This window comes from Aulostomus chinensis, chromosome 21, assembly GCF_037954235.1.
Source record: "Aulostomus chinensis isolate RoL2024-O1b breed Wild chromosome 21, RoL_Achi_v1.0, whole genome shotgun sequence".
Lineage (NCBI taxonomy): Eukaryota > Metazoa > Chordata > Actinopteri > Syngnathiformes > Aulostomidae > Aulostomus > Aulostomus chinensis.
Window position 1 is genome coordinate 14,461,893 of NC_141340.1, and position 72,089 is coordinate 14,533,981.

The 72,089-nt window shown below is 42.2% G+C and overlaps 2 protein-coding genes across 2 annotated transcripts; both read left to right on the forward strand.

Annotated features, from left to right (window-relative positions):
• The first annotated feature begins 19,360 nt into the window (after positions 1-19,360).
• Positions 19,361-27,346, forward strand: eef1e1 (eukaryotic translation elongation factor 1 epsilon 1). The gene is made up of 4 exons (XM_086191276.1): positions 19,361-19,475; positions 20,612-20,809; positions 24,369-24,464; positions 26,460-27,346. Exons 1-4 carry the CDS (start codon positions 19,392-19,394, stop codon positions 26,601-26,603), a joined length of 522 nt encoding a protein of 173 aa, XP_086047402.1. The 5' UTR covers positions 19,361-19,391; the 3' UTR covers positions 26,604-27,346.
• A 20,158-nt stretch (positions 27,347-47,504) lies between these two features.
• On the forward strand, positions 47,505-51,986 carry bloc1s5 (biogenesis of lysosomal organelles complex-1, subunit 5, muted). Its single transcript, XM_086191312.1, has 5 exons — positions 47,505-47,793; positions 48,122-48,204; positions 49,439-49,568; positions 49,743-49,801; positions 50,089-51,986. The coding sequence occupies exons 1-5, from the start codon at positions 47,775-47,777 to the stop codon at positions 50,260-50,262; spliced, it is 465 nt and encodes a 154-aa protein (XP_086047438.1). The 5' UTR covers positions 47,505-47,774; the 3' UTR covers positions 50,263-51,986.
• Positions 51,987-72,089: the final 20,103 nt, after the last annotated feature.

A 72,089-nucleotide genomic window follows, 5' to 3' on the forward strand; every position in this document is an offset into this window, starting at 1 on the left:
AGATGTGGCATACGCACGCTTCGTGCAGAGCTTTTTGGGGATAATCACTCATAATCACCCCTATTTGTAAAACACGGGGCATGATGTATATATAACCTGAAATTATTCATGCTCATGTATCTGCAAGCTTGACACCCGTATTGTGCATGTAAGCTCATAGTCAGATTGCAACGCCCGTGATTTCACAATCACACCAAACAAACTACAGTATGAGCATTGCAGGGTGAGTTGTTGTATGATAAGTGCAGCACAAAGGGGGAGGTCAGTAAGCTAAACACCTCCACAGTTATAAATGCGTAAAGAAGGTGATTAAAAAAAACACTAACAGCCATGTAAATGTGGATATAACGTCATGTTTCCACATCATGCATTTATACTATCATGATCAACGGCCTTGAATCCCAAACTGGGGTAGGTGTACCCCCCGGGGTATGCGCAGATACATCAGAGGGTACGGCAAAAAAATCCTATCCTCTCGGAATTCTCCATTAATTTCCTATGAATACTCACTCTTACTCTGCCTGATTGGATTTAACTCCACAAGCAAGTACTAGCCAAACAGCCACAGAGCAGGGGTGCAGGTGGGTCTTTTTGGGGACGAGATACTTATGAGGCTGAATAAAGAGCAAACACTGTAAAGAAAACTTCACATAACAGGCCTATTTTCTGTGTTTTATACCTCCAGACTTACAAATACAGCAAAATGTAACATCCTATGAAAGCTGGAAGTTTGCGGAGGTAGAAGGGGTTCACAGCAGGAGGTTGGATGTTTCAGGAGGTACAGGACTTCGAGCCTCCCGCACACATATGTTGACAGCACAAGATAAATTTTGAAATTTTTGTTGGAAATTTTACTTTTTGTTTGGTTCGGGGCCTCAGATCCCAGGTATCTAGATAGATGTGAGAAGAAATAAACAGCTAAAACAGAACAAGTGAATGAACCTGAGAGCTACTTTCTAACCCAACACTGAAATAACACATTTGTACATTTCCAGTTCTTGCAACAGAGAAGGTCAGTTGGGACTGAGAGAAACACAGATACACGCACATAAACACACAAACACAGGAGGTTGTGCAAGGTGGGTCATCTGCAATGATCTCCGAGCTGTGCGGCCGGTCAGGGTTCTAGCAGCAGGGGATCTAGTCAGTCCTCTGTAATCGCGCTGTTCTGCCAAAAGCCTTCGTTCGGTGTCACAGCTCTGAATTTAGCAGAGTCAAACAGACAGGAGAGGAAGGAAGGGAGGATGGGGTGAAAGAGAGAAACCAAAGAGAGACAAACACTGCAAGGGCAAAAGAACAGATTGTCTGCTAGTGAATTTGAGATAGAACATGTAGGCCCAGATGTTTACTTTCTTAGATGGCTTCAGTGTGATTGCAGTTCTCTGGCAGCTGAGTTGGTCTCCACTCTTATCGAATGCCTTCCCCTTCTCTTGTTGGTAGTTATACTATGGTCTTAGCTCGTGACATGACACTCGTGAAGGTGCAGCTGATTCTAGCAGATACGTAAATACTGAGCATTCTAAGTACTATTGATTGTACTCAGAGTTTTTTGTGAGGATACTATAAGGTTTGATTTGGCCGAAAATATGTTAAAAAAATAAATAAATTACTACGACCGCTAATACTATGAATTCAATCACTATGAACAAGAAGAAGAAGAATACATGTACAACAGTATCCATGCTTTTTTGTGGAATAGTGCACTTTACATATATAACAATTATTTATTTTCTCATAATCTAATTAGGAGTCAGAATGATGTGAACGAAATTTAAAAAAAATTTTTTTGAAGAGGCAGAAACAGTGACATATAGAAAAGATGGCATTTCAACATCACGGTATTTGTTGACATTTGACCCTCAGCCCACCATTTAGTTTGAGTTTTGGCCGTCCAAAGAATAAGTTTGCGCACCCCTGATCTGAGGTCTAAGATGATAGAATGAGGCCATTGTCAGAGAGGTTTTGCTCCTCAAACAACAGGCTCTTCACTAGTTTTTCTTGAAATAATATTTTAAAATAAGTTTTTATGATGTGCCTGGTAGATTTAGGCATTAAAAACACCTGATTGTGTCTCCCACTGTGTATTTGTTGGTACCAACCACCCACCCCCTCCAAACCCAGTTTAGATTTATGGTGTTTCAGTAAGTAACAACCATTCATGATGTGATGTTGATCCAGGAAATACGTGTGTCCGCCGCAAAAATGGGTCTTCTATGAAATGGCCCTTGATAGGTGTAGGGGATCAAAAAAAGTCTTCATTGAACGTTCATTGATTTTCTCTCAAATAAAGCTATAAAAGAACTTTCTTCCCAATCGCCTTTGGCACCTGGAAAACAAGAGTATCAGTGTGACTGTAGTGTGCTGCAAAGATAAAATAAAAAAATGTGAAGATCAGGAGATCTTTGGCTTTTTCATTTGGCTTCAGGTCCAAAGAGGAGAGTGGAGAGAAGAGAAGAGAGGGAAAGGGTTGGCAAAGGATTGTGTGTGTATAAAGGACACACATCAGCACAACCTGCTGTGAAAAAAAATATTGAGTTCTATAGTTTTGTATATTTCACAGAGCTCTTGTGGGATTTCTGCATGGACTGAATTAGAAATGAACATCCACTACACGCGTACACACACACATACGCAAGCACACACATACGACACACCTTTCCACCACCCCAGCTAACCACCCACCCAATCATTAACTGTCCCTACAACACCACTCCCGTCGTTGAAATCATTAGCTCATGATGATGTCCTGGAGATCGTCAAGGGATGGCGAGCCTGCACAACCTTATATCACCACACACACACACACACACACACACACACAGTCAGTCCGATGCAGGCAGGTCTGGGTCATCCCCTCGCCTGTCTCTGTAGAGACGAAAGGAACAGATGTGATTGGCTGTGACAGATCTTTGACGAGTAATTGCTCTAATCACTCGGCGGCTCAGGACTGAAACCCCCGTCTCAGTACCAATCTCCCCCTCCTCTTCACTTGCTCGTCAGCGCGGTAACAACAGCGGGGTGTCAGCGGACGGAGCGGTGCTGGAAATATCTCTTCAGAGATGTCCTGCCATCAAGCCGTCACTGTTGACACACATTCACAAATGTGGACAGTAAATATGACCTATTGGGGTGGAGCATTGAGGTTATTCATCCTGTCACTCTTCTCTCTTTCCTTTCGCCCTCCTCATCCTGTGACCGGTTACCTTTTTCTCTCTGCCTGATGATGTTCCACATTGTCTAAAATTGTCATTTTAAAACTTTTCTACTACATTTTAACAGCAAAGCAGAGTCTCTTGCTCTCTTCCAGCACCACCAGGACGGTAAGACGAGGAGGAATTGTAAGTGTACCAGACCTTTAAAAGCAAAAAAAAGGAAAAAAGAAAAAGCAGGAGGTGCAGAGTAAAGGGGAGGGTTGATCATGAGCCAACCACCGCCCCATGTCCACAAACAGCCACCCCCATGCCTCCTCACACCCAACTAAACCCACCCTCCCTGGAAAAGACGACTATCAATTAGGGCCAGTGATTTCTGCGACCGTCCCTTAGCCTCCCCACTGCTCCACTGAGCTGCTGCTCAACCGGTGCAGAGATGGAAGGGAAGTAGGAGGAGGAGATAAAGGTATGCCTCTTGCTGTCAGCTTCACTCATAGGTAGAACTGCATTCATGGCTCTTAATTATATGTGGGTTGTCAGCACTGGTAGAAAACCCGGCCAGTGAGAGAGAGATGGAGAGAGAGAGCGAGAGAGAGAGAGAGAGAGAGAGAGAGAGAGGGAGGGAGCCTGGGCTGTGAGAGAATATAGTTAGCAAGATTGGTGAGCGTGGACGAGACAGAGATGACAGCCAGGCTACCCGTTCTGCTGCTCTCACTCCCTCCCCCGTTGTCCCTGGTTTGACTGGGCCGGTTGACTGGGAAGGTGAGGTGCTGGGTCTCGCCGGGTAATGATGTGGCTGTCCGTCTCAGTCAGTTACCTCGCGCCTTCAAAACAAAAGCGCTCAAAAAGCAGAGAAATCGATATAATGCATCCCCATTTCATTTTTTGTGTGTGTGTGTGTGTGTGTGTCCTTAGATGATTTGTGTGCACTTAGTCATGGCCACTGCACACGTAGTCTGCTTGTCTTCAGACAGGTCACATCGGGTATTATCTGAGAGTTTTCCAGTCTGTTATGGTTGGATTGCCTCTAAAACACATAGAGGTTATTATTATTATTGTTTGTTACCCCCTGCATCATTCCATACACGACAACACACGAATAATATTTCATGCACACAATGCACATGCACTTCCAAATAAGGCCTGATACCAAAATGGTGGCCGATGTGATACACATGCAAAATCAGAAGTTTAGTAGAATGCAAACTATACAAAGCTGTATTTATTTTTAAGTTACTGTATATGCTTTTTCAAGAGTAAAAAGACTTAATGTGTTAAAAAAAAAATTTAAATACATCATTTATCTCTAAATATTAGAAAACGGACAGAGTTTGTATAAAAAAAATTCTATTTCACATTTGTATGGACATAATCATAATTTAGTCAACACTTCAAATGATAAATGTTCATATATAGCACCATAATAATTTAAAAATGATTCAAGAAATTAAGAGTAAATGTAAGAAAATTGACCGGAAGTTGAATATCAACAAGCAGCAGTATTACCTGTAAGGAGGTTCTGTAATAATAACATTCATTTGAGGACTAATGAACAACACATCCTGGTTTTAAACGTCTCCAGGAAGTTCAATTTATATCCGCAGTGATACACATCTCTGCTGGTCTATAAGTGAATAATGCAGATAGGAAATTAACAGAGGAAGAGAACCTAAATGCATATGTGTTTGTGTTTGAAAGCTGCGTCTGACTCCCTCAGGGGCTTCCCAGAAATAGTCTACAAAGTTATTCGATAGTGACACATAAAAACACTACATAACAAGGTTTATTGTTTAATATTTTGGGATGCAGTAAGAGTGAAAGAACTTGGAAAAAATAGCTGTGGTAGCAGAATTTTAGCACGAATTCACATAAGTGCCACAACAAAGGCAAATACGACAAAGTATGGTATGGTACTTGCTAAACTGGGAGTGCTTATCATCGCTACAGCTATTGTAGTTCGGTGTATATACCCTGTATAGATGTGGTATGATGTCGTCATTGTTGTTCGGCCTAACTCGGGTTAAAAAGTAAACACTTGGCAAAACATGAACATTGGTGGGTGGAGGCCACAGAGCTTTGACCGTCACCCCCTCTCACCAGAGCTCTGATACTGTACGCGTCACTGTTTCATTTGTGGGACGAAGAATACAGACACATTTTGGAAGCTCTGTCTGACTATTGGAATCACTTGTTCCTGTTGTCCTAAATCAGAAAGCACAATTTCCTGTGTAGACGTCTGTACAGAGTTGAAGAATATTCCGCTCCTATAGGCCTGTGTGGTATATGTTTGCTATTATTGTTTTTACAAGATCATTTTGCTAACTGAGATGCCGCAGGGTCCCATAACAGGACTATTCATTTATGTGGTAATGAATTAGTGCATAAATGTTCTTGAGTGTACGTGCAATGCATGTGTGGTTATTTTTGTAGGTCTAATTCTCTTGGTTTATTATTACGCAATACTGGATGTGATGAGCCTAAGTGTCATCGCTTCTGTTGTTTCTGAGTTGTTTAGTGGTGCTTATTATCTACCAAATTTCACCTTTTTATCAATTTGAGTGGATTTGTACACTTATAAGGCTGGAAAACATCAAATCAGTCTGGTAACACTGGTCTTTTCACCTGAATTAGAGAAATGAAATAGCAATCCATCCATCCATCCATCCGTTTTCTATACCGCTTTTCCGTTAAGGGTCACAGGGGTTGGGGGATGGGGGGCTTTCCCAGCTGACATTGGGCAAAAGGCAGGGTTCACCCCGGACGGGGTCGCCAGTCCGTCGCAGAAATGAAGCAACTAGCATGAAAGTTCCCTACCAGCACCTGAAACTAACTGAGTGACGGTGGCAAATGGTAAAAACTATGTCAGAGCTGCAGGCTAGTCTGGACCTAGAGGTCTTCTGAAAAGTTCAAACTATCGCTTAATTGCTCTGCAATTCCTGGAGATTTCGACAGTTGGTAGGAATTTTGAGTAAAAACAGTACAGGTCAAAAAAAACCAAATAATTTCTACATTGCTGCACAATATCTGAAAAGAAAAAGTTAAAAAAAATCATGACAAACTGTTCCAAAAATATGAGCCCATAAAACAACATAAGCAGCTTTTGTTTTGCTCATGTTTGGCTCCAGGTAGTTTGGTAAAGTCCACTCGAGCCTATTGAGAGTGACGAGTGTGGTGATTCTGCCTCAGAGTAAATTGCAGTGTCCAACCCCCCAGCCTAAACAATTGGCCCCCATTACGAGCCTCAGGCACTCGGTCCAAAAACAAGTAGGAGAGTACCTGAGACTCGCGTTTGCTAACAATTCATAACAATACACACACTGGTCAACATCGGAGGGGGGACTCTGTTCAAAGTGGGTCACATAATTTGTCAAATTGGTTGTTTATCATCATTTTCTAACAAGTAAAGGAAGTACTCAGTGTACTCGTCAGTGTTCAAGTTGAATCAGTTGGAGTTCGAGCGCAGTTCTTTTACCTGCCCTCGCCAAACAAGTCCAAAGAAAGCTCATCTGACCGCAACCACATACGCTGACCAGCAACAACATTAAAATCACAGACGTTTGAGGTGAATGACATTGATGATGTCCTTGCGCCTGCATGGATGGATATATGAGGCAGAGAGACCACAGTCAGTTCAAGTCGATGTTTTGAAAAATGTAATCAAAGGATCTGAGTAACTTTGACAAAAGGATAATGCTGATGGCTAGAAGACGGGGTCAGAGCTAAACTTTGTGGTGTCCTCCTGGTATGGACTGGTTTCCCAATGTGGTCAAGTCTAATTGGATATGGTCTTTAAATGCACCGCATGTATGGTTTAGATGTTAATTGGCATGTTCCAAATTTATAACTGCAAGCTACACACAAAATGAGCCTGATCCCCACACTGTTCGTTGCTACGCAACCTCACTAAACGTCTTGTTCGCGTAAGTTATATGAAACCCATTCATAAAAAAAACTGTCATATTCAGGAAATATGAAGTAAATGCACAGGTGCACACGTGTGAGTTAGAGAGCCACATAATAGAGGGCAGGGGGTTTTGATGATGTGGGGACACTCACATGCTCTATGGGCAGAGCTTTGCGGAAGACATATCAGCTGATCTGGCTACGTGCAATTAGCCCTCTGCTAATCTGAATGGGAACAACTGATTTAATTGTGCCGCACCTCAAGCCTTTCCAAACGGATAACATTTTCATCGTGAAAGGAGTCACTTTGCAGGAGTTGGGTGATGCTCAAAACAATGTATCCGCTATTTTACAACAGAACTAATGCATATGCATGTGTTGACAGTTGATTGATATCATTCTCATTGCCAAAAGATGAAAACACAAGTTGCACTCTGTGGCTTTAACTCAGTAGGTAGCCCACGCTGAAAAAGACGATCATTTGTGTTCAACGCAGAGTTACTTTTTCCAAGAAATTCATGGTGATGTCCAAAGTAAAATTGCCTGATAACAAGACGCTGGATGAGAAGAACAAATGTCATAAAGCAGTCCAGGACGAACGTACTATATGCCAAATTATATGAACGACTCCATCTTCTTTCTGAGTGAATAATAAATGAATAGTGCGGGGGGGTTTTTCAGCATCCATTCATCTCTGTTCACCTGTCTATGTGTTCATTTGTGGTCAGCACTTGAGATACAGTTGGTGACATTGACCTTGATCGAGTTAAATGAAAGACGTTAGTGCGGGGTCATCACACTGCTAAACTGGGGTGTCACACCGAGGACTGTAGGGGAGATGACATGGTGGACACTGTCTCTCTTATCACGTGTAAGAATGGCTGTTGATATAAATCTCCATAGTAAGAATACCAATATATGCGGTCTGAAAATGGAAGCTTACTTGATAAATCATTCCAATTCACCTTATTACAAAGTCAGTTATATGACCATTATATAACAAACACCACTAGCTTTTTAGAAAAATCTCTCAAACAGAGCAGAAACTTACTAAGGAGATCACACACCCCCCGCCCCCTCTCTGAGTTAACTTTATTGCTGTTGTTAGTCCCCTTAGTTGGGTCGCTGTCCCTGTTAAAGCCCTCAGCGTGTTGGCTCTTCAAAGGCATCCCAGAATAGATCAAGACCACTCAAGATTAACAGTTGCAAATTATTCATGAGCCCATGGTCTCCTGGCCGGGAATAGCGCAGAGAGGCCTAGGCAACGTGTCATCAAGGCATCGGGGGGAGGGGATAAAAGAAAACGTGCACACACATCTTTCAGATATTAGTGCTCACATCAATGCAGCTACAAGTTGTAATACGTGCATACGGTTATATTCACATTTTTGCAAGCCTTATATTTCGTCAATCTGTTTATGTAATCAATGAATCAATGCAGTTTTGAAGAGCAAAGGACATTAGCAACATTACCACCAGCGATCTGACTTGTCGGGATGGGGGAACAGCATTCAAGCCCGGGGAGCACAGAGGGAGTGTCCTTTTAGCAGCGACTAGTCTGCACTGATTCCTCTGTAATAGGCTTTGGACCGGCTCCCACCGGAGAGTTTGGTTGACAATCTGACAAAGTTATCTAGAGATAAATGGGTTACGGGTCAGAGGTGCTGGGAGGGGAGAGAGAAAGCGACTTGACTTTTCTGACAGTGATGTTTTGAGGGAGGATGTGTATAGCCTCGAGCGTTGGCGCGAGCAGGTCCCCCCAGGTGGATGGTAAGATTGTCTTCTGCAAACAGAGCACTGCTGTAAATATGTGTGTGTGTGTGTGTGTGTGTGTGTGTGTGTGTGTGTGTGTGTGTGTGTGTGTGTGTTGGTCTTTCTGTCTATGGCTAAATCTGATATTTTTATTAAGAGGGAGATTTGCAAAGACAGAACATGTGAAGTGCCACCAGCAAGCCAATAGAATCCTGAGGCAAAGGTCACAAATTCAAGATTAGAGATGGACAATGTTGATAGGCCTAAACAAGCTCCGTATCAGCCCGTATCATGAACCATTTAAGTAATAACTGAGCCTGTCTCTCACTTCAGTTAGACGCAGAAAACACACACACGCACAAAAGCACAAAACAAGTTTAAACACATGCAAAAAAAAAAAAAGTTCTATTTACCTCCACACACATCGTACCTCCCACCAAGCCAGGCCTCTTTTTACCCTTTAATTCCCCAGATAAACAGACTTTTCTCTGATCCTGTCAGTCCGCGTTATCTGCTACGCCGGTCAGCCAGTCCGCTACTGTGGAGCAAATTAGGCTCCTAAATGTCAAAATTGCTACACTTTATTACGTTAATTAGAGGCTGAGTGTACATGGAGGATGGGGAGAAACACAGACAGACAGAATGACAAACACTGAGGAGCGCTGACAGTCAGCCTTAGCAAAATATACAAGAGATTAACACACCGTATATATAGACATATATGTGCTGTACTTATACCCTCATCCTGTCGTATGTACTGTTTGTGCAGTGAAGCAGACTGTCACACACAGACAGGAACACTCACACTGTGTACTAATATAGACTTTTACCTCATTCGTAAAATCTGCGTATTTTCCAGTTCATGTTGGAAGAGAGTAAAAGCAGCAGAGCAACATCTTTGCAAAGTGTGAGCCGCATTAACTTAATCACAAAAGTAATATGATCAACAACACCATAAAACTCCTGTTGCTTAGCTTGCATATATGATTACATCATATGGTTCATATCATTGCCGTACTCAGCAAACGACCACGCTGGTCTGCATTTGTTATTTATTTTGCCTTCTCTTTTGCTTTAGCACTAATCTGTATGATAATTACTGCCTGCATCTGTGCATGTCAGTAACAAAAAAACAAAACAAAAGCTCTTTTGTTGGATGGACTTGAGTTTGGACAATTGTCCAGTATCGTTTCATCAAAGCCGTCCCGTGATTCTTGGTGAACTGAACAATCATTTTATCTATCATTCAGACCCAAACGCAAAGGAACGTAGAGCCCGAGTTTAAAAGTACCTGGATTTTTCTTTGATAAATCTCAACATCCCTGACAGCTTAAACATTCGTATAGGCAGCATTGTCAGATAGGATGGAGGAGCCAGCAGGGGCATCATGAGCTGACTCGACGAGGCCAGAAATGTCTTACAAAGGCAAACCAGTATCAGGGAGTCCGTCCAGTAAAGCAACAACTGTACCTGAGCTGTGTCCTGTCCAGCTGGCTATACAGTTCTGAATGTGGGAGGATGGCAGATAGTTGAGCTTTCATACAATTGCTGGAAATATGGGATATTTTATCCAAATACCATATTCAGCCAACACTATCATCAAGAAGAAGAAGAACTGCCCTCCAGAGGGTAAGTGAGAAAGAGGATGAACCGAAAAAGCCCGGCATCAGACAGCGGAGGAAGAGATGAAGGCCCCATGTAGAGACGCTAGTCCAGAACCGTGTTGCTGCCCACCATGCCTGCAGCCACAAGATCAGTAAGTAAATGAATACAATGGTACTGAAGGGAACTCTTGACTCACACACAACCTGGGCTGCCTCTAAATATAAATGAGGATGACGTAACGCTATCGCAAGGTTGTTGCACCAAAAACAATCTTTCATGCACGTTTTACACAGGTGCCACAGCTTGGCAACCAAGGAAACTTGAACTAGGATCAACTTTTGGAGAAACCACATCTCATATCACAGAACCTGAATATCAGACAATTCAACCCTCAAGTTGGCAATACCAATCCCCTCCTTGAGGTTTTATTTGAGTTGGAGGAGAGGAAATTGGAGAATGGATCCATGTCAGGGGTTAGGAATCTTGTTTGGGTGGGGCTCACTCATCAAAACATGTGTCACACAAACGTAGTGATGCACCCACATTGTTGCAGCCTAATTTGGTCTGAAATCAGCCATAAAAGCATATCAAAGAAATGCTTCCTAGGGATTGTACATTTTGGGGTCATTTAGATATCAAAACTCAATGATCTGTATGAGCTGAAAGTCCGTTCAAAATTAAGAGGTTTTCATATCGACAATATTGTGCTGCCGCAAGTATATTTGGACCCTACAGTATATAGTAATAGAGAAGTAGAGGTTTAAATCTTGGATGATGTGCAACATACTGTCAATACCAATCACATGTAAAGAGTGTATGAATGGATGAAGGTAATGTCAGGATGGGATTGCCTTGAACCAAGCAAAATATTAAAAATTGCGGCAATCTTTATTGGTATGAGAACTTTAAAATCATTTACAGGGAATGTACATGAATATGCAAAATACTACATTGCAATCCCTACTTCAAACAAAGACGTAACTGCCACCAAATATTGCATTGTCACACTTCAGCTTGACTTTATTCAGAGACACAAATGGAGAGCAGTTTTACTAAACCTGTTCAATGCTCCTAAATCTGTGTTTTCCAAAGCTCGCCACCATCCCGACACTTGAAAGCAGAGCCCTGATCAATGCTTTGCAGACTGTATTAATCGATTAGGAGTGAACAGAGAGCGACTACTCTAATGGCTGGTTCTGACTGAACCGGCCTCCTCATATGAGAGCAATTGTTCATTACAGGGCTATTTCATGGTGTTCGTCACTTTGCAAGCTTCTGTCTTTCATTCAGCAGCGCCTTGGATGGAGGAATGGCCTCGGGATATATTGTCTGCTCAGAGCTTGAATGTTGTCATGCTAGTTCCCAGTGATTTGCCTTGTGCGATTCAAGACTTTGAAAAATGGGAAATGTGTTTCGCAGACTTGGGAGAGAGGGGCTGAATGTGATATCAGTGTTACCCAGCGCAGGGTGTTAAGAAAAGTCTGTGGGAGAATGGAGTTCTGTTTCAGTTCAAGCAGAATCTTTTAGTAATGTTTTAGTACTTATGGTAGCTTTAATGTTTTATTACAATCAGTGTTACATCCAGGTTTTAGAATGCTTTTTAATGTTTCTCAGCGCGGAGGCAGAACAATGTTCAACTAGTAAAGAAGGAGTTTTATATGGTTCACATGCCGTGCAGTATGTGCTTTGATATGGAAGTCGCATGTTCAACTGCCATGTTACTCCCAGGAAGCCAAAAGCAATAAGTTATGAACAGATTCTGAGTTGAATTATTTACCCTACATTTCAACAATATGTAAAGTATCCAAACCATCTCAATCTGCCTGCAACACAGCTCGGTTATTCTCCCCATACTAAACAGAGACCTCTGGGCATGACAGCAGCCATACATTATACAGCATCTACCACAAACATACATTTATGGCTCTACACACCGCACATGGCACACATAGCTCCACATATAACCTCTGATGCATTATTTCTCTTCAGTGTGAGAGTCACAGGTGAGTCCTGGGCGCTTTCATCATAGTCTGGCTGTCCGGCTGGCTGGCTGCAGTCTCATCTGTCCCTAGGTTGAAATTGCCAATAAAGAGGGTCTCATATAGATCACCCCCGTCGGGGGCTGGCGACCTGTCATGCAGACCATGATTCCTAGCTCTCAGAGAGGGGAAGAGGGACAAATAACCCTGTGAATCTCCCTATATCTATCTTTCCACTGGCCCCACAACTCTTCTTCCTCGGTCGCTCGCACTCACACACACACACACACACACACACACACACACACACACACATACGCATGTCCTTCTTCAGCAAGCCATAAAGTGCCAAGCAGAAGGGATATAGTGGACACAGTCATAGGAGAGACAAGTGCCGGCCTGAGCTTTCACTTTCCCGTTCCAGAGGCAGTGAATCAAACTAATGGGTTAAAGACATGAAGACGGATGAGGAGGCAGGATTAGGACCTGGGCAGAGGTTTCCTAAATGCGCACTCATGAGCCTGTGATTTTTTTTTTTTTAATTTTTTCAAACTTCACATTCAGAAAGATGGAGTTTCATTTTAACCTTTTTAAAACTGTGCAAAAAAAATCAGTAATGTGCCCCTGAGCAAAGAAACTGAGCTTCTCCTCCTCATCAGAGTAACTCTGCAAGTTCAGATATGAATTCATATGTGGATCTTCTGCATGTTCTTATCCAAAGAAAGATTTCAGTCTCAAGAAATAACTACTTTAATTTAAAAGGAGAGAAGAAAAAGACAAAATTGACCAACTTTTTTCTCAATGATAAATTATACCTATTAGTTTTTATTGTAAAATTACAATAGTTTCAAAAATCCTATTTGTTTAACATGAGCTCATATCTTTCATATTCCAGATCTTAAAAGTTAATTTTACAGAGCCGTGTCAGAGCCTGGTCCGAAGAGGCAATGGATGATTTGTGAAAGATCCACAGTGCTCCCTGCTGGTGAAGGATGAAACGGCAAAATGATCCAGCTGCACACACACACACGTACACACATGTACACACACTCAAACACACACACACACACACACACACACACACACACACTGGAACATACAGTGTTTCGCTCGTATGTATGCAACTTCATGTGAGTTACAGGAGTTCAAACCTCCAACAACATTGGAGTTTCCCCTGATCAAGAGTACATCCTCCAAGGTTTTGTGTCTGAATCATGGGCGAGAGACACAGAGTCAGAGTCAGAGAGCTGGAGAGCAACCTGCGTGGCCAGTGGGCAACTTCAATAAAAGACAATCTGACTTTTCAGAAGCTATAATAATCAAGATCCTCCCACTGAGGTTGTTTGTCTGAGGGGGACACGGATGGCTACGGGTAAGGAGGAGGAAATTCAGAGCGGTAATTAATAGTCTTAAGTGACTGCTGCTGGCTGGGAGGCAGGGACAGGGTTTGTTGTTACTGTGAGCTGGTACTGTGTCCCCCAGCATGTCCCATAGCCTCGTGGGCTGGCATGTAAGCAGAGGAGGAGGAAATGGAGAAACTGCTTTTATTACCCCCTTCATTTGTCTCTGGGGGGACTTCTCCTGATCAGCCAACCACCCTCCTTCTCCATACACATGCCCTAATGCCTTCCAATGTTAATCCCGTGTCACAAATGTTAAGGGAAAGACATGAAATGCCACAAAAATGTCATCACTCCACCCCTGTCACTGGCTCATCCAACCCTTCCAACCCCCTATCCCCTTGTAAACAGACTCTAACAAACACTCATTTGCATGTGAGCGTGTGTTTGTGTGTGATGGAGTGTGCTGGGGTGGGGGGGGGGGGGGGGACCAGCTTGTTGTTTTTAGCCTTTGGGTGCCTGTTTCTACATGGAGCAGCAGGGTGGTTCCTATAATCCCATCACTGTTGTCGTCGTGAAGGCCCAAAGGCCACGCCGAAAGATGCAACATTTCTGGCATCCTGCGACTCTCCTCCACTTCCAGAGCCAGCAGCTGCACAGCCAAACGACACACTGTGTGGACTAGACACATATATATATATATTGCCACATATATATATATATATATATATATATATATATATATATATATATATATAGTCATACTTGACTGGTGGAGAGGGACTTATTGTATGGTCTGTTTGGCCTGGATTTCAGCCACAACATGAATCCGGTTCTCAGATTTGCTTGAAAAAGAAGAACATTAAATCTACAAATTCACAGCAATTATTGCTATTGAGCAATCATTTGAGTTTTTTTAAGGAACAAAAAAAAGCTGAATCAACCAGTTCCAGGATTTCAAATGACGAGTTTTCTCTGTTGCATGTGATAATAAACTGATTTTCTTGGGTTTTTTACGGTTTTTATACTGAACCATTTGTACTGTTTGTAAGGCTTTTAAATTGCCTTTTTAGTGGTTTGTCTCCTAAGTTATGAAAATGTGACAGAGGAGATGTGTCTGATATGATGCGGGACCCCATACTTCTTCTGCAGGGAAAAGACTAATTCATTATATACAGTATAATGTGTAACTTCTTGCTGTGTTGCTGTGTCGTACGTTTTTTACTTTTTATGTATGGGCATTTTTGCTTGTTTATGAAAAGATTAACTGCTCTATGTATTTTATTTGGCTCTCTGTTGTAAAATATGTTTCATATTTTTAAAACTTAAAAATATCATGAATATGCACATATGTTCTAAGTTAAACAAGACTTTGCCAAAAATATTTTTAAAAAAATATTCTGTTGATGCTTGATTTTTTTTAGGGAAAAAGTAATTCTGACTAAATGTTTCCATTCCAATTCAAAGCCCATTCATTGAGAGTTTGTTCAAAATGAACTATAAATCATGTTTTGTTTAGGAGTTTCCTTTGAACAATATAAAAAAATAATAAAATAAAACCTGCCAGTAGCAGAGGGTACAGGCAACACTTTCAGTGGGTGTCTTACTTCATCTCCCAGCCTCTTTCCAAACTGTCAGCCAGCCGCCTGGCTCACGTCCCCATCCTCACTTCACGTTGGGGATCCAACTCAGCACCAATATGCAATTTCCCCAATCCGTGCTGACAGCCTTCATGTTGACTTCACAACCAAACCACCACCCCCCCACCCCACACACACACGAACACACACAATTCCTTGTGGTTAGAATACAGTAGTCAGTCACAGAGCTTTCGCAGGTCATGAAAGGTAACAGAGGAGACAGGCAGGGCAGTGGCCGTGCACCCCAGCTAGACAAATCAGTGTAACAGCATATTGTAGGCTACAGACCAGGGAGAGGGGGATATATACCAGGACTGAGGCTGTGTTCATGGCTATGCCTTCTCTGGAAAGCCCCGCGGCATTATCCGTGACCCCCACTGTAGATTTCTTTACTAATGTGACCCCATATCGCATATCACAATCTGCAAACTCCCACAGGCTACAGTTAGTCCTGGGTACTGGGGATCGTTGTCCTCAGCCCGCCTGAGTACAGACAGGATGTGGCAGCTTGGAGGCATTTAGTTAAAGGAGACGCACTTTAACGCTGCAGGCATGCATTTATGGAAGTCCTAGTAGGGTAAAAGTGTGTGACGTGCTGGAGCCAATAAACAAACAGCAAAAAAAAGGAAGGTTGGGGGAAAAAAAACATGCAGAGAATTTGCCTTACCTTGTTCTATGGCATCTAATCATTTGTGATAGTCTGCGTACTCATTCTTATAATTAATTTGTTTTCTGGGACAGCTTATTCTCAACAAATTGGGTTTAAAAATATCATCTGTTCTGTTCTATTAAGAATGTGCTGTGAAAGGGACGGATGTGGCTATACAGTGGATGTGCAAGGCAATAAATGTCAATGAAAGTAGTTCACATGAAGCAAAACTGCCGCCCGTACGAGAATCAAGGGGGCCCTGCTGGATATTCAATGTTAAACGGCTGTGTTATGACACATGTATTCATGGGTATCTTATTATGATAATGAAGATATTCACGATTCCCTTGTGAAGGGAAATTTGATTCTGTTTGTCACAGTGAGATAACACTGGAAGAGTAATATTTAAGAGTATCTTTACGACGGGGGAAATGTGGTAAGAAATATGAAGACGCTTTTATTGTGTTGTTCTTCATGATGTAACAACAAGTTGCACGCAAAAAAGCTCCTCATATTTTTGGATCTAAGAAACCCATTATCTAGAGCAGGATATTTCCCTAGAATGAGTGAAAAAACCTGTTGAAATGACCACGAAAAAGATCATGTCAGGTGTATAGAGGATATTGTTCCTGACCCAAATTGAATTATAACCAGCTTTTGGCTCAAATATTTATTCCACTGTACAGTTTGCTTCTATACTCATTAATCCAGTCGTGAAATCATGTGACAAATCTTGATAAAATTATTAGAGGTGATCTCACCTTGGCAGCACGGTGGTGCAGTGGTCAGCACTGTGGCCTCACAACAAGAGGGTTCCGGGTTCGAGACCTGGCTCGGGCACAGGATCTTTCTGTGTGGAGTCTGCGTGGGTTCTCTCTGGTACTCCGGCTTCCTCCCACAGTCCAAAAACATGCAATTGGGGACGAGGCTGATTGATACTCTAAATTGACCGTAGGTGTGACTGTGACTGTGAGTGTGAATGGTTGTTCGTCTCTCTATGTTGGTCCTGTGATGGACTGGCGACCTGTCCAGGGTGAACCCCGCCTCTCCCGTTGACGCTGGGATAGGCTCCAGCCCCCCCGCGACCCTTAATATGTAGGAATAAGCGGAAGATGACGATGGATGGATGGATCTCACCTTTACCAGCTACAATAATAAAACTGTACGTGATCATTTTTTTCTGGTTAAATATTCACTTTTTTGCCGTTAGTGTATAAATTGCCTAAGCAGGACCTTTGAAAAGGTTTTGTGACATACGTGAGACTGTGGATTTATTCGAAGTTCAGTGTGGTGGCCGATACACTAGAGAGATATCTTGTGTTGACAACGGAAGTGCTGTTTTTTTGCCAAAAATAAAATCAGGAAGACAACACACTTTGCACTGCAATACTTGTGACACCAATGTTCTTGCCAGGGCACCAAAACTCTAAAATAATAAATTCGCAGGGTCTCTTGTCGCGAGTAAGAATTTTGTGGCGTGAGACGTTATTATGGCCAATTCGAAGTCTTATAGGTAAAAGAAGGAGAAGAGTTAACGATAAAGTATCGATAAATACAGATCTCATGTGGCTTTAATACACTGCCTACGAAAGGATCTCCTCACGCCACAGAAATGTTTGAGGGTGCTCGTGTTGATCTCTTCTTGGAAACAAGATGCACAACAAAGTCACAGACCAATATTACGTAATAATGTAACAGCTGAATTTAAAAGGAAATTTAATACCACCCAAGGGTATATATATATTATAACATGTTTGCATACTTTTGCACCAGTAAAATGATCTCGAGTGATCATATTTTTACAGTGTTTTTAAAGCTTTTATTCAAACATAAAAACTTGTTCAGATTTCCTGTTTTTCTTTTTTGCTTTTGGAACTACTATTTTTGGACTCTAGACTTATTTAGGCAAGAAATGTTGTCTTTTGGGCTTTTTATTGGTTATAACCTTGATTAAAATAATTCAGAACACCATTTTCTTGATACTATGAAATTATAAAGCCAGTTTAACGAACAAGCTATGCGACGTGACAGTCACTAGTTTGTATTTCTTCTGTTGTATTTCACAGCGATTAACAGTGACTGAATAACTCTATTAACTTAAAGCTCCCTCAGAGCATATATACTTATACATAACAGATTTCTTTTTCCCCTTGATTTAAGACTTCCTCCCCTCACTCTGCGTCTTTTGTATATATTTATATATTCAGGCTGAACAAAGTCAGTGCTAATTTGTATTGCTGCAGTCCCTGGAATGACCTCAAGCCTTGTCATTCAGAGGAGCTGTTTCAAAAAGGATCACTGGAGAGGAAACGAAAGCTTGTCGTGTGACACCTCAGCCTAGCTGTCACTCTCTGTTGTCACACTCCCACAGATGCACCTGGACATTATACAGTTAATAAGCCCACTTTTGACTGACAGGTGACATTTCATTATGGGGAAATCGTAGAAGCACGGAACAAATCCAACCAGACATAACATACACAATGTCAAACCGGGACACACTTCAGACACAGACAGAGCAAGTAAACTTTGCTGCAGGATGTCAGACTGAAATTCCAGACCTTCCACTGTCATTTTGATTCCATTTAACCACGAATCCTCGCAGAGAACTTCTGTGAAAACAGGCATGTTGCTCTGAACTGGCAGGTCTGCATAACACTCATTTTAGATCACTTCAGCATGGGCTGCTTGGGGAAAGGGGGGGGGGGGTAAATTGGAGTTGAGCACACCAAAGAGATGGCAGGATTATAGTAGGATCAACGTACAGTAGTAGTACTTTGTGTTTATGTGTGTGTGTGTATTCCATAAATTCAAATTAGAGAAGAAAATGGTCTGGATTAATCATGGTTTATTCATCTAAACAGATGCGGGTACTCATATAAAGAAAATATTCACTTAAAACACAGTTAAGTTTTTCTAGGCTGTATATAGCAAGTTTCTCCATTAACTATATTAATATCTGCATTGAAATATATCATTCTTCATTCATGTCCATATGTCGTGATCTCTAAGAGCTAGTACTGTCCCTCATCGAGAAAATAAACAAAAAACAAATCACATTTTAAAAATAATATGCTTTGATGTATGATTATTCATTTGTCAAGAAATCACTGTCAAATTCAGCCTGCATTATGTTTCTTTTTTCTTTTTTTAATAAAAATTGAGCATAGAGATATGACAAATAAAATACAAGGTTTTTGGTATTTCTTTCTTAAAACACGGATCATATACTGATGCAATGTGATGACGGACTCTCACACTCTGTTTTTATTGGTCAAATCTATCGTCATTCAACCTTTAGTGGGCGGAGTAAAGAGACGTAGCCAATCAGAACAGACGCACTCTCCCGTGTTCATCAGCCGGACAGAAACATGGCGTTACGAGAGCTATCGTCGCTGGAGAAATACTTAGGATTGAAAAAGCCCAACAAATACAGTACTCGAGGAGATAAAAAGGTGATAATACCTCACATTTTCACGGCGTCTACTGCTGTGTTCAACCTTTATTTTAGTCGAAAGGGAGGGAGTAAGTCATTGCTATTAGCACATTAGCTAGCTAGGCTAACTAGCGAGCCATGTGTGTTGACGTTAGTTCTTGTTTCCAAACTTGTGTGGTACCTTGACCCAATTAATGGTCAGTTATTATTTTTATTCACTGGGCTGACAGTGAGATCATATCCAGATAAACAACTGTGTCATCTCTAAAAGTCAGCGGCATGTCAATAGAATTAAACAGATCCATGCTCCGCGCATGCTCGAAAAGGTGTAAGGAAAGAGAAGGAGTGGGCTGTCACCTTGTGGGAAAGGATCTCTCTGTCGGGAACGAATATCCTGAATAGCTGCATTTCGAGGATGCTGTGTTTCACCAATGTGCACCAATTTCTAACCATTTAAGTGTGTGATTTGGGATCCTCGGCTACACCAAAGCACCTGCTAAACTCGCCTGTGGATGAAACGAGGGCTGTGCGCCTTCACCCCGGTTCCCGGAGGTGACCGGACGATTACTGTGCCTGGTCATCTCGGAGAGAGAAGTCGAATTTTGGCCAGCTGTTCGGTCATTTATCACTTGATGTGTCTGGAACGTCTGTATATATTTTCTCTTGTAAATTAAAATTTGTTAAAGTTTTAATTTTGCTTCTACCTCATGAGTTTGTTTATTGGACAGTAAAAGAAAAAAAGCTCTGCCTCCTTGGACCTAATTAAAAGGCATATTCATTAAAAGGCATATTCATTATCAGGAAACTGCAGGGAAATGTGCACCAACAGATGAGGTCAGGGGATTAGAACTCTGACATAAAGATGTTATACTAAGCAAAGCCTCATTTGGATAGTTTTCCATTTTTTTCTCTCTCTCATCCAACAATTGAAGAGGAGTGGTTAATGACTGGGACATTTACATCGATGTAAATATATAAAAGTATACACAATAATATGAAAAAAAATGTTACAGATTACAGAGATTTGTGTTACAGTGTTGATTTGATTTGGTAGAAGTTATGAAAGATATTTACTGAACCAAGGGAAAGTCAGTATGTTGTGAAATACAGCATATATAAACCCCAGTTGACTTATTTCACCACCTCTGCCCTAAGGTACCTGTACTACAGAATAATAATGGACCTCCACTGGTGGGACTGGTGACCATCGCCTGCTACCTGGTGAAAGAGGCCAAGCGCCCAGAACTTCTGGGGGACGAGGCAGAGAGCAGAGCTGTGGTGCAGCAGTGGCTGGAGTACCGAGTGAGCAAACTGGACGGCTATGCCAAGGAAGATATCAAAACCATACTGAAGGTAGAGAATGAGAAGATATCAAAGCCTCAGAATCTGCCTGGCACATTTTTCATCTCATCAAGTGTGTTAAGCTTCAGTCAGTATGGATAAAAAGCTAGAAGTGAATTGCAGATGTTTTATTTCTCTTCACGACTTCAAAAGTTGACAGTTTTAAAAAAAACAGCACGCTGCTCAAGCTTGAGTACGGATCAAGTGTGATTTTATAATAAAGATAAATAGCATGACTGTAAAACTTTACAAATAGAAGAGTTACTAATCTCCTGACCCACGTGCAGAGAAATCATGGAGTGAGCAAAAAGAGTCTGTCAGCTCTCAGCCGTGACGCTACAGACACCAAATCCGACAACTTCATGTCTGTATGCGTCGGATCGCTGCGACTGGCGATGATGTGATTTGTGATGTTCTCTGCAGTTCTAGACTCTTGCTTGGTATTTGATGAGCACTACCAAGTTAGATAGTTTGACCTGCCTATTAAGAGCGAGTCACCCTGCTCTGGACAGACCTCATAGGTGACCAGTGACGATCATAAATAATCACATCTTTTGACCAGTTTGAGAACTTGAAATGTAATTTCCACCGTTTATCACTTGCTCTCCATAGAAAATTTAGTTTGGGATGTTTCTTAAATTAATAGTTTACAAAATATAGTATCATTCAATCTGTTATCCATCCTCCGAATTTGTTAATAGAAATCTTGGTCATGTCACTGTTCCTGCAGTATTTATGCAGGACTTAGAAACCACTCTGAACCTTTGAGAGGCGCCGCAGCATTTCCTGTGCTTTCACATCCTCTGTCCCCAAGTGCGCGTGCATGTGTGTGTCTTGTTAAGACACTAGCAACAGCAACACAGACTGATGTATGGCCCCTCAGTGACATGGCCTCACACAACAGAGAAAAATGCTATAATGTGCCTGACGCCAGTCAGCGTGAAATGGATCGCCAGCCACCCGTCTGCTGGACACTCGGTGCCTCTTGGCACTGTCCTGTCAGCGTGAAGTGTCTGTGTGTTTGTGTATGCGTGTGTGTGTGTGTGTGTGTGTGTGCATTTCTCAGTGTGACACACTGTTGTGGCATGGCTGAGGAGTCATGCTGTGCGGCAGCATGTTATCTGGACAGGCCTCTTAAATATTTTAATGGTGCCACTTACAGAAGGAAGTCGCCGTGAGCAGCTCAGCTCTGGTGCCCAGTGGCCCCCTGTCCCGCTGCTTTAGCAGCGTCCTTAACACTCCTCTTTCAAGAGCACCAGTCATCTTCCATTAAGTTAACCAGACAAAAACTGTCAGCTGCAAGAGTTCTTAAACTTTTCCACCCCAGGATGTCAAAAGGAAATTGATAGTTTTTCAAGCTGAGACTCACCCCTGAATTAAACATGTTGTCATGCATGCAACGTGACAGTCAAACCCTGGGTCACTTGGCCTGGCCCTGTTCCCAAAGTTAGCTGAATGTTGGGGTGAATCTGTGTGCTCCTCTAGCCTCATATTCCATACTGCATTATGATCACTGTCTGGTTCGATTAAAAAAATCTGTGAGTGTTGGGTGAAAACAATTCACTCAAGTTTTTAACAGAAAGAAATGATTCCAGCATGAAAGCTCCCAGGTCTGAGCTTCTGCCCCGGATTACTACAAAGTTTTACGGGGATAGGATGCATCAGGAGGCTAGGTTAGCTTGATTGAATAAGTTACAATTGAAGAATTCCCCGACTGTCATGACAGCAATCAAATACACATTAGTGGCCTTTGAAAGACTCATCAAAAACAAATTGGTTGAAAATTAAATTGCATGGGGGGCTGCAAAATGGATTGAATTTTCATTGGGGCAATTTTGTTGGAAGTTGGTGCGATATTTATTCAAGGCAAAATGTGTCACAATGGCATTTTGAATTTGATACTGCTGTCTTGGACATTTTCTACAGATTTGATTACTCATATCCCAAAAATCGCACCATCGTTTTAATGCGTTTCACTTAGGCCGAATTTTCATTCCCTCAGATATGGAAGCATTTGCAGTATCGCAATCAGAATTTTTTTTTCTAAATGTCAAAGCTGAATCTATGGATTCAGAAGAACGTCCTCAGTTGGTGCATTCTGCTTCCTCTCTTAAAGTCATGACCAAACTAGATATAGGAAAGTAGCATAAACAACAAGGTCCTAATAATGTGGTCTTAAGTTCTTCAGAAAAGAAAAAAAAATAGGTCAAAAGCAAATGCCAGACGTTTGAAAGCCTGACTGAGCTCACTAGGCTGATTTTTGAGTTACAGAAAGACACTCTTCACTCCATATATATTTTTGTGCAGTTCTGTATCGGTTCCGTTTCGGTCTAATTTAGAAGGGAACAGCTGCACTTTTCTAGCCTGTATGTGACCTATGTGCTGGGCGGGGGGCAGCAGGAGAACTGCCTCTCCTCTGATGCTCGACTGGGCTTCAACTCCATGGCTGTAGGCTAAAAAAAGCAAGGATCTGATTGTGGAAGAGGAGGAAGTCTGCAGTCTTCATGCCTTGTTTGGCATCACCCACTCTTGCCGCACAATAACTCCATTTGCCCCCAAGATGCTCAGTGTGCATGGAGTGTTCCCTTCGTACAATGTACAAGTGCTAAAGACGGTCCTCTCCCTTGGGACCAGCACTTCCGTGCATGACTTTGGACTGAGAATTGCACATTACACTGCCCAAGTTTAAGACAGCTTCATTAGATCTGCAAGCGCCAGTTGTACTCATTTGGTAGTGGAGTAAACAAATAGTCTGTTTTGTGCGGCATCTGCGCTAAGATGCCAGTCATGAGTGGAGATGCCATACCCCCTCAGGTTATATATTATTCCTATCCACATAACACAGCGCACGCACACACACACACACACACACACACACACACACACACACACACACACACACACACACACACGTGCAAGCGAGGATCCAGACTCACGCACCCACCCAGTTATATAGGTTAACGAACCTGCTGTCATACTCCCTGCAGGTCTGTAGTCTCCATCTAGACAACAACATAATGTAAAGACATCTGATAGAATATACAGTTCCACCTTTATTTAAGGTTGTTTCATCTATCACTTTTGTATGTAAATGCTGATTCCCCCTTAATTTATTCATCCGGTGTGAAAAAAGTGGTAACATAGAAATGTTTTGGATAAAGGTGTTATAGTTAGTTTTTCTGTGATAAGATGTCTATATTTTGTGTTCTTTACAGCGTCCATAATTGGGGCCCACGTAATAAAGCAACATAGAGTTCATAAAATGGTGTCCTACTGTGATACAGCCGGTATTTGGGGGGGGGGGGGGTATTGTCAATGGTGACACACCCTTAAATTGACTATGTAAGTGCTACGAAGCTCGCAGTGAGTCAGATCATTCTTTCTTATCTGAGACCTGTAGATGAACTGATGAAGTCGATTCTGGGCCACCATCGGTTCCAGTGTTAAAGATATTAAGATTTATCATTGTTTAGCTAGACAGTCCCTCAGCAGCCATGTCACATACTCAGGATTTAAACGAATTACCTTATGGGCATCAGTAATTCTATTTTTGGTCTTTCCTCTCTTCCAGGACCTCAACCTCTACCTGCAAGACAAGGTCTACCTGGCTGGCCAGAAGTTCACCGTCGCTGATGCACTCCTGTACTATGGAGTTCATCCACTGATCGTACGTAGTTCCCCTTTCCAAGGGTTTTTGTCTCACTCACACAGTCATGAAAGCCCTGGGAAAATCCTCTCTTGATACGATGATTTCTAGGTCAGGAAAAGTTTTCAGAATGAAATATACAGTATGAATAAAGGCTTTTTCCTTCATCCGTAAAGAGACTTTTCAGAGAGTAAACGGTCATGAAAGAATTATTCAAAAACCTTGGAACTGTATCTGTAAAAGAACAAATGTATGAGCCCTGGATTCAGATGTGTGGACTCCTCGGTGTGCATCTGTTCCGTTTCAAACAATTCAGCGCGGTGAAAAAAAATCAGAATATATCAAATATTTTGGTATTTGAGTTAATAATAGGGGTTTGGTTCCAGTCAAATACTGGGATGGATTCAGTTGGGATTTGGGTTGATAGATGTTGAAGAAAAGTATCAGCACTCGGCTTCAGTGAAGCCACAACTTTTGCAAGCAACTTTTCACAGCACATAACCCAGAATTAGACTAGTCACACGGTCAATGGTCAGAAAGAACAAGTTGGCAATAAACACACGGATTCTAAACACATTCTCACTTTCGCTTCAGAAAAATAAAGTGATGTCTTCTCAAGTTTGCCATGCCTTCCAGGACAAAGAAGGAAGTGGTTTCAGAGATGAGGAAGACGGGCTGAGATGGAGGGAAGCAGGGATCACGTGTTAGGAGATGTCAGTGGGTATAGCAGAGATGGAAGGTTGCCGCCGCCACCAGGCAGAGGAGCGTCACTTTGGCTCGCAATCAGTGTGGTTTTTAACCTCAGGGGCACGAGGTCAGATAACCCAACCCTTAACCACAGCCTGTCCTGATGTTCAATTCATAGAAAACAAGATGACACAAATATTAAACCTGACTGATGCTAGAATGGTTCTAGGCTGGGATGCTGTCTGTGTGGGGAATTTCCACATTTCCCTTAATGAGATCATGAAATAGTACACGACTAATGAGACAAATTTTCCAAGGACACCCTGATTAACTCTGCTGAGATTTGCATTCGTGCAATAACAGCCAAATGTTTACAACAAACTTGTCAAACAAAGATCGTTGGTCTGCTTGGCGTCGGCTCTTCACAGAGTAAAGCTACGATTGTTCGATGAGATATCAGTCGGTAATCATCATAACCCGCCAAATATTCTTGGGTCGGAGGGAGCACCACTTCATGAAAAAAAATCAGGTCCCTGAGGCATCATGATTCTCCCTTGAAAGGTTATTTCTCGATGCAAAAACTTTCAATGATTCGACATTTAAAACACAACTGTGTCCTATTGTCTGTATTTCCCAGTGTGTGTGTGTGTGTGTGTGTGTGTCTGTGTCGCATCGATGCAGCGTTCATAATTGGGGTATTTGCCAGTTGCGTATAGGCTAATATATCAGATCTTCATCTCATTATTTCACTAATTTAATGCGTGCTCCAGAAAGTGTCATAGGAACTAGCATGAGGGGCGGGGCCACATTCTGCATGTGTCTGTTGGTTTTGTTGAGTTCTCACAAATTTTTCCCGAAACAGAGGAGAAACAAAGGGAATCTGTCTTGAGGTGATCAATGTGTTCTAGATGAGTGATTGTCACTGAAAACAAACGTTGATTCATAACCATTAGCTTGATTATCGAAGTGTATGAGCATACTGATAATAAATATGTTATTATATGTCAATTATTCAAGCTGCACATATGTGGACCACAGTGCAGAGTTCAAAGTTAGTAGAATAAAAGCAGAATTATTAACAAATGCGAAGCTGAATATGGACTGTACCACTGTAGGATATTGTGGGTGGGCATTGAACATTCCAGGTTTCTTGTTTGAGGGTTCTTAATGACATCATCATGTAGGGGAGGAGGTTACGAGCTGGGTGTGAAGGGTCCCCAGTCAGCTCGCCTGCCTGTTTCTTCACTCTGGATGTGTATAAATCCTGATTTTAGGATGTTCGGCTCAACGCTCATGTCTAATGATGCTCCTCTCTCATCTTGCACCCAGGCTGACTTGACCATCCAGGAGAAGGAGCAGTACATGAACGTGACGCGATGGTTCGACCACATCCAGCACTATCCCGGCGTCCGACACCACCTCCCTCCAATAGTTGTGCTCAGGAACAGACTTTACACCAGCAGACATCACTGAACCCAGACCAGACCCAGCAGACTCATTTGAAGTTCCTACGTCCAGATTCCCGCAGTACAAGAGTGCGTCACATCACCATCTTTATAGTCCTGTTACGTTTCCTGGCTTTGTTTTTGTCCTGGTCACATGGCTGAACATCCATCCAACATTTAGCTCCACCTTTTGTCTCTCTAGAAGGTCATGAGTGGTCTGGAGTCAGTCCCAGTCGACTTGGGGATGACTATTCATGTTATTGAAGAGAAAACCAAGACTAACGAACCAACTAAATCAAGTTTTAGTGTCAGAGGCACTGAAACTATTAAGGGATTGCTTGTTAATAAAAGACTGAAGTGCCCATGTTTTTAATTACGATTGTTCTGACTGTCTTAACTCCTCAGTCATTATTGATAAGGTTTCCTAACCTTCATTAAAAAGATCAGGGAGCAACCAGGGAACAGTTTTGTTGGTGTTATGGTGTTTGTAATGTTTTTGAGTGTTGGAAAGTCTACATTGAAATTTTTTTTTTTTTCCTCGAAGATTTACAGGTGAAGGGGAAAGCAAGTGCTGCTAGTTCAATTTAAAAAAAAAATGAAGTCTTTATTTATTAATGGTCATTAAATCTTTGTTTACTCTGGGCCTTGAACACAAGATGACTCTGCGTTTCATGCAGCAATGTCACGCTGCATCCTTCATGCCATATCAATGCATTTCTTCTTGTTCCAATAAATGTGGTCACTAGTTCACCTCTGTCCTCTCCGTCAGAGCTTCGGTAGTTTTGGTGATTTTTTGTTGTTGTTGTTGTTATCCAGTGCTCCACCATTCCACCAGACAGTTCTGTTTCGCTACATGTTCTTGATTGCATCACGGCTCTCCGTCCCACTTCCTCGCCACCAGTCGTGTGGGCAGCAGCGAGCAGTTGAGCGTCAGCCCCACAGTCAAGAGATCAGAGTGAGGCTCCAATCAGTCCCACTACCACCACTGTTGATGCTGCAGGCCAGAGAGAGGGCAGCGGGCTCACCAGCTGCCACACAGATCCAGCCAGCCAAGGCCAGAAACCCGGGCCCCTGGGCGACAGTCAGCCACTGTGTGTCATTTCAACCCTCACACTCCCACGGGGGGCTACTGGAGAGAGAAGGACGGAGGAAGGCAGCGATGGAGGGAGGCCGTAGCGAGAAAGAGAGGGGGGAGGGAAAAAAAAGAGCACCCAGGGGCCGAGGGATCTTTTTATGACATGAACAATGATCTGTGCCTCTGAACGCCTTTCTGCTGCTGGCTGCGCGTTTGCTGTTAGGACCATGAACGGTCCGAGTCATGGCAGCGGCGCCCAGAACCTGTGAATGAACCTGAGTATGAGTTCATGAGGAAGAAGAGGAATAAATTATTCTGTTGATCGTCAGCGGTACAAGAATGAGATTTACTGTCTCACAGGTGTGGCATGAAACAGAGACCCCACATTACCGCTAATCGTCTCAACGGTCTTCGTAAATGCTCCCATTTCATCCGTGTTTTTAATTTTCCTACTTTTTGTGCCTTTTTTTTTTTTTTTTTTTTTTTTGTTGCTTAAAGCCGCAGTGATTTTTATCCTCTCATGTATCTCGTTCATCCTGTGCCAATACATCAAAAGAGATATGCAGCTCATGACCCGCAACATCTCTGAAAATAATCCAGTGTGTACTTTCCATGCTATCCAAGAATTTGTTTTGCTTAAACCAGCCTAAAGACAGAGCTATTGTCGAATAAAGTTCCGTAAGACCGCTCGCTGTGTGTTTGTGGTTAAGTGTTATGAAGAAGATGTGAAGGAAAAAAATAGCTCGCAGTCATTGGAGCGAGCCTTGTGACTAGATGGGACAGTCTATGGTGTGGTCTGCCATTAAAGAAGCCTTTGTCTTCTCGGTTGTGTTAACATTTAGTCGGAATGCTGTTTCAAATGTGCGCTGTCGGACACACGTGTAAATTAAATTTTGCCCTATGATGTTTCAGCTGCGCACATTTTTTACATTTGCGATGCCATCATTCTTGATATCTGTGTTTGGAAAGTTTATTGATGCCAATCATCACTTTTTCCCTTATTATTTTTCCAAGATATTTGGTTCTTGCGCGGAGATGTTGCATTTGTGAAAGAGAAAAAAGACGGATTAAAGGAATTACGTTGATCAAGGTATGCTGAACGTCACAAACCAAATGAATTGTATCGTTGTTGTTTTTTTATTAAATACATAATTGTTGATAAGGGACTGGAAATACTTCTGACAAAAGACAGCAACATAAGAATGTAGGACACAAAATTAAGTTTATTAGAGTCAATGTCAAATTGCTTCAAATAAAGAGAATTGAATTAAGCCAATCAAATTATTTTTACAAACATCAGTTCTCTGTGGATGGGATGGGATTTGTAAAGTGCATAAACATTTTCATTAATTCGTTTTTGATGGGTTTTTTTTTTTTAATTAACTCCAATAATAAAGGTGCAGTTCGCAGTTCATGTGTATTTACGGGGGATTGGAATCTGAATGAGATGACATTTGTTTGCTTTGAAACCTTCTCATGAGCCTCAGAATCCTGAAATGGCGCCGTGGTCTCTCAGTCACGCTCGCCGCTGCTCACATCTGAATGGACTCAATTACGAGTTCCTTCCTAACAACTTCTGAAGAAAAGAGGAGCAACAGTTTCTCAACTGTGGCTGTGGAGTTATGGCCTGCACACAGCAATAAAAAGATTGCCCCCCCCCTGGTGATGGAGAGGTCAAAGGTCAATAAGGCAAGATCATCTCCTAATGAATCGATCTTACACCTCGAAGCAGTGAGTGGAGCTGTCACTTTTCTCTCCCCGTGTAGAGCGGAAGGCAACGTGATTTCGCTGTCAAAGAAAAACAAATATCTGTGCGAGATGAAAAAATGTGGAAGGAACAAAAAAGTCTTTTAAAGATGCAAACAAGAAACGATTTAGCTTTGGCCAGCGAAGACCTGTGCGAAAGAAATTCTTGCAAAGACATGAATTTAGAACCAAATCAGGAGCTTAAATAGGCAGCGTGAGCCAACCGGGGCCCCTTCAGCGATCAGCAAACCCTTAACTCATGTTAAGCCAGCGACCCTGAAAACAGGTTTCATTTGTCCTAAAAGAATTTCAAAAAGGCTTTTAATTTTTTTTTCATCAAAATCCATGTTGCAAATCACTCTCTGTGAAATACTCTAAATATGCAGGAACCCCAGTGATGTATGATTAGATCAGGCAACACAGTCAGAGACAAAAGGCGTATTAACAGGACCATTTGTCCGTAGCCCATCATTAAGTTTCAGTTAAGGGGAGAACGTTTGGGCACTCCTGCTCTAAACATCGGGTCATTAGAAACTTGAGCTGGTTGGTTAAATTTGGAAATGGAGACAGGACAGATTTGTCCTGAGTCTAAACTGAATTCATCTAACAAATCTGCAGTTAAAAGTGTTTCACGTCCCCTCCTCCTCCTCTCGCGACGCCTTCCGTCGTCAGGAGTTTACTCATCATATTAGACGGACAGCCACCAAAACAAACAGCTACACAGGTGCCGGCGTCCATCATCAATTCTTGTTATCAACATCAAGGAGACGGAGGAGCATCGGCTGCGACATCTGCTGAGAACCAGGCACAGACTCTGGCTGACTGATGCAGCGGACCAATCAACGGCGCACAGGGGTGGTGGCGGCGGTGAGGCACGCATTAGCATGTCATAAGCTTTCTTGACAGGACTTATCGACTGCAATTTATTGTGCTCTTACACATTGTGACAGTTGTACCATGCGCCTATAAAGATGGCATCTGATTGTCTATTGCAATTACACGCGTGTACGAACAAGGATGCAGCAATGAAGGACACAAGTGGGGGTGAATGGGGGGGGGGTGCGTGTGCTCTTCACAACATGCTCTTCCAGTAAAGTTATTCCTGCAGACGTGAAGAAGAGAGAAGTGTCATCTCACTGACAGAGCGAGGACGTAGGGGCTCACGTTTGGTGTTAACATGCACATCCAGGATGTTGAAACCATCAAAGGCTATTACTATGACCGCTTGTCATTACAAATACTTTCTACTGCATGTTTTTATTTTGTCAATCCCATCAAAAGACCAAAACAAAACCAGGATTTGACCCTCACAAGTGACCTCATCCTCTTATCACATGCCAACTCTGCATTCTCGTGCGAGCATCATTATTCCTTCAAGATCGCCTCGTCTGTCTGGTTTGACTTGACTCCAGACGCTAAAGTCCACAAATCACCAAAATCACAATTGGAAACAGTCCGCAACAACTATTTACACCAATTTATGTAATTTGTGCTTCGATAAAAGTTGAAATAGCTTCAGCAATTTTAACCAATTGTTTAGTCACATTGAAAGATAAAAGCCTCCACATGTAGAGTTCTTATTGATTTACATCCTTCCAAGGGTGCAGCGCTGATGGCTACTGGAGTGAACTGAGACAATAGTTGTATCTGGCAAATTTTTAAGTGAATTTTGAAATTGGCAAAGGTGAATTATACTTTTTTTTTCCAGTAAAGCAAATAATCTAGCCGTTCAGTGAATTTAGGATGAGCTAAATCAAAGTTTACAGGAAACAAGGGGTTCTTTCTCCTTTTTTCAGCATCCAGTAGCTCAAAAAATATATAAATAGAAGTAGAACGTGGATGTATCAAAATTCCATGATTATTTCTATCTGGTACCTGACCCACCAAGAGCTGTGATCACCAAACATACGTATACAGATACGTATAGAGATATTTATTCATATTAAGAAGAGACAAGAAAATGTAAATCAACCTTCAGCTCGACTCTGATTCCTCTCTCCACGACAGAGAACTGTTTTGTGCGTAATGAGGACTTCCTCCAGACGCTTTGGATGAGCCAAATAAATGAACTGATTGACTGGCTCATCTAAACCTTGTGTGATCATTTGACCTCATTTTTTATTTTTTTATTCTTTTTTTTTTTTTTACCTTTTTTGTGATTTCACTGTGCTCTGAGGCCTCGGTTTAGAAGAAGTTGTAGAATTTAAAAATATGGCCAAAAGATATGAAAATAAATGCAGTGGGATCCTGGTAAAAGGTTTTAGATGGACGGCAATCATATATATTTACATACGTCTCCTCTTTCATCACCGTTTGAGGAATATTCCATCATTATTTCAGCAGCAGACTCAGATGTCAGTTTGATCACTTCAGATTATGGTTCAAAGGGGTTTTTTGAATTGACAAGAAGCAGTTTATCTATGTTTTTAAACCAACTTAACTTCCTAAGTTCTTCATATGTTGACTGTGTGTCTCTCCCGCCTCACCTTGGATTGCGTAAGGATCGCAGGTGTGCAGCGGCGCCCGAGTTTTATCAGATGCAGCCACTCAGCTCATCAATCAGAGAGATGGGTGGCTGGTTCGGCACGTAGGTGTTAAGGTACATATGTGTGACCTGAGGCAAGGAGATTGCACAAGATTGCACCTTTAAGTCTCTCTCTCGCTTCTTAACATGCACACACACACGCTCATACACACGTCGGTTCTTGAATTAGCCGCCTCGATCGCTCTTCACATCCTCTGTCAGCTGCTGCTTCTTTGCATATTTTTGTGTAAGTTTGTGTGTGTGTGTGTGTGTGTGTGTGTGTGTGTGTGTGTGTGTGTGTGTGTGTGTGTGTGTGTGTGTGTGTGTGTGTGTGTGTGTTCGTGTGACTGCTTGAGGGTCAAGAATTGGTTTGGGGTTAGGGTTAGGTTTTGGCATTTAATTTTGATGGTTAGGGAACATTTTATGAATGAATGTGTGTGCGTGTGTGTGTGTGTGTGTGTGTGTGTGTGTGTGTGTGTGTGTGTGTATGTGTGTGTGTGTGTGTGTGTGTGGTGGGGGGGTATGAACCCATTCTTGGGGTTATGCTTTTGGGCATGGGGGAGTTAGAGGTGAATTAAGGGTGAAGACGGCAAGAAAAGTTAACAACACAAGCTTGTTTCTTTTTGGCTGCCATTGGTGCATCGGACGTGTTCGACTTTCCTATTGGCTGCTGCGCTTTTCAAAGCTTTAGGCAAGTTTCTCTTCCAGGGGGTATGTCATTTTCTTTACCGCTGTCATAAAAATCTGGATGGTTAAAACATCAAAGTTCTGGGGACTTTCTGCTTTGAGTGAAGTTTCTATAACGGTACTAAATAAAAAAGACAGGTCAGCCATCAGAAAATGTCAGCCTGATAAAAATCCATCAATTCTCCTCAGAAGTCCCTGTGCTTATTTCTGGGCCCAATGTTTCACGCGGGCTCCCTTTAAAAAGATCAGGGCTTTGACTGAATCAGGGTCCGACAGACTGGGTGCTCGGACCCTGTCCGTAGGCCTACTGGAAGCGGGCTCCACGTCACAGACAGACTGCAGAATGTTCTGACTGCGGTTCGAAGACAAAAATGGAATCAGATCTGAGCTCATTTGTTTGTCCACGGCAGGACAGTCGTGCTGGTGTGCAGCTGCTTTTCACAGCAGGGATGGGGAGGTTGAACAAGTTGCCATTTAGTCAAGCAGTCTAGTGAATAAGATAGAAACACAAAGAATAGCAGGCGGCGTAGTCGTGACGTGTGACGCGCTGACGAGTCCAGTGTCGTAAGAACAAACAGTCACAAGAGAACCACAGAAAACAGCAGAGGAGCATCTTCAAAATGAAAAATTGATCACATTTTTAAACATTAATCATATAAGTAGCTTTTGAGCCACTCTTGTTAGTGAGTCAAATCATCTGCTGTTATCATTTCAAGTGTTGTCGTCAAATGATGACATGATGGAGTTCACCCGACCTCAGTAGACTCGAGGCCTTTCGCGCCATCGTATTGTGTGACCCCGTCCCAATCCTCATCCCTTTATTCAAATGTTCCACAAATTAGCCATACATTTATCCCTTCTAACCCCCCACCGCACCTCCACCCCCCTCCCCCCCCACCCCGCTCCATCCAACCCACAGGTCATGTCACTTAACTTCAGCTTGCCCCCTGCTGTAATAGGTTCTGATGGGACGCCTCCAGGGGAATTGACTTCTCACTGAGAAGTGATACTAAAAGTAATTGCGGCTGAAACCTTGTGTGTGTGTGTGTGTGTGTGTGTGTGTGTGTGTGTGTGTGTGTGTGTGTGTGTGTGTGTGTGTGTGTGTGTGTGGTGGGGGGGTCTGCTGCACACAGAGGATGGCATTTGAAATAAGCATAGAGGATTATGGGGGGGGTGAGGGTGTGAGACTCCTGGGTGGGCAGTGAGCACTGCCCTCAGCCATTCCCAGTAATTTGACCTCCATGGGAAAAAAAGCAACAGTCTCCTAATTTACATATTCTCCAACTCATCTGCATACGTCACCAGACCCGTGAATTTTAATCCCCATCTTTTTTCATCATGATAGTGTGGCTTTAATTTGAGATGACTAATTTATTTAAACCTGCAGTTAAATCCTCTGCTGCCAGAGTACTTTCTCTTTGTACTGCGTCTCATTTCCCTAATGATTAAAAATAAGGGGGCTGATGACAGTTTAATAGAACATAAACAAGGTTTCATATCATTAACTTTGAATATGAGTTGTTACCTTAACGACCCTCCTCACTGTATTATTCTTGTGAGAGAACTAGCCAGTTATTTTTAATGAGGACATGGATGAGGCGCCCGTGATTACGACTGACACGGAGAAACCCCTAGAAATGACCTGGCTCAGTACTTCCACTTTGAAAGTAAAATGTTTCACTCTGAAAAGGAGAGTCCATCTACAGACAATTTAAAACGGTTCCTGTAATTTAAATGTAAACTTTCTCAATTCCCGTCGGCGGCGATTAATCCGGGAAGACCGATATGAAGAAATCTATAAATTGGTCTCATTTGTTACAAAATTTACTCCCATTTAGATTCTTTGTGTGGTGCAAAGGTATGAAACCCCTCTGGGTGCGTGTATCCCCTTCCTTCTCAGTGTTGAGGAACGTGTGAGGAAATTTCCTCAATTTTGGCACAGATATTCACTTTGACTCAAGAATGCAATGAAAAAAAACTGCGGCGGGAAAACAGTGACTTTCACCTGGTCTGAATCTTGCGAACATTTTAGGAAATTTATCAAAAATTGGGACAAATATCCAATACATTTTTTTTTTAAATTTATGACACATAACACAGATCTTATTGTAAGATAATATATTTGGACAGGTTGGGTTGAAAAATATCACCTGTTGAATACCAGTCAAAGATGTAAAACAATATAAATGAACATCTTTTGACCCTAACAACACTTAAAGAACTTTAGAATATTGTCTGTTCCTCAAGGACACTTTAACACAGTTTGTGAGGGGCAGTGGGGGTCAAACAAACACCCTTCGGGTTACTCGATGGACCCCCTACCTCCTGAGTGATGCCAAATTAGATCGAGATACATTTAAAAAGAACTTTGGTTACGTTTTTTTCTGCATCATGACAATCTCATTTAATGGTGAAGGCTCCAGTCAAATCATCAACTTCTTATACTTTATATCAATAAGTATATCTTTCTTCTGCCATGGAATTCTAAATTATGGCTGACAAACATGAATTGTCATCCATGTCGTGTGTCAAAATTCGCACATGTTGACACCTCCATGAGTTTCTGATGTGCCGAAACCAACACCAGCTGTCAAAAATGGGTGAGGTTGAATATCAAACTTTATTTTACTTTTTCATCTTTCTGATAATTTCTGATACCCTGTTGCAGCCCTTTTGCATCATCCGTATCTTTTTAGTAGTCGTATTAGTCGTCCGTGACTCATCAACCCCCCGATCCTCCTGTGTTTTTGCTACATGACGTAAAAGAGTTAGTGGTGGAGCAGAAGAGCCCACATGAGCAGGACAGCCGCTCAACAGTACTTGGATTCATTAAGCTTAATGGAACACATTTGACGACTCACTGATGTATATGTGTGTGTGTGTGTGTGTGTGTGTGTGTGTGTGTGTGTGTGTGCGTGCGTGTGTGTGTGTGTGTGTGTGTGCGCGCGTGCGTGTGCATGCTTCACTGATGAATGGCTATATAGTGGACTGAGGGCGGAAACTGCAATCTGCCATAGATGACCCCACACCCCCAGCACGCATGCACACACGCCAACAATGCTTCTGACCAAGCGTTTAATCACATTGCAGCTGCTCTGCTGCCAGCATGAGCTTAGCTTAAACATTTTTTAACTAAATGTTCCTTGATCGAATCACGACAACCATATTTTACTGGCTACATTGTAGACAAAAACAACATCTATGTGGTGCTCTTTTCTGCATGTGAAAATGGCTTGCTAATGCCTTAGATTGCTAAATCGATCAACTGAAAGCTAAATTCAAGCTTTGCGATTCAAATCTTCTCTTTTCCATCCACTGGTTGCATTCAAGCATTAAACAAGGCTGTCACAGGGATGTGACATTCAAGAAGGTAAAAGTTGAAACGAAAGTTCATTCATGGTGTCATTCGTTACATTTTTGCAACCAACTCTGTAGACAAAGAGGAGAAACAAACCATTGGGTCTGATTCGTGTCTGAGGCCTTCATCTTCAGTTTTGTGTTTTAAATTGAGCTGTGTGTGTTCATCAGTGACAAGCATGGATAAGTTCAAGACAAACAGAGCACAGAAAGGTCAATGGAAAACTCATCCTCATATTCACAGTGTCCCATTGAGGGCCATTGTTTATTTTTACTATCTGTATTGCATGAAATGAATTAAAGCATCTGTGTACAGTATAATAGCCATTGGGCCTTAAATCACACCTTCAAGTGCAAATGTTACTCACATCTCAAAGGAAGACAGTCAGCCGATGGACCAATGAGCCGATTGTGGCAGCTGGATAAATGCTACTGACAAAGCTGAAATTCTGGGAAAGGATTTTTGTACACTATAAAGTTGCTGCCCTGTTTGGTGCTGCAGAGGGACAGCGTGTTTTCAGTGTTAACATTTTGTCTTTGGGGTGGGGGGGGGGGGGGCGAAAAAACACTGCTTATTCAGGCTAAATTTAACAGCACATGACACACAGCTGATCACTGGCTTCTTTGAAAATCACCCACAAACAAGGGTGGCGTGAAATTGACATTTGAACAGGAGAAAACAAAGTCATGTCTGTATCTCCTGATCCCCTAATATTGTAGCTGAGGTTTACACACACACAAACACACACACACACACACACACAAACACACACACTGAACTATCTATCCATCTCAAAGTTGCCTCAGCATTTCACAAATTCTGACCCATCCAAAACCACCAGTCTTTTGAAGTGAGATCCTGAGGATACAAACGCACAGTTTCACTCACGCACACTCACAGGCTGTCTCTGCCTCAGGGGTGAAGGTGGGAGGGTGAGCGGGCAATGAAAGATGCTTTTGAAGGGGATGGAGGGATGGACGCAGGGACCGAGGATGTGGGGTGCTGATAGAGTGCTGATAGTCTCCACAATAGATTCCAGTGTGTGGCATTTTGCTAGAGGATAAGCTGTACACATGTAAACAGAAACATGTACCTATTCTATTACTTATTTATAAATACACATCTATACACTGCCATTATTATATTTCCTCATCGATATGCATAGGTCATACCCAGAGGCAGGGAAACTTTGCCTTCTCTATGGCGCCAGCGGTCTCCCCTTGTGACTTTCACAGCTGTCATGTTCCTCTTTACAGATTTCATTCAGCTACTAACCACAGGAACAGGAACATGTGATAATGCCTCACACACAAAAAAATGCAAAGTTGATATACACAGATGCATAGATACATAGTAAATGGTTACCAAGCCCCAACATGGTGTTAATGAGGTGTCATAATGCTATTTCATGCCCTGTTCCACCATTGCTACACTAATGACACACACTGTTGTCAAGAAGGTGCAGCCAATGATGTCAAATAACAATATTGTTTAGCGCGAACCACCTCAATGGTACCGAACATTGTCCACGTTCAGATTTTAGATCATTGTGCGTGGTGCTAATGGAGTGGGGCAGGAATGAGTTTTTGTGTTCTGAAAATGAACACTACATGCAAAGTTTTTTGGCAGGAATTTTCTAAAAATTTTCCCAGTGTATCCTCCCGAAGAATGCCAAACGCCGGATAAAGTTTTCGTTCAAAAGGTGTTTGTTGAGGCTACAGATCAAATACTCTACAATTCTAAAAGCCTCCAAATATCGCGGTCAAAATGTTTTGTCTGAGTAAACCTCATAGGAACATTACTTGAAGTGATTTATCATTTTCAAAAACAGTTTTTAAATGGTAGGTCGAAACAATTTCCTTGACAACAAAAGACGCTGTGGCTAACGTTAGCCAATGTTTCCTGCTAGCTGTGTGAAGACAGAAAATTCCTTCGATGTCCACTTCCCTTGTGTCAAAGTAAATGGTCGGGGGGGTTCGAAAGGTTTTTGTTTTAATGCCCACAATGAGGTCATCAATCCAAACACAAAGTTAACAAGGTCGTCGCATGTTTTAAACATCATCAACACAGAAGATGCGCACAGCTTTGTTGTGGTGACACTGAAGCCATTTTCTGGGGTACATCTCACTCTTAGCCTGACGCTAGCTTTTTCGCTTCAAGAAATTGGATTCATACTTTCCAAAAATAATCTGTAAAGCCAAATAAAGGCTTTATAAACTTTTCCTCACTACAGTGCTTATTTTGGCGATAATTCAAAATCCAATGTAAAAGTCTCATTGGCTTTCAGTTGAAGGAGCCCATGGCGGCCCTAACTTCCACGTTGGCCTACAAAAATTCATCACCCTGCAGCGCTCTATTACACAGTTTGATCTGATGAAAATTGATCTTGTACTGCAAATGAAGGCCCTGCATTCATCTGAGGGGTGGATTTCATAGAAATAATTTTTCCTCTATCATTCTCATTATGACACAAATATCAGTGTTTTAATATGACTTAAAAAAAAAACTCTTTAGCTAATGTGACACACTCACGCTTCAGGTAAGTGTGTATCAACAGCAAGACAAAAATGAAAATGTCCCCTCTCTCTGACATCTATTGTGACTGTTGCACATCAGAATTGTTTTTCTCTGCATAGCCAGAGGTGTCATGCACCCCACCATGTTGGCTTTTGAGCTTTCCATAGGTGGCACAGTGTGAGAGATCCTTGCCCACAAACCCTCCATTACACTCGTGTTGGTATCTTCTCAACTGTGTTCTGTGGGGCGCCATCACTGTCAAGACTGGCTGAAGTTTAGTCAAAGACATTAAAAAGCACCTCCAGGGACAGACTTCAGCGGTGGAGAGAAGAGAAGGAGAAGAGCAAGGAAGAGAAGAGAAGCAGCCATTTGTAATATTCAAAAAGGTTATCTAGAGTTACATTTGTGAACTTAATATTTAAAAGATGTTCAATAAGATTGGTTAACCTGAGTGGTCAACAGGCGGCACGATGGTGCAGGGGTCAGCCCTGTCTCCTCACAGCAAGAAGGTTCTGGGTTTGAGCCCCGGCTCGGGCACGGGATCTTTCTGTGTGGAGTCTGCATGTTCTCCCTGTTCCTGTGTGGGTTCTCTCTGGTACTCCAGCTTCCTCCCACAGTCCAAAGACATCAAGAGAGGACGAGGCTGATTGATACTCTAAATTGACCGTAGGTGTGACTGTGAGTGTGAATGGTTGTCTGTCTCTATGTGTTGGCCCTGTGATGGACTGGTGACCTGTCAAGGGTGAACCCTGCCTCTCGCCTGAAGTCTGCTGGGATAGGCTCCAGCCCCCCCACGACCCTTAATAGGAATAAGCGGAAGACAATGGATGAATGGTCACCATTCAACTTAATTATTCTGAGCTTGTTGGAGCTAAAGCTGGATGAGGCTGCAGCCAGAGTTGAATAGCAGGAATGCTGATAGTCACGTTTTTCACAAATCAAGTCATATGATACACTGAGTTTCTGATCAAGATAAGAAAGCTCACACACTGGCCTAAATATTAGAAGATGCTGATTATTATTCATAAAATTAATGGACAAAGGAAGTCAGTTAAAGCTGAAATCTGTTAACTCTGTCTTGTGAGGCTCTGCAAATCGATGGAATTATTTAGAACTTTTGATAATGTCGCACAAGTGGAATCCAGTCAATTTAATCTCCTGCACACTTTTAGGGTGAACTATCTCAAGAAAACACTTTTGAATGAACTTGAAGAAACTGGCTGTAGTAACAGGGAGGGTGCAAATAACCCATAACACAGCTCTGTGGGATACGATTTTGCTGCGGGGCAGCAGGGTCTGTCTGTAGCTGCAGGACCTGGAGCTCACCGCCACCGCTTCCTGGGAGCAATCACCGCCACCACGCTGCTGGAGGCCCACAGCTTTCTGCTGAGCCGGATCTGAGCATGCAGACTTTCAGACACTGCTGCAGTAAAATCAATGATTTTATAAAGAAGGCTGGGACTGGAGGAATGAGATGAAACATTTGTGTTTGAAATCATACAGGACAAGTCTACAGGAGGAGAACGTTCATAGGGAGACACTCTGATGACTGATGTATGTGATAGTTTTCTTTTTTCATTTTTTTTTTTGACTTGTCTCTGAAACAAAAAAAAATCTTCAGAAATGTGACAGAATGATGCTGGGGGTTTTCAGACTGTAAATTTCAACTGTCAGGAGCAGCAGACTGTGGTCTGTTACCTCCACCCTAGAGAAGCGGCTCTCCTTTACATGCATCACCTGTCCTGCAGAAATGACACTGATATATGCTATGAAACCAGAATGATAAATTCGAACGGTTCTTTATCTGCATTCGAGTCACTCGAAGGACAACTGAAAATAGTTCGAAATAGTTTTGATCTCATGTGATCTGGGCACAAACAGGAACACAGTCGTGCTCATTTACAAACAGAAGACTGACAGCAGGCTACATGTAGCTCCCTCAAGGAGATAGCGACGGTGGTGGTCATCAGTGCTAAACTCCTGTCAGGTTCCATCTTACACCTAACACACACACACACACACACACACACACACACACACACACACACACACACTCATCCGTGTCAAGGCAGGGCAGGCTTTCCAAAGGGGTCAACATGTTGTCACACACCAGGGAGCTGTGTTGTTGTTGGCAGTCTCTACCTCCTCACAATTGTCGATGTCGCCTCAGCCACATGAAAAACAGTGTGGCTATTAGCGTGCAGGCGTGGCAGGGGACGGTTTGTCTCAGAGGGATTCAGCCATTTCTAAATATTTTGTTTATTTGTCGGAAGACACCTTAGTTTGAGGGAAGGCAAAATGAAGTAAACATCTTTGTGCAAATCAGCCTCCTGCTATTTTTCTAGCATGAGAACTAGGAAATGATTACAGGAATTTTTGGAACTATTGAAAATATTACATCCACATAATGAAGCGATCACAGCCTTCACTTTCTTCTCAAAGTTTCTGCAGTCTTTTCTGTGTCAAGAATCCACATAATGTGTTTCTAATCTATAAATGCAATATGGATCCTCTTTTCCATGAGATCTCATTTCATTTTCACACATTCAACAGGCATTTCATGATGAATTCATGTGCTGTAAACATTTGATATTTAGTTTAGTGCCATTTTTGATCATGTTCCCAACATTCACAGCCGCCTTACAACTGGGACAAGAAGAGCTAAAAAAGAAAAAAAAAGAAAAATCTTGGTGGAAATGCCGTTCACTCAAACATGGTACATCTCTCCCAGGTGACTGCTTAACTCTGGCAGTAATTGAAAACTTGCCCCTGGCGCTGTGTATGAATTTGTGCATGTGTGTGTGTGTGTGTGTGTTCGTGTGAATGAGCGTACAAAGGTGTGTGTGTGTGTGTGTGTGTGTGTGTGTGTGTGTGTGTGTGTGTGTGTGTGTGTGTGTGTGTGTGTGTGTGTGTGTGTGTGTAAATATGTGTGTGTATGGGTTTGGAAGTCATGAGGCACGTGTAATAAGGTTTCCTCTGTGTCTAAGCACATGTGTATCATCAGCATGTATGTGCAAGCATGTGTGGCTCTACTTGGAGTCATGTGTCTCTTCATTACTCAGCCCCCCACCCCCACCCCTCCACAGGTTTGCACTAATAAGTCCACCTTTCCTGATTTATGTTGCTGGCTGTTTAACCATTTTTCCCAAAAGGAAGATAAATTAATAACAACCCTCCCTTCCCCCTCTTTTTGCTCTTCCACGACGAGGGGCCAAATCTCTTCAGCATTTCCAGCCCTGTGAGCTAATTTGACAGCTCACGGGGGTGACGCTGATTCCACTTCGCAGAGACAGGTACCCTAGGGCTAGCCAGCTGGATCGCAGTGGATGCTTACAGATTTGGCTTTAGCTTCATGCTGGGTGTCATCTGTCTCTTTGGTCTGGCGCGGGATAATTTTTGTGTATGTGTGCATGTGTGTGTGTGCCCGCTCTGACATCATGTGCCTGAGCAGTTTCTGCCTGGCAGGCTTTGTCTGTCCAGGTTGGCCATCAAACACAGCCAGCATGGCCCTAATCTGACGAGGCACTGCTCCAAACATGCCACAGCAGCCCGAGAAGTGTGTGTGCGTGTGTGTGTGTGTTTGTGTGTGTGTGTGTGTGTGCGCGCGCGTGTGTGTGTGTGTGTGTGTGTGTGCGTGTGTGGGGCTTCATGTGTGCGTGACCTCAGGGCAGACCCCCTTTTTCCTACTCCGTGCCTTTCTGTCTCTGCTTCGCTCTATCCCACATTCAATATCACCAAACACACAAACTGAGGCAAAACTTCAAAAACCATCAAGAAAAGCTTAGTGAATGCTCCACAGCCACCTCACAGTCTTGGCTCCGCCTCTGCTCAAGTTGTGTGTGCGATTGTATGTGTTTGTGTTTGAAATGCAACAGCCAGGAGAAACAATTTTGCCCGCGACAAACGAAGAGATATCCTTGTCCAGCACTCCCTGCACCCCGCGTCTGTCACTTTGATAGCGGGCACTTTGCAGGAAGCTCTGCCTCAACAGGTCTGGACCCTCCCCCAGCCTGTTGCCCTTAGTCGACTTCTGCGCTGCCTCTTGGAGAAAGAGGCGATCCCTACCCATGCTAGGACAGAAGAGGACAGGGGGACAGCCCCCCATGGGAGAAATGACAGTGCGGTTTCCGTTAATCTCCAGGACAAGCCCGAAAATGGCGGCAGGGGCCTGCTGCAAACATTAATCTTAGCTGACACACTGGTCTCCTCCTACGCACACACACACACACACACACACACACACACACACACACACACATGCATGCATGCGTGCACACGCACACACGTGCGCGCGCACACACACACACACACACACACACATTCCCAGTTCTCCCTGAATGTCTAAGTGCCAATCTCCGGCTCCGAGGAAAAGGGGCAGTTCAACGTCATTGCAAGATTCATCTGACAAGGTTTTGTTCTGTTTTGCTGTGAAAGAGAAAAAAATGGTCCCTGAAAAGCACAGAATGACGAGTACATATGCTGATTTTCAGCCTGTGAGCCATGTTCCTCCACTGTGTCTTCTCATCAGGCCCTGGGACAAAGTAATGGCAGGATAGTGTCACGCTACACAATGACTTGTAAAATGCCACCACAAATGGGACTTAAGTAGGTTGTGGGGGACTTTCTGCTGCTCTCTTCATTTTCTACTTTCCAGTTTACATTCTATTTCCTGCTTTCACTCTTGAGGTGTCCACCGTGGAGCAAAGGTTTATCCGGTTTCTCCAATGTTAACACCTCGGATACATCCTGCCTCTGTAAGGCAGAGGGACAAGACAGTGGTGGCGCCAGGATGGATGACCTGCGTGCTGTCCAGGGACTCAGAGGGATGAAAAAGTAAAGTGGATATGGAGAGAGAGAGAGAAGGGCAGAGAGTAAGGCAAGCGGGTAGGTGGGTTGCTGGGCAGCAGGTCCTCTACCACCACCCCCACCATTCCTCCAACCCAGAGGCCTTGGCATCCAGTGAGTAACAGCCCCCACCCCCACCCCTCCTCCACTTCCCGCTCCCCTCTCCCATCACCACCCCCACCTGTTCAGAGCTGCGGTGCAGTGAGTGGCGTTCAGCGTGCTGTGAACACAAAGCAGCGGCCCTGCGGCCCTCCGCCTGGACCTCAGTGTCAAGACCCAGTCGAGCTGAGAGAGAGACAACGTGAAAGAGAGAGAAGGAGAAAAAAACATGTGAGACAGAAAGAGAGAGGGAGAATGAACAGCAGCAAAATGCAGAATAATTATACCCAGTGGGTAATGTGAGCACCGTCGTTACAGGGTCTGTGTGGTCGGGCTGGGGAGCAGAGAGACGAGAGCATCACCAGGCCAGTGGGCATGTTTGGTAAACCACACGGAGAGACCTCCCACTGCAAGGCTGAAACATGTTTGTAGAAGTCTGGCTACTGGCGAGCGTCAGGCCTACATGTGATGTGGATGTGAAAGTGCAGCTCATAAAAAGATGCGTGAGGTATGATGAGACATCACCAGACCAGAGAAAATATATACATCTACACAGACTGTTGATTGTGTACTACACTCTTATCACCATGGTCATAATGAAGAAATATTCACATGAAATTAATCATAAAATTCAAGTTATTATCACATACAGAAACTCAATGTATTGCTTTTGCTCTTTATGTTTATTTTTATATTGTCTTCATTTATAAATAGGTTAGAGTAGAATAATGTACAGGGTATCTAAAAGTACACATGACATGTATATGAATGTGTGTATATCTAAATATTTCTACATTTCTTTACCATGTTATAAGGTTTCTTTTAAATGGTATTCACATCTGGAAGAAAAGACATCACTAAGAATACTTTCTTCATTTCTGGTTCATTCACATATCCCAAATATTTACCATTTTTAAAAACAAAAACACACCAAAAAAAATTGTTTTGCAGGGTGTCTTCACAAAAATGACAACTTTGTACCACATTAACTGGGTATTGTGTGAATGCCTAATTAAAAACAACAATGCATTCAATCGATGGCATAATTATAATCTTTTTGCAGTGAATTAATTTGAAATGAAATGAAATGAAAGAAACACAATTTTACTGGGGCTTGACTGTAGTTAACCTGAATGATGCAAATGAATCCATTCACTCAACGAACGTGTGATGATTAGTTTCAAAGCCAAAATGAATTTTAAATGAAGCAATCTTGATCAAACACTCAAAGCTTACGTCAATACAATTTAGGCATTGCCAAATTTTAAACGTATTTATCGCGTTCAAGTTATTTAAATAACTTTATGAATCTACCTTTTCCTTTTGAAAAAAAATCTCAGAATGGATCTTTGCTGGGGTGTCAAGTAAATGAGTGCAATTCACTTAATAGACCTGTGGCACAGAATCCAGGGGACCACATGGTCTGCTCTCATGCAGCAGGAGCCCTAGCATGCAAACCGCAGTCCAGCATCAGCATCAGACCTCCTGCTGCAGATAATGATGCACCAGGACAGATGTTTCCTCATTATTTTGATGTTAGCGTGGCTCTCCGAACCATCTCAAATTAGGATAAGTTTAGGCTCGTAGAGGTTTGCACTTTTTTTCTTTTTTTTTCCACCGTCCCCACTCACATAAGAGGAATCTGTTGTGTGCAAAACTTCCCCTTTCAAATTGCATTTAAAGGTTCGCTATTTGATAAAAATGGAAAACTATCAATCTTAAACTGCTATTCATTCCATATTAACTTTAATTATTGCATATTTATTGTTGACAATTCCATATACATTCAAGTAACTGTGGACTGCACAATGGTCCACTAAATAGTGTGAAAAATTAACATTTATATTACTGACATTTTTGCACTCTGCACTTTTGACGTCTTGTTTTCACATGTTTAATTGTTGAGATTTTGAACACATACTGAAAACTATAAATACTTATAGCTTTTTATTTATACAAATACCTGTAAAAATGTTTATGGTTTATTCCAATTATACTAATTGGGAATCAATTTTATTAAAGACCACAAATGAATTCATCTGTTTTACTGTCTGAAATTATGTATTTCCCTAAAATAAATTGCTGATTACTTTGTTTTAAAACAAATAAAAGTTAATTTGCTAAAAAAAAAAGAGAGAGAGAGCGAGATCAAGTTAATATGCAGCATATATAAAATGATTAGTTTGTGTCAAATAATTTTAATATCTCCTCTTGTATATTGTAAACTACTAATTCGTGTTTTTTTATGCTGATCTACAAAATTAATCCTGGATTTAAGTGGCCTCGCTGTCTTTCTCTGAGTTGATTTTAATGCTTTTAATTTCACCCTGCAGAGTTATGAATAAACAAAACAACAAGATGCACGTTCCTGTCACAGACGCTTGGTTGGTTCTGACATGGTTGTTGTCACAGATCCTCTCGTGCTTCTTCCAAACAAGGCGGCAGTGAAGGGCTTGTTTTTATCCCTCGGCTGTTGATCAATCATTTAATCTCTTTAATAGGCCCAAATCAAAACTAATGGTGCATGTAATAACTATTTAACTAAACAATGTGGACAGTGGGGGACTTAAGTGGTGCCTTAATGATTTCCTCCTAACTGAGCGTGACAGTCCTAATGAGTTTAGGGTTCACAAACTAACTTTTCACAACTAATACACGACACTTGCCCCCGAACGATGCCTTCTCTCTGACTGCATCAATGCATATGCTTTACTCTTGACACAAAGTCGCGTAATCGTTCATTCATTTATGCCAATATTTTTGCATTTTTTAAAATGTAATAGAAGTTTGTCCAAGATAACTCAGTTACTAGGGTTTTACTCTGAATCTTAATAGGTTAAGAGAGATTTAAGGCCATCTTGTGGTCACTGTGATGAAGTATTTTATGGTCTGTAAAGTACATTCCAGGGTTTTCCAGCTCAGGATCCCCAGAACAAAGGTGGCAGACACTTACAAACCCTGTTATCCCTGGAGGAGGTTGAAGCCTTGAAGCCTTCTAGTGGGTCCCGACCCCACTTTGGGAAACCCAGTCCTTAGAGTCTTTCCAATGTTCAATGATTGTAAATGCACGTCTCACACAGATAAATGCAGGCACTTATTTTTTTAGTGGTTTTTTTTAAGATAAAGAGTAAAACATGGTGTGTTTTAATTTTATTTGACTCATAACTCCTAGCAACTCATATCTTCAAGGCAACACGTATTCAAATTGTACATGTCCTTATTAAAAAAAAAATTACACAAATTTACCCTGAACTCATTTATTTTAATTTTTTTTTCACCCTGAGAACAGGACCCAAAGTCCCAGAGGGTTGATTATTTTTACAATGGCACATACTAACTGTATTTAATAGACTAACGATTATCATACTTGATTGCATATTTTACATTCAGAAATATTCTAATACCAGTGATGGAGCATATCAAGATGAATGTACATGTTATTTTATGTGCTGCATATAAGTTCACATATCTGACAGCTTCCCCGATGATCCAAATCTGTGTTCAAATAAACCCTATATGTTCACATCTGCCTATAACTGAGCCTTATCAATTTAAAATCCACTGTTTTAGTTGAGTGTGTGTGTGTCTTTGCAACAACTTCCTCTGTATTTGACAAATGTATGTAAACTTATTACCTTGGCTTTAATGCTCCACGTTCATATCACGTCATATATACACCGGTATTAAATAACTGAAATGATTAATTATTTCGAGAAGAATGTGCCACTGTGGAGAAAGGCAAAACTCTGAACATAGTCACCGCCAGTATATTTTAAGGCGCAATTTAAGATGAGAAGAAATTTCCATCACAGAGCAAGACTGACATCTACTGTACCAACAGTGGTACAAACCCGTCCGCTCAGTCTATACTGCTTTCTCACCCTTCATTTGCAGACATACGACATAAAAACAATACAAATATTCAAATGTGGCAGTATAGCACTGTAGCTTCCCTCAAGCCAACGAAAGTTCTGAGAAAATGTGTAATTATTGTTGCGTGGTAACTACCCTATGGTAAAAATGCAGAAATGAATGAAACACCCCTATGTACAGAGCAGCTTGGTCTAGCCCACGGCCTTGTACCCGGAAGCAGTAGTAAATATTTACTATTTGAGTCAGCTGACTTCTACTCACCTGACTTCATTTAGAAAAGAAGCTTTAAGACGTTGCATCGAATATTTTTGACCTCGCTATGAAATCGTAAGTTATGTTCGTGCTTAGCTTTACTGTTGTCAACTCGGAGTCTGGAGTAGGTCGCCGCTTGTTAGCAATTAGCAGGCCAAGCTAGCTGCACCGAAGGAAAGAAGGCGAAATAGAAGTACTCAGCCTATGTTCTTAGGTTTTGAAAATGGACAAGATCTTTAAAGGTGAGTAAAACCAAAGAAAGAAAAGAAACAATTCACTTTGGTAATGTTGGCCCTGCTATTTACCTCGTTATCTTATATCTCACCTTCCAGCACCTCTAAGTAAGGTAATTTTCAGGCAGACAACAGGACATTTCATTGCGGCTAGTGTGACTCGATTGCATTTAAATGCTAAATTTATATGATCGAACATATATATTGAGTCGTATAGTTTATCAAGTCACACATATGTTGTGGTTATGTTACATTAATTGTGTAAATGAGCTATTACGTGTGTGTGTGTGTGTGTGTGTGTGTGTGTGTGTGTGTGTGTGTGTGTGTGTTGCTACAGATGTTGGTGACATCCAGTCCCGACTGTTAGACCACAGACCCATCATCAATGCAGAGATCCGCTACTTTGTGAGAGAATTTGAGGTAGGGGATATGAAATTGGGGCCACAACAATAGGACACTGACAGATGCACCACACTTGGCAAACTTTCAAATGGTGTTAGGATTAAATGTTCATTTTAGTGAATTGGATGTAATTGTTTGGCAATGCTGTCAAGTGTGAAATTTGACATAAGAAAAATTTTACTAAAACAAAAATTGATCTGACTTTATTACCAACATAAAATACCAAGAGTTTGTAGGGAGGTGCAAAAAAACTAGATCCAGATGTCCATCCATCCATCCATTTTCTGTAGCACTTATCCATTAAGGGTCGCAGGGGGGCTGGAGCCTATCCTAGCTGCCTTCAGGCAAAGGGGGGGGGGGTTCAACCTGGACAGGGTGCCAGTCCATTGCAGGAGCAATCAGGGGCTCAGTACAGAAGGACACTTCGACATTGTCACCAGGGGAAGTCAAGATCAAACCAGCGACCTCAGAGCCATGCCGCTCCTAGATCCAGACTTGAAAAGTGAAAAAGTGTCAAACAATCTGGCTCCATAGGCAATTTTCTTTAATACACTGAAGAAAATTGGACATGGAGCCAGATTGTTTGACACTTTTTTCCTTTTATAAACCATGAAAACCTCACCAGGAATGTGGTGTAACAGAAAGACAGTTGCATTTGGTGAGGTCATACTGGAAACCACTATTTTCATTTCATTTCAAACCTTTATTTAAACTCAAAGGACGATTTGAGGTTGCCCTCATTTTTAGTGTCCAAGAATTGCAAACAATTTAAAGAACATTGATGGTTCTTGTAACAAATACAATTTTAAGCAGTCTGTGTCTTTGTTCAAACGGTTTAGCCCATTTATTGAACTACACATTTAAATCTATTGTGTTTTTTCGGTTTAATATCTCTGAAAGCGATTGCTCGGGATGCAGCCACCTTCACAGAACACGATCATCATCACCGACTGTTGTTACGATAATGATGAAAGAAATCAGAGATTTTATACGTCTTTCCATTTAAAACTTTTTTTTCCTTTAATGATCAGAGTAACTGATGTTCAGTAGCTAATTTACACGGAGAAACTCTCTTACCATCCCTAGTGATGCTATCTTTTTTTATTATTATTATTCTTGACCCTGCCTCATCTGAATGTTGTTTCTTTTGGAAATGATGATGAGAGCAACCCCAAAGACATAATGGCTTAAGTATAATGGTACCATGGTGCGTGTGAACGCCAGCGCTGATCGTTCCTCTCCTGCTGCCCAGGAGAAACGGGGAAATAGGGAGACTCGACTGCTGGAAAACCTTAATAAGATGGTGATGGAGACAAATGAGCAAATGCATGCTGCCAATTTAGAGGGCGTGAAGCAGCAGCTGTCTGATGTGATCACGCGCTGTAAGTGTTTCCTCCCAGATTTGTTTATTTGTCATCAAGTGAAAATGGTTACATATTAGTCACTGACGTATATCCTTTGAGAGAAACGGGCGCCTACAAAAAAGTGTAGCATTCACGTCGAAGTTGTGTTGGCTTGAGATTTTTAAAGCAGTCTGTTTTGCCTTTCTGCTACAGTGGAGGCTGCAAATCATATGGCAGAGAGAGTCCAGCAGAGGGGGCTAGAGGAACAGCAGGTAAAACCCACAGACTTTGCCCTACTTTAGAGTGCAGACGCATTGTAACAGCACAGTTTGCAATACAAAATGATGGAAAGAGCTAATACTTGCTTATGCTATATATGTATTAAATGCTCTTCATGTGCTTTATTGCTTTAAATGTTTTTTCTCCTATCAGTCATGGAAACTGGTTGCAGGCTACTTGAGCTTTCAGCTGCAGAGATGTCAAACGGTGATCAGTGTGAAACACCTGCTGAGACTCACTTCCACGTTTGTTGTATTCCCATCTTCACTTGTCCCTCCAGAGCTCCCAGCTGCAGGGAAACATGGAGCGTTTAAAAGAGGAGTGGGCCGAATTTCTGAGGGAGCAGCAGAGGTTAAAGGAGGAGGCGGATGAGGAGCATGCCAAGGCTGTCGGACAGCTCAGCACTCAGTACAGTGAAAAGAAGAAGGACTTGGACAAGATGTCACCCTTCTAATTAGTTGACATTTGGGACGAATGAAGTGAACAAATTTGCCTTTTTTTTTTCTTTTTTTTTTTGACTACATGAACTGTGTGGACATGGAGGACATGCACATAATTTGCGAATGTTTGTGCGCCACTGCTTGTGTGTGGTCATTGCCAAAGGCCTGTTCTGCATGTGAAGAATGAAGTTGTTGGCTTGTATTGATGTACTTGGCAGAAAAATAGCATAAAATTTACAAGCTCTGCTCGTGCACAAGAGTCAACATTTTCCAAATCATAAATATGAAAATGTGATTTACAATGTGGCACTTTCACAGGCCATCAAAATCACAATTTACTGTCTGTAGCACATGGACTCTGCACCCCAAGCAAGACGTCTGGAATATGTCATTTTGAAGCATGTGAAAATGTGATTGTTCCTTGGCCGTGAAGTTTCGAACATTTCCAGATTTTTAATGGATGCCTGCCTGAAAGGTGCTGATGATAAATTTGCATCGAGCTGAAAAGAACCTGGAGTTTGGCACCGAGCGGAGATATTCCATGCTGTAAACATAAGATCATTAAAGGTTAGAAAAGCCCCTCAGAGCAGGTGTGTTTAAAGCACAGGTCAAGCGTTGCAGAAACATGCTCTCGAGGACAAATCATCCCTCGGCAGCTCTCCTGTCTTCATGTAAACTAACTATGATTATAAAAAGGTTTTTGCTAAAAACTGAATGATCATTTGCAGCTGCTTTTTTGTTTGCTTTACCACCTCAAGCCAGATTTTAATGAATCACAAATCCAATATTTTTATTACTGTTTGAAACAAAACATAAACACAACAAATTTTCATCGTCTGGTTTGAATTTCCTGAAAAAAATAACACTGTCATGTACACATGAAAAATTCCAAATGTATAGGCCTATAATATAATATATAGACCAGTATATAAACTTCATATTTATCGTCACATTTTCAGCTGCCGTGCTTTGTGCTAAGAGGGTTTAAAATGCACAGAACCCCTGAGGAAAATGCAGAGCCTCAGAGCCAGAAGTAATCCTACAAGTCTTTCTGTTAGCTTCAGTTTGCAGAGCTAGCAGGAGCTCTTGGCTCATCAGAATAAATCTACTGAGGTGCACGTAGCAGTGACGACCTGCAAGCAAAGTAGTCAGGTGCTTATAATGAAGTACAGCTCAGTTAATGTTGAAATGGTCGCCTGTGTGTGCCAGATTTCGCAAAGTGCCAGAGCAATTCCTCATTGGATTAATGGAATGTTGAGCCCCAGATAGTATTTTTATTTTTTTGTTTGTGTCACCTTAGGGGACGCTTTGGCCAAAAATTCAGGCCCAGAACCAGGCAGCAATATCCTCCAAGGAAACGAGAACATCTCTCAAAAATCAATTGGGGTCAGTATTACTTTAATGAAGCTTCACACAAATGGGTACAATAAGTCTTTGCTGTCAAAACTGATTCCAACAGAAGGTGCTGTCCACATTTAGACTTGACCAAAGTCCTTAAATTTGATCTTGGTAACTGAACTGAAATCTAGGTCATTAACTCCTGTAATGGGAAGCAAGTTAACTAACAGAAAAGTGATTTACGGATAGGGGGTGGGATAAAATAAGTATGTACTCCTTCCCACCCCTTTTCGGGATGTAAATCGAACTACAAAACTGTTGAGAATCTTTTGTTTGCTTTGTTTCATATGACATCTCTGCTTACATGTTTGAAATAAATAAAAAATCGAATCGAAATTCATTCCGGTTGACTCCAGTAACAGGCTAGTAATGTTAGCTTGACTGATGCCTGACTCATAATTAGGGTGGATGCCTCAAGAAAGACCAATTGAGTCTGAATGTCACATTTTTAAGCAAGAATGGACATCTAAATATTTCATCACAAGCGGTGATTCAGATTGCAGGTTTGATATGTGAATAGAATACTGAGTTGTTCAAAGAAGACAACCAAGCGTGCTAACTATGCATCAACATGCAGGGAAAAACCTTGAAATTGTTTTACAACTTACTTGTTGAATAACTGAAATATAATTTTACAAAGCTACATGCTGTAACACAGCTCACCAAACAGAGCCAACAATGAACGCAAGTGTCCGACATGCGGCCCTTTGCTTACTTTATCGAAGTCTTCTGGGAGAAAAGAAAAGAAAAGAAAGGCAACTCCTTCATTGGAGGGACTGGAGGAAGGTGCGCAGTATAAGAGCGGACGGTGTTTATCAAACTTCCATACATTTAAGTTGTATAATGAACCAAAAACAAAGTCAAGTCTCCATGGTGGTCCTGACCCTGAAGCTGAGGACCTCTGTAGTCCATGTTGGAAACACCCCCACAGTCCTTATTAGTGTTTTGTTTTGCTCCAGACAATGGCGGCTGCTTGGACAGGTTAATGGATGAGTGGGCACACTGGGCACATTCCTGGCATGGCTGAGAACAAATTTCTTGGACAGCGTCATAGTACAAATATTTATGATTCCCCCCCGACACATACTCCCTCAAACTGTCCCTCTGTTATCTGAAGGTGCAGGTTTGGACTTAACTCATCAATCAGTGGAAGTAAAATACAGCTGCTGCGAGAAAAATAAGAATGTATCCTTTTTCACAGAAGCCGAGGTGCAGCTTTTTCCATTTGGTCTGCAGTGACCTGTCGCCCTGGCTCTCTCTCCTGCAGCTTTCATGCAAGGCCACACACTGTTTCCTCTGCTTGTGTCTGTGCATACACAAGCATGTGTGAAAGAGAGAGTCGACGACGTCAAAGCAGGACATGTCAGAGATCAGAGAGGGCACAGGCATGCCAGCAGATGTTTAGTTCAGTTCATCTACGTATGTGTGTGCGCATGATTTCCCTCCGCCTCAGTGACGAGGCACAGCTGTCCAACGTGGAGACAGCCCATCATCAGCTAACAAGGAGTGACAATACGGAAACATGGCCAAGCTCTGCCAGCAAGGCACCTTTTCATCTACCCTTGTTTATTTTTTGGTTTCATTGGAAAGAAAGAAAAACAGACTACATGAAAGGTCACAGTTAAAGTCATATGAGTGTTAGCTACTCATGACTACAGGCTCATATAGTAAACTTAAAGGAATAAGGCAACCTTGAGGGAAATAAGCTTATTGTCTATTTTATAAGCCAGACAAGTAGATAGAAGCCCTTCTTTCCTCATGATGTGTATTGCAGAGCTCCAGACCCCCACCAGACAGCTGCCTGCTAGTTAGCTTAGCAGCAATGAATGCTAGCGGTGGAGCAGTAGAGGAAGCCGTCTCAAAAATCATCAAATAGAATTTTCTGCGAAATATTCTTTCGCTTCATGAATGGAACTAGGGTTGTGCTTCACATTCACTATAAAAGAACTGTTTAAAAAAATATGAGTTGGTTTTTTTTTATCAGATAAATACCCAGAACTACTAAGTGCAGTCTGTTTCCACTCATCCTTTGTGTATATTCTCATTCTCTTAGCACAGGATCAGGGTCTTGGTTTGTCCACAAGCAATCCTTACAAAGTTCGCCATGATGATTAGCAGTAGTCGCTCCTCTACCATCCACATGTCTCCTAGACCCCATCCCAACTAAGCTGCTTAAAGACTCTTTACCACAAGATAGCACCTCTCTCTTTGATAGCATCAATGTGTCACTGGTATCTGTTTACATTCCACAGTCCTTTGAAGAAGCAGTAATTAAACCCCTTCTCGAAAGAACAACTCTGGGCCCAGAAGATTTGGCCAACTACAGACTAATATGATCTATCCATCCATCCATCCATCCATTTTCTACTGCTTATCCTGTTAAGGGTCACAGGGAGCTGGAGCCTATCCCAGCAGCTACGGGCGAGAGGCGGGGTTCACCCTGGACAGGTTGCCAGTCCATCACAGAGCCAACACATAGAGACAGACAACCATTCACACTCACAGTCACACCTACGGTCAATTTAGAGTATCAATCAGCCTCGTCCCCTCTTGATGTCTTTGGACTGTGGGAGGAAGCTGGTGTACCCGGAGGGAACCCACACAGGAACAGGGAGAACATGCAGACTCACACAGAAAGATCCCGCGCTCAAGCCGGAACTCGCATCTGCAACCTTATTGTTGTGAGACGACAGTACAAACCACTGCATCACTGTACCGCAACCAATATCTAATCTTTCTTTTCTCTCCAAAATTCTGGAGAAAGCAGTTGCTAAACAACTCTGTGACTTCTCCACAGCAACATCTTATAAGAGGATTTCCAGTCAGGTTTCAGGGTTCATCATAGCACAGAAACAGCACTAGTCAACGTTACCAATGACCTCCCACTGGCATCAGATGAGGGACTCGTCTCTGTGCTGGTCCTGTTAGACCTTAGTAAGGTCTTGATACCATTGACCATCAAATCCTTCTACAGAGACTGGAACATGTCATTGGCATTAAAGGAACCACTCTAAACTGGTTTTGGTCATATTTACTAAGTGTCAGTTTGTACTTGTTAATGATAATTCCTCTGAAACCACTGCAGTCAGCTATGGTGTTCCACAAGGGTCTGTGCTTGGACCAGTAGTCTTCACTCTGTATCCTCTGTATTCCTCTAGGTCAGAACTGCTTTCTTTCATCTACGTAACATTGCTAAGATCAGACACATCCTGTCTCAAAAAGATGCAGAAAAACTAGTCCATGCTTTTGTCACTTCCAGGCTGGATTACTGCAACTCCCTCCTATCAGTCTGCACCAGTAGGTCCCTAAAGACTCTCCAGCTGGTCCAAAACGCTGCTTCCCGCGTGTTGACTACTGAATATCTCTCCTGTTATGGCTTCTCGGCATTGGCTCCCTGTTAAATTAAGAATAGAATTCAAACTTCTTACTCTAACATTCAAAGCCTTCAACAATCAGGCACTGTCATATCTGACAAAGCTCATAGTCTCCTATTATCCATCTAGAACTTGTGGTTCTGAGAGTTTCTAAAAGTAGAATGGGAGCCAGAGCCTTCAGCTATCAGGCTCCTCTCTTATGGAACTGTCTCCCAGTTTTAGCCCGGGGTGCAGACACTCTCTTTAGATTTAAGAGCAGATCAAGACCTTACTTTTTAATAAAGCTTATAGTGGTTGGCTTGGGTTAGCCCTTAGATGTGCTGCTATAGGCTTCAACTGGATCTGCTCGACGTTCCTGCCTGTTAAAGGAAGGTTTTCATCACCACTGTTGCAGGATGTTCTTGCTGATGGAGAATTGTTGGGTGTAAATTCATTGAAGGAGTGTGGTCCTGAAAAGTGTCATGAGAGAACTTTTGTTGTGATTTGGTGCTGTGCAAATAAAACTGACTTGACTTGACCCTTGCCATCCACAAAAACTTTACTTTGATGACCAAAGTTACTGGCTTTTGAGCAGCTGCGTCAAATCACCGCACTCAGTCAGGAAAGAAATTCCAAATATGTATTTATGCCTTTGCTTTGTTGCTGTTCTTGTTGTTTGTTTGTTTATGTTTTTCCAGTTATTGTTAAGAACAACCCTAGTTCTGCTAATGCAGCGGTTTTCGCAGGAACTTTTTAAGATGGCTTTCTCTTTCTGGACCTCTGCTAGCGTTCATTGGCGCTAAGCTAAACAACAGTCTGCCGCTCTATTAGGCACCGAGAGGAGAGAAGGGTACATCTCTGCTTGTGTGGGACTAAAAATAATGAACAATAAACAAAAAGTTGACATGTTCTTTCAACTATTGTTCAATTTGATTTAACAAGTACAACGTTTCCATCTATTATTGTGAGTGTAAGTTATATGGTAAATATGTGAAGCAGTTTGGATAGTAAGGGACACACAAAATGGATGGACAGATGTGAGTTTGAAACTGACCCTCCACTACCTGCACATCCAAAACATGACTATCTCCGTCAGTTTTGTTACCTAACTGAATGGACATGAAGCAATCTGGGAATTCGATCATTCTGCAACTAAGAGATGACAACAACAACAGGTTTTGACATTCAAGGTTCTTAGAAGACAGGCTGAAAAATAAGTACAGTAAAGCCAGAAATCCCAGCACCTGCTCAAGTCATTTTTGAATTTGAAACCTGTTTTTGAGAGATACATGGAGGAGATATTTGACATGAAGAGGAAAACCCTCCATGTATAACTAAGCTGTTGGTATAGAATCACTGTCTGATCCAAGCAAACCAGAGCTGGTAAGTCGACACTTTGTGCAGGAACCAGCTCGTCTCCAGCTGAAATCTCCTCTTATCGTTGTCCCCGGCCTGCTGCCTCATGTCTCCGGACCCTTGTTGGCTTGTTTTGGGTCTCTTGTGTCTGCCGGAGAGCAGTGTGTTCTTCCTGTTTTTAAGGGATAGCGGTGTGATGGGGCCATGGAGCTGCAGTTCCTTGTGCCAACATAAATGCTAAAGGAAAGCAGCAGCTGGAGCCATATTGGGCGAGAGACAGCGATAAGGGGAGTGTGTTCACGGAGGCAACATGATGCTCTGACTGAGTCCTCCACGTCTGAGCAAAATATATCACAGGAATTAAAGTTAACATTATGTAATAATGTAAGTAAATAAAATATACTGGATCAAACCCAGCTAGAATAACAATCATGTAAATGTGGGGATGAAGGTGTATACAATTGTCCCCCATATTGATGTACAGCAGCTGAATAAACCCATCTCAAATTAACTTAAAGTCATTATCACCTCTTCAGTTGCATGTAACTCTGAAGTAAATTTGTTTACATCATCCTGCTTCTCTTTTTCCAACCGGTCATACGGATTCTGATACCCAAATTATTCTTAGAGTATATGCCAACCATATCAATACCCATACCAGTGTGAATAAAACATATTTGCCGTTGTATGCATGCAAGTGTACGTGACAGCAGATGCAGTGGGCGGGGACTTCCCTACCCTACTTGCTATTTTAAGCGGATGCAATCACGTAGGCATTCTTGACAAAGAAGAATACAAAATTACATGTTTGGGACAATGTTGAATTTTAATCGAACTTATCTAGCAAGCCGAAAAGACCGAAATGAAGCCATTTCTCGTCTTTGTAAAGTGCGGACAAAAGAGTCCAACACTAATTTGTGAGAGGATCTCTGGATGTATCATCAGCACACTGCACTCACACTGAGAGAATTGGTCACGGTTTGAAAGTGAGTCAGATGGTGTCAGATGAAGGGCGTTTCTATTTGTAGCCTCCAAATGAAGAAACAAGCTGGGATGAAACAAGCACAACAGGCATTATGGAGTACAGGAAACACACAAGCCCCTCTCTACCTGTTTGAATGGAGGTCTGTATCTGGTGCCACACTTATTTTGCAGTTACATTTTTGGCTGTTAATATTTGATTGGGGATTTGGGGATTTTTGTATTTTTACTTTTGTATATTTTATGGTTGCGGCTCTCCTTCAAATCCAAACACATACTTGTGTAGAGCCTTTATGTTTTTTTGAGTCTTTATGTGTGAACGAAACGAAACCAAAACACATTAATAGTCACTGCAGGGGTGTTTGACTGTCCACAAGCCTTTCACACCTGTACATTCCACTGAAGGCCATATGGGTTAAAACACTGTATCAAGTTTTTATAAGAGCACTCTCTCTTTTTGACTGCCATGTTGTTTGAGAACTAATAAAATACCAGCTCTGTAAGGCTTCTGTAAAGAAACAAATAAAATACACATGGCCTGAGTGGGTTGCTACAGTTTAAGCTGACAGCAAACTTGACATTTTCCAAGCATTTTCTCTGAGGCCTGATCACCTCTTGAGTTCAGTGGAGGGATGAGAAAAAGCAAGTCTTAGGGACACAATTTCAGTGTTTTGTGTCAGAACAATGGGAAGTGAGGTATTCATTCACCCGAGCGTTCCTGGCAGCTTATGAGAATTTTCAACCTCTGCGTGCTCACTCTTTTTTTTCTTTTGTGCTACAGGATGGGCCCCTGTTACTCAATTACTGACGGTCCAAAATGAAAATGCCAATGAACAAAAGCGCCGTGCTTCCAAGTTAATAACCCAGCATAACAACACCCCAGGGAGTCGGTGATGCTTCCTGGGCGGATGGTAATGCAGGTGGCGATATGAATTCTTTGGCAATAGCAAACGTTCACCCTGTGATCGCTAAATGAGAGAGGGAGTGCTCTCAAAGCTGCAGTAAAACAAATTAAGAAATTGATATTTCTCTGAGGGAAGGTTGCAAGGCATGCTGGATAGTCTCAGACCCTGGCAGCGCAGAAAATGAGTGCTGGGTGGCATATAAAAGCAATCATTGGAGAGAAATAGGTTGGAAATTAAATGTCCCACCTTTCACTATAAATGCCATTGCTCTCTCCTTAGCAAAGACTGATACAGTCCCACGGTGAAGGCTTCAACATGTCAGCTTTTACTCTGGACAGTGAACGGTCAAAAAATGCTAAAACGTGGCCATCTCTTTGTGCAACAGTCTAATTAAGTGAACTATGTTTCGGGTCTGTTCAGTTTCATCAGACAGTATTGTGAATACAGCGTCTGCGTGTTCCTGCCAGATCTGACAAGGTCCAAGAAATACAGATAAGAGTCCAGCAACAACAAACACCTTCCTCAGTCAATCACAGGGCAAACAATAGCCAGAGAGGATGCTGATCTGAGCTGTCATCGGCCAGCAGCCACCAGCAGCAACAGCGTCTAGATTCCTGAACCTTGGAGGAATGTCTGGCTTCAGTGCCACCACATACCTTTGATTTTCCCTGTTTTTTTTATCGCAGGCAGACAGGTATTTTCCTAATGTTTGACCCTCATGGTTTCATTATTAGTTATCCGCAGTTTGATAGGGTTTCTTCAAGATTCTCTCCGCACATGCATTCAAAATACTCCGATAAATTCTATAATTTGTGCCTGACATGTTAATGTGAAGAAAAAAGAACATTCAAATGCTAATAGTTCATACCCTACCACCATCTTGAAAATATTCAGGATAAATGAATGTGCAAATATCTTTCAGTACAGGTTGTCAGTGTTTGTGCACTGGAAAACTTCAATTTTTTCAAATCATATTTTCTCAATATTGAATCGGGATCTATTATCCATGGTGTATACACAAAGAGCTATGAAAGCTCATTTCCACCCATTCACAAAAAAAGACAAACATTTAGCTTTGATCCTAAAAATATTCAAATGATAAGTCAGCAAAAGCAATTTAAGTTAGTTACCTTTGTCACATCCATCCAAGAGTAAATTCTGCAAACATATCGACTGTAAAATGGTGTCAGATCGTTTAAACTGAACCCAGATTTGAGCTTCACGTAAAGTTCTTGACTTAACTCCTGAGAGAAATGATAGGCACCTTAAAAGGAGGATTATCCCCAAATATTTTACAGATTTTTTTTTTCCCCCTTTGCTGGATGCAAGCCAAGAAAGGACATACTTGTGAAAATTTCACAAAGCTAACAAAGCAGAACACTTTAAAAATTCTTTTGTCCCATTGTTAAATTGGGGTTGGACCCAGGACGGTGGAATTTCTCCCCCGTTGTTTTCGCAACTACCCTTTCTCACAGAAGGATCTGATGATAAGATCTCCATGGAGCATCTAATATCCCACCTACCTCCGCCTCTGAAAGCCAATAAATCAATCACAGCTGCTTTACAAACTGGAGTGAGTGATGCCCATTCAGGAAACAGAGAATCCCCGCAGTGCATCGCGGCTAAAAGATTTTATTCTTTTTAAACAATGAGAAGGATGGGAGATGGAGGAACAAGGTGAATTCTTGTTTGTGCCTGTGTGTAGATGTAGTTATTGTCTCTTTGTGTTTGCAACCCTGGAGCAGCTCCAGCACATGAGCCCCCATCTGAGTGTGAGTCAGCCTCTCATCCCAGCTTTCTCCAGGGAGTCCCTGGCTCTTGGCAGAGGAATGCATGGGAGTTGGCTCCCGTAATAAAGGCAACTCTTTTTCAGGGCCTCGAGACCGCCCAGGGCTTTATTTTTCATCCTTTCCGTCCCCTGTCTCTTCCAAGTGCACTGCTGCTGCTGCTGCTGCTGCTGCTTTTACCTTGAGGCTGAGAGAGAAAGACTCTGAGGGATAACGAGGTCCAGGACTAAAGGGATGTCTCACCTACTGCATACCCATGTCAAGCTCTGGGTGTCATAACATCTTGCACGGGCTCAGCATGGTTTTGCCTTTAGTTCTGCAAATAACGGAGATTAACAGTTTAAGCAAACTCTAAAAAGAACCTTACCCTGTGAGGTTGGTGCTGTGCGCCCATCAGCTCCAGTAAGGCTCATCTTTGTTAGACAAGCCAAAGTCTCGCTTGACAAATGTTCATTTCTACAACTGCTCATGACAAATTTTCCCCCAAGTAAGTCACTGAGTTCATGTTGATCCACACGCCTTATCACCGAGCGATCAAGATTCCTAGCTGGAGACAAAACACTTTTTCTACTACACAAAATCATTAACCTTTCAAGTGAAATTACATTTTTTCACCTGAACCGTTGCAACCACAGACTGTATATCTGATTGTGCACCGAAGCCAAAAACGTCCCAGATACAGATGCTGCCATCTTGCACTGGTGCCATAAATCGAACCAGAGTCTGAGCAGTTGTCAGCAGGAACTGATGATGTAACAAGGTCCCACCCGACTCAATCTGTGCACAGTTTTATGATTTAAAAAAGACAAACACTTCCATAGAAACATGACTTTCAATGACCCCTTCCAGCTCTCCTACATAAAACTCCCAAACATAACTCTGTAAATTCCTGCACAACCAAACTTATCAGTATATCAGTGTAATTAAGAACCACATAAAAAGAAAAGAAACCATCTTCTATTTCAAATTGAGTGTTACAGTGTGGCCCATCCCCTAACAAGGAGAGCGCAAGATTAATGACCTATACTGCAACCAGCCACCAGGGGCAATGGAGACCTTTGGCTTCACTCATGGTGAGTCTTGCTGTCACTAACCATTGGTTATGTCATACTTAAAGAAGTCATACTTAAGAGGTTAGCATGCCTTAAAAAGTGAAGCAAGACGAATGCTTTACACCACCAACTCTTCATTCCACATTAATAATTGCACTCATTGCTCCACATCCGAGCCTGCCATTAAGATTGCGCCAATATGAGATTGAAATAAAAGATCTTTCAAGGAAATAATATGGAGAAAGAGACACTAAATCACTTTTTCATTGACCAAAATATTTCACTTTATTTGTCCACAATGGGAGAGGTTTGACCGACACTCAATCCCAGGTTAAATGAGTCTGCAGGAGGCATCGGTATTCATCCACATGAACCTGCGTGAAGAAGACAATCTACAGGTCCACGTCTTCTTTGATGACCTTTTCCCATCTCTTCAGGCCACAGAAGTCACACCCTTATGACATCATTCAGTCAGCACTCAGTTTGAAAAATTGACTGGAGCAAACGATATAAAATAGAAATTACTGAAAAAGCGTTCACTCCATGCCTTTCTCTACTACACGGTTCCCCGGGACGTTCATGAAATTGAAAGTGATGCACCAAGATGGGGGGGGGGGGCTTTGGGACAGGAAGGCAATGTGTCTAATTGCATTGAGGAAAACCTTGTCAATCTGCAATGGGAACAAGTTTACACCACTTCAAAACTGCATTTATGAGTATGTGCAGAGGGAAAAAAGGGTTTAATAGAGACAGACACAATATCAAAAAGAAAAATTAAAAAAAAAAAGGATTCGGAAGAGAAAAAGCTAGACAGGAAAATCAAAAAATTGAAAAAGTAAAAGCAGAAAAGATAGACAGAGAGGAAAAAATGCAAATTGAAGAAATATAAATCAAGAGAAGGGAGAGAAAGAGGAGCAAAGGCAAGGAAAAAAAAGAGGACAAAGATAAGATTGGTTGGAAAGAAACAGGGACGGGAAGAGCAAACCCTGGCCTGGAGATCAAAGCAGGCAATGAGCAGCAGCTCCAGGCTGGTCCTCCCAGCACCTGCTGCTGCCCTGCAGCCAAGTCAAACTCATTATTCCAACAGACGCACTGCTTAATGGCTTCTGTGGAGAGACCTTTACTGGGTCCATGACTGCCTGTGCAGATGCTCAGAAGTGTAGACTGCACTCTCTCTCTCTCTCTCACACACACACACACATACTCATATACCCTTACAAAGACTTCCTAAAACTCGTCCATACTCACTGACAAAAGCATACACACATAGTGATCCATTTTATTGCACACCTGCTCAAGTACGGACAAATCCAGACACCTGTCAGAAGAATAAACCTTGAGTACCCACGGATGTATGTAAAACACTTGAAACCCACATTTACAATACAGCATTAACACCTGGGTCGTGCATTGTGCCCCCGTCTGCCCACTCCAATGCAGCCCTCTGCGAAAGAGCGCAAGGTTGTGGTTGGACCAGAGTCAATATTGAGCTGAGAACAAATCATCCTTAGAAAAACAGTAAACATCTGTTTTGTGACTTGGCCACCTCTCACTGGCAATGTCAGCCTGACCTCAACGAGACTGGGCCCCTTTTACATTTTCCATGAGAGCAAGCAGAAGTACCAGTGAGTGGGTGACAGCATCTGTAATGTCTTTTTTTTTTTCATAAACTGGGAAAAATAAAAACAAACCTTGACGCAATGAAGGCAGGTACTCGAGGCGCTCTTAAAGTGTCTCGCAGCATGTCCAAAAAGAATAAAAGATAGTCTCTATATTCACTCAAGTGACGTCTCATCGGTTATTGAAGCTTCACTTTTGAGCCCTACTTTCTTTTTCATGGATGCTGCTGCTACTGGATTTCACAGGTCGTCTGTCATGTTTGCACACATGCAAAAGTTGAACTATGGTGTTATCTCTTGGACACATATCGTATTTCATCCTCTCCTTGATCTTGCTTTCTATTTCAGATCCGGGCTCAGCTACAAAGCAGCCCCCGTAGAGCTGGTAGGGATTCGATGTCTTGCTCAAGGAAACTTTGGCAGGGTGGATGCTTTCACTGTGTGGGCTTCAAGAAGCTATCTGCTCCACATTAATTTGTGTGGCATATCATTTGATAACTCTAAGGGTGGTTTATTAATACCTTGCTTTTGAAAATTGCTATACATACATCATTCCTTTAAGTGATCATTTAATTATAACAAGATTGTGGATTTTTAAGGGTGTCAATAGGATCACCCTCTCTCACTCCCACTTCACTTCACTCCTGATTCAGCCGCCAGTATATTCTGATGCGTTTACCAGCAGGAAGTGGGGCTTTAAAGCGAGGGATGTAGACCAAGAAGCGTCTGAGAATGGTAGCGTCCACATTGAGGCGGTTCCTTTCAACACATTTGATGTCCCACCTCAGGCGATATGTTCATGCTGTGGTAATTTTTTTCGTGTTTAGAAGGATATTGAAATGTAAATGGTAGAAACGGTGTCTCATGACAGGACAGGACTATGGCAGTGTTTTCCTGACATGGGACACTAGAGGGCACATGGAGAGTGAATCGCTAAGATGAGCTAAACGCAATGGAAAAACCAGCAGCGATACGCAGACCCTCGCACCTCCACATACATCGGAGTGTGTGGCAGTTCAGAGGGAGAGGAAACCTGATAAAATTTGGATTTTGAATGCTGGAAGAGATTAACGCACACACTGTGATGCAAATATCACCTTTTGCATCCATTAGGTGGTGCTAGAGAACACACTCATATGGTGTTGTACATCAGGTGAAGACAACACAGTTTAAATTTGATGTGTGTTACATTAGGCTTGCTTCCTGTAACCAGTGGGTGCTGCTATGACTACGACTCCCATTCAGCTTTTAGTTGTCAACAAGCTAAGACTCTCGACAAAGATGTACAGTAAGTGTGAGTCTCAAGCTCGGTAGCAAAATATCAAATCTGTCTTCCTTGCCACAGTAGCACCATTTAACCCAAGCTCACAGTCAACGCGTGTTTGGTGTCTGACCAAATTTGAGTTGGATCGGGTTGACCCACGAGAGAGCTTTTCCTACCAAATTGGTCCAGGTTCTTGAAGACAAGCCTTTCAAGATCTTATGAACCTTTGTTCTGTATACGAAACTGGGCCGTGTTTTAATCAGTTTTCAGCCGAGTCATTACATCATCAACGGAGAGCACAATGCATCATGGAAGTCCAACACCTCACAGAACTACCTCTGTCCCAACATCCTAACAAGAACTGAAGTGATAATAAACCAGTTGGGTAAAGAGTTTAATTTAGTCATCCATACAGAGACTGGATACATGGGATAGGAACATCCATCCATTCATCCATTTTTTTACCGCTTATCCTGTTAAGGGTCACGAGGGGTGGAGCCTATCCCATCAGCTTTCAGGTGAGAGGCAGGGTTCACCCTGGACAGGTCACCAGTCCATCACAGGGCCAACACATAGAGACAGACAACCATTCACACTCACAGTCACACCTACGGTCAATTTAGAGTATCAATCAGCCTCGTCCCCTCTTGATGTCTTTGGACTGTGGGAGGAAGCTGGAGTACCAGAGAGAACCCACACAGGAACAGGGAGAACATGGAGACTCACACAGAAAGATCCTCGTAGCTTCTTGCTGTGAGGCAACAGTTCTAACTACTGCACCACCGTGCCGCCCTGGGATAGGAACAATCCAACCAAAACAAGATTAATTAATTTCACTGGCTCTCCTGTTACACTTCACAAGAAAAAAAGGGACAAACAGAACAAATTAATTGTTGGTGAGAATGTTCAATAGTCTGCAACATACACCGAACGTGTTCACTGTCGGTGGAAAAGGCCCATGAGAGATCCATGTCAGACATGTAATTTCGTGTTACCACCAGGTGGCGCTGTGACTAATTTACCTCATTCTTGGCCCATGCATCACCTCTCCACCAAGTTTGTGCCACTGAAAACACGACCTCCTTGGCAGAGGTAATAATCTGCTGTGTTGTTACAAGGGTCAGCAAAGCAGGAAATGGGAGTTATTTAATCAAACTTGTTCTCTTTTTTCATTTTTCTTTGGCAAAATTGTGCAGCTTTGTCCACATGTTGCACCAGAAGATAAGCAAAGTTATCCAGAATAAAAGTTTAAAAGCCTCCAAAGGTTAAACATTTCATTTTGTGCTGTGTGTGTGCAACATTCTACCTGTTTACTGCTTCCGTGTGTTTTCAGTCGTGGGAAAGCACATGACCCAGTAATTACATGGCCCTTGTGGGAAAATAGCACAATTCCAATACTGTAGAGGAATAAACAGACTTAGCAGAGCTTTATTCATCTGCCTGGATCCAGCAGAGAGCAGTAGAGCATAAAAACATTTAGGATACAGCTGTCGTGAAAACCCACAACCACTATAACCAATATCTTTAAAGTATCCTATTCTTATTCTTTCAACATCTCGCCCCCTTGCTTTCCTCTCCAAAATCATTTTCACGATTACTATATAGCCCTTTGTGTCATTCTATCTGCTACTTTCCATCTCCCCCATTCTTCTTCATTCTTTGCTCCTCTCTCACCTTACTTCTTTCCCCCTCTCAGCCACCCAGATGACAAGACAAGGTGTGTTCCAATTTCCATCCTTTAATGTGGGAGAGCCTTTTCCCTGCTGTCTTTTCCCAGCACAGGTGTCTGGCCTGCTGCAGTGTCTCTTGTGGGCTGTCTGCAAATGACATTGGTTCCCCTCTGTTGGTCATATCCTGTGTACCGGATATGATATTGCCATGAGTCTCTGTGTTCCTAATGGAAACACATCTGGCTTTGGATCGCATTGTCTAGTTGTGGAAAGATGGTGCTGAAAGGCTTTTTAGAAAGAATGAGAGAGTACGACAAGGTAATCCCCAAATGTTTGCAGGACAGACTTAGAATTTGGTCGCAAGGCAGGACTGGGGAAATCATTCAGGTTGGGAAATACCATGCAAAATATTCAACACTTTTTAACCAGGAGTCTGGGGTTTCCCTCGCTAGGAACAATTTATTTCCTGCATTCTGATCTTAAGTGCATGTGAACCTAAACAAATTATTCAACACTTGCTCAGGAAGTGTTCTGAAGTACAAAGTCAAGTCAGTTTTATTTGTACAGCACCAAATCACAACAAAAGTTCCCTCATGACACTTTACAGTACCTCACTCCTTCACTGAATTTACACCCAACAACTCTCCATGAGCAAGAACATCCTGCAACAGTGGTGATGAAAACCTTCCTTTAACAGGCAGGAACGTCGAGCAGATCCAGGCTCAGTGGGGACGGCCTTTTGCTTTGACTGGTTTAGGGGAAAGAGAGCAGGAGAGTAGGGCAGAGACAAAGACAGATAATGGAGGAAGACAGACATACAGAAGGAAAGAGAGGGACAGATCAAGAGAGAGAAAAAGGGAAAAGACTGATGGACAGACGGGGACGTAAGCAGGTGGAGCTACGGGTGGCAGCTTGAGCCTCTTCAGGTCTGCAGCCTCCTCCAGCAGCACCAGGATCTGGGATGAGGGGAGCCCGAAGGCTCCGGAGAAGAAGACGAATTAGTAACACATATGAGTAGGATTTATGTATTACACATACAGGAGGACAGAGAGGGAAGAGAGAAGGAGAGAGAAGCCCAGTGCACCATGGGAGATCCCCCAGCAGTCTAAGCCTATAGCAGCATATCTAAGGGCCAGCCTAAACTGCCCAACTATAAGCCTGATCAAAAAGGAAGGTCCTAAGTCTTCTCTTAAATGTAGAGAGGGTGTCTGCATCCCTGACTGAAACTGGGAGAAGGTTCCACAGGAGGGGAGTCTGTTAGTTGAAGGCTCTGGCTCCCAGTCTACTTTTAGAAACTCTAGGAACCACCAGTAACCCTGCATCCTGGGAGCGAAGGGTTCTAGAAGGGTAATAAGGGATGTGAAGACAGTGAAGGGATGTAATAAGACAGGATGTGTCTGATCTTAGCAATGTTACATAAATGAAAGAAAGCAGTCCTAGAGATTTGCTTAATGTTGGAGTTAAAGGACAGATCCTGAACAAAGAGAACTCCTAGGTTCTTACGGTCGTGCTGGGGGCCAAGGTAATGCCATCCAGGGTACCTGTCTCATTTGATAGGGTGTTTCTAAGGTGTTTTGGGCCCAGCACAATAACTTCAGTTTTGTCAGAGTTTAATAAAAAGAAATTATGGGTCATCCATGTTTTTATTTCCTTTAGATAGGCCTCCTACTCCAGCTTCCTCCCACAGTCCAAAGACATCAAGAGGGGACGAGGCTGATTGATACTCTAAATTGACTGTAGGTGTGACTGTGAGTGTGAATGGTTGTCTGTCTGTATATGTTGGTCCTGTGATGGACTGGTGACCTGTCCAAGGTGTATCCTTCCTCTCGCCCGATGGCTGCTAGGATAGGCTCCAGCCCCCCCGTGACCCTTAACAGGAAAACGGAAGAAAATGGATGGATGGATGGATAGGCCTTCAGTTTAGTCAGCTGATTTGTTTCATGTAGATGCATTGATAAGTACAGCTGTGTATCATCTACATACCAGTGAAAATGAATCGAGTGTTTCCTTATAATTATGACCAAGAGGAAGCAGGTATAGTGTGAAGAGGACTGGTCCAAGCACAGACCCTTGTGGAACACCATAACTGACTGCAGTGATTTCACAGGGATTATCATTAGTGAGTACGAACTAAGATCGACCTACCAGTTTAGTGCGGTTCTTTTATTACCAATGACATGTTCCAGTCGCTGAAGAAGGATGGAGAGGTCAATTGTTTCAAAAGCTGCACTGAGATCTAACAGGATCAGCACAGACGAGTCCCTCATCTGATGCCAGTAGGAGGTCATTGGTAACGTTGACTAGTACTGTTTCTGTGCAATGATGAACCCAGAAATCCTCCAATAAGCTGTTACTGTGGAGAAGTCACGGAGTTGTTTAAGTGCTGCTTTCTCCAGAATTTTGGAGAGAAAAGGAAGAGTTGATATTGGTCTGTAGTTGGCCAAAACTTCTGGATCCAGAGTTGTTGTTGTTGTTGTTTTTTAAGAAGGGGTTTAATTACTGCTTCTTTAAAGGACTGTGGGACGTAACCAAATAGCAGCGACACATTGATGTTATCTAAGAGAGAGGTGCTAATGAGGGGTAGAGAGTCTTTAAGCAGCTTAGGTGGGATGGAGAAGACAGGTGTAGGTTTAGAGGAGGAAATTATTGTACTAAGCTCATGAAGGCTAATGGGAGAAAAACTTTCAAAGTGTAGTTTGCTCCAACAGTTACCTTTAAGGTTTCCGGGATTATTGGTGCCGTGTTGTCAGCTGATGGCAGGAGGAGAAGAACTTTCTCTCTAATTAGTAGATCAAATCAAGAATGCAATACTCCCATGATTCCCCAACTTGGGTAGGTACAGTTACATCAGGTGGTTCAAATATAAACAAGTTTATAGTGGAGGAAGTAGAAGGAGCTGAAAGGTTGGGATCTTCTGGCAATCCATACAAAGGCCTATGTCTATTTCCTCCTTGGGGAAAAAAGCCCTTTCGCTCCTATTATGTTGCTTAACTCACTCAAATATGGATAAATGTTTGAAATGCTCTCGCCTCTCACCAATGAGTGTGGCAGAAACTGTATGAGGACGTTAACATCGGCTGAGGACACCATGGTGTTTCAACCATCTGCCTCAGGGTTGCCAATATTGTCATACAGAGCTATCATTGTTAGCGAGGCTAACCTACACACTGGTGGGTGGTGCTAGCACCATCCGTGGAGGGAGAGTGAATTCACAACAAGATGTTAAGTGTTAAAGCAGAAGCTGAGAAAAACCTGTCATGGTTTTTCTTGAGACATTACCTCCAGATCATAAATTATCCAGTTGTAGAAGTCGTCTCCTCAGTTTGGTTTGGGGATGAGTGGACTGAGGGCATTCATTCCTAATTCATGCCATATTTATAATTCATCAGATGGGTTGGATGTACCAGGAAAAAAAAAACATCTTTTCCATCCAAAAACTAGCTTTCTGTGCTTTTCTTTAAAGACAATATATTTCCATGAGTTTGTGATGTCATGTTCAGGGAAAACCAGTATTTCAAGAGACATGTAAATCTGCAGGCTCAATTTATAAACTGCGTACTCAGATTGATAATCCATACATGATTATGCACATTTCATAGTACACTGTGTATCTAAGCTGCTAGGAGAATACCACAGGTCCTTTTGCCTTCAGAGAAGAAATAATAACATTTCAAAAGATTATATTTTCACATTCGGAGACATGGTTTGAGCATTTCCCTAAATCACAAAGTTTCTGATCATTATTTTTATTATTATTATGGGCACTAGAGGGCATCTGAACTGCAGTCGGGTGAGTAGGGCCCTACTTTCTCAAACATATACTTCCCATCACAGCTGATAACAGACTTTTAATGGGCTGATAATATCAAGATCTGCTGACTGTGACCTGTTTTTTCTCACTCATAAATTAGCATTTCTCAGTTTTCACTTTCACACCAGTTTCACCTGCCAACTCGAGAACTCTCAGCCACTAACTTAAGAAAATAAACAGAATGTCCTCAGGTCCCCGGGGTCCATTAATCTTTCTTTTTCTTATTATACTGTGCCATAGCTGTGCTGGCAAGGTGCCTAGCCATCAACAATATGTAACCAGGAGACTGCCACAAGTATGTGGCCTCCACTTCACAGGGAAAATGTAAAATGTGTCAGTAGCAATTTAGCCATATTTACCACAGCTCTATGACATGTTGAGATTAAATAGTGATGTGTAGTTATTGGCTCACCATGGAAACAACAGAGCCCCTTTGGGAGAGTCGTGTCTCCGTGTAGATGTTATTTATCATGTGCAAAAGTCAAGGAAAATACTCTCATATAACTCTCATGTTTCACCTCCAATTAACTGTAAAGACACTCGTGTCTGTGAGTGTGCAGCAGCTGGAGAGTGTGAGGGAACTGGGGGTCAAAAGTGGATGTCAAGGCCATGATTCGATACCACAGCTCAAATAAACCTAAGTGGGTGGGAGTTCTTGTGCTGCTGACACCTTTTTGTCAGTACAGCTGACTAAATCAGAGCAGGAATATGATCAGATCAGTCATAACACTCAAGACTGGAAAAAAAAACTTTTTTCCCAGGGATGCTTAAAAGTGTTTTAAACTTTGAATAACGTGATGAAATTAATCCCTTTTTCCATACTTGAAAATCTGTTTTGATCCATTCTAAATATTGAAAAAGTATTCAGGCATTGATTTTGGATATTCAAAGTGTAATGAGACAGCAAGTCTTTAACTTAGTGTTCACGAACACCAATGAGGGCATGATTTTTTTGGCTTTGTCTTGCAGCAGGATTGCACAAAAACAATGAGGGCGACTTTACTCAAACTTGGTGGAGGAGTACTGTATTGGCCAAGGAGGACTGCACTTGTGGGGCAGATTATTCATAGTTCCACCTGGTGGCAAAGGAAATTACACATTTGTTTGTTTTTTTGTTTAGTTTAGTTTTTTATACCTCAATGTAATCCCACTAATGTGTCACACGGCTCCATCTCGAATCCGGTCAGAAATATCTTTAGAACTCGGTGATGAGTTACTGTGAAGACAGTGTTACTGAGTTAAATTGTGATTATCGTGGTGAGGTCGTTAATTTAGAAAAATAATTCCCCATAAAACAAGAAACTTTTGTAATTGTACGCCAAATGGTCTGATCATTTCCAGTTTCCCAGATTTGGTGAGAGTTACGGCCTGAAGACATCCACAAGCTGAATTTAAGTCATAGTTATAGCGCCACCTAATGATTACGGGAAGTAAGTCATATGGAACAAATCAAGCTTGCGCTGTGTTGTTGTCGCTTGATGCGCAGCAACATATTAAATGTGCTCTCTTGCGCCACCTAGAGGACGCAAGCAGTGATTTATTTGTCGGCTCCATCATGCAAACACTAATTACTATCAAGGATCACCACCCCCTCGCTCTACAGATTAGCCTCACAGTGCAATACACAGGGGCGCAGCTTGAGCCTAAATAAGTGTTAGTTTTAATTTTTGTATTAGTCTTTCTTTAACGTTGTGGTTTATTTCGAACAAATGTTGAATTCATGCAGAAAGGTCATTCATGCTTTTTAATGCCAAATGTCTGTGAGCCTGTGATGATGCTAAAGAAGACAGCAGTCAACAGTGTTAGTCTTCCATATAAGAGGTTAAGATCACATCGCTTTCATGTCCTGAGAGACCTGAACGTGCAACATTTTGATAACTACATCTCGTTCTCAAGGATCAGTTTTATCTGCCACCGCCTACAGAACCAGCAACCACTTCAGGCCTCTAGATGATCCACTTGGAACACCACTGCTGGGAACTGAGAAGATCTGTGTAGGAATAGCTCTTTTGGTCAACCTTACCTTTTTTGTAAAGGTCACAAACATATGGAAAGGACGCCAAACATACTAAAATCATCAACATTTAAAATTTTCAATCGGAATTTAAAATGCGAATCAGACATGCAGTCATGTGTAGGGGTTGAGGGGATGGTGGGTCATATAAACGGATGCGTGTGCGTGTGTGTGTGTGTGTGTGTGTGTGTGTGTGTGTGTGTGTGTGTGTGCGCGTGCACTTTGATTAGTTATAATACAGTTTGATAAATTCTACTAATATACCATAAAGTTTCAGTCTGTTGGTTGTCTGTGAGCACATTTGATTTTTACTTCTACTTACGTCTGTTATTTTAAAGACCCCAGTCGGGTTGGAAGTTAGTGGGAGCTAAAAACCCTGTGATGCATGTTTTGTTAAATTTTTCTCTGTATTTGCATCCATCCTTCCAAAAGGAACACGAAACATAATGAAAATGTATGGTCTATAAACTCATCTTAACTGACCCAAACGTCTTCTTTGGAGTTGTTTGTTTTTTTAAAGCGTGAGGTTGTTCCTAGAACAACATTTGGAGCATCATTTCTCTCTTACCAGCCTCTACGTTGAATGTCCCGGGGGCTGACTGATTGGGTGTTTGTGTGTGTAAAAGTAGAA

Excerpts from the sequence above, each read along its gene's own strand:
- eef1e1 (XM_086191276.1), top strand. The coding sequence starts at position 19,392 with ATGGCGTTACGAGAGCTATCGTCGCTGGAGAAATACTTAGGATTGAAA. Across the intron at positions 20,810-24,368 it reads ATATCAAAACCATACTGAAG|GACCTCAACCTCTACCTGCA; the intron begins GTAGAGAATGAG and ends CCTCTCTTCCAG. Across the intron at positions 24,465-26,459 it reads ATGGAGTTCATCCACTGATC|GCTGACTTGACCATCCAGGA; the intron begins GTACGTAGTTCC and ends TCTTGCACCCAG.
- bloc1s5 (XM_086191312.1), top strand. Across the intron at positions 49,569-49,742 it reads GTCTGATGTGATCACGCGCT|TGGAGGCTGCAAATCATATG; the intron begins GTAAGTGTTTCC and ends TTTCTGCTACAG. Across the intron at positions 49,802-50,088 it reads GGGGGCTAGAGGAACAGCAG|AGCTCCCAGCTGCAGGGAAA; the intron begins GTAAAACCCACA and ends TTGTCCCTCCAG.